Here is a 62,495-nt window from a genome sequence, read left to right as displayed (position 1 = left end):
ACATGGGTTAAATGAGTTTGTTCCCCTTTGCAATCTTCCTTGCCACCGTTGCTAAGTGAATCGCTGCAGTTCATAAGTTAGTAGCCCGGTCATTAAGTGAATCTGGCTTCCCCTTTGATCTTGCTCATCTGGGGGGGTCGCAAAAGGGGATTGCTTGACCTCGGGACACACTGCAACCGTCATAAGTATAAGTCAGTTGCCAAGCGGTTGGATTTGGATTGCATGTTGCAATGGTCGTTAAGTGTGAAAAAAAACCAGTCGTAAGTCCTGATTTTCGGTGCTGCTGTAACTTCGGTCCCTAAACGAATGGTCGTTAAGTCAAGGACTACGTGGAGTAGAGTTGGGAGTGCAAGAGGAGAACATCCGAAGAGGATTTGGGAGAAAAATGACTCCAGAACAAGTGAACGATGAGGCAGGCAGCTCTGAAGGCACACAAAATGCTGGGATGCTTCACTAGTCTAGGGGTCACCAACCTTTTGGACCTCAGGGAGCATCAAACTCCTAATTTTAAATCCCAGATTTAAAAATTCCCTGGGAAAATCCCCCAAAAAAGTCTTCAGGAAAATCCCCCACCCCGTTTTCCTTCCAATCGATCGTTCTTTATTTGGGATCGCAGGATACCGTCTCCAACTCTATTCTCAGGGGGAGAGAGAGAGAGAGACTTTGGGCTTCATGCAAGGAAAGCAGCAGAAGCCGCAGAAGTCTTTCTTTCTCTCCCGCAAACTCTGCCAGAAAGGAGTCTTTGCCGGCGCAGCCTCTTGGAGCAGGAGGCCTTGCAGGGTCCCCAAGACTCATTTCTGGCGGAGTTTGGGGGAGAGAAAGGAAGACTTTGGCTGCTTTCCTTGCGTGCAGCCAAAAGCAGAAGAAGAAAGAAGCGGAAAGAAGCAGCCCGGTGGCCAGGCCAGGTGCAGGGGGCGAGTGGAGCAAGTTCCCCCTTCCACCCTTTCCCCCCTCTACCCTTTCCCCCCTCCCCTCACTCTCTCGTGTTGTTCACAATGCAAGCGGCACAGCCTTGTGTTCCCGCGTAGCCTGGATTCATTGCTTTGGGGATGACATTTCTCTGCAAACCACCCAAATTTTCTCACGGACCACCAGTGATCCCTAGCCCACTGGTCGGCAACCACTGGTCTAGAGGGGTGAGCAGCAGGAAAAGGGATTAGGAAAACCCCTAATCCCGCTGTGTAGGGCTTTGGCCAGGCCCCCATTTGGAATACCCTGTCCAGATCTGGAGACCTCGCTGATTAAAAAAAAAAGTGGGGGGTCAATCGATAAGATTGAGCGAGTCCAGAGACCAGCCACAAAAACCGGTCGGAGGTCTGAGGGAGAAAACCTATCCGGAGGGATTGGAGGAACTGGATATGCACGGCCCAGTGGGCAGAAGGGAAAAAGGGGGGGACTTAGACCTTTAAATGCCGTATATTAGGGGTGGGAATAAGGCGGTATTTTACTCCGGAGAGCTTTTGCTTGGAGCTGAGTGGAAAGCAGGCTTTCCGTGTTCTTGATTTTTGCCGAATATTGAAAATATGAGGGAAGGCGGATAGGCGTGTCCCAGCATAACGCTGCAGGATCCAATCTGGGTCAGTCCTCAGGATCAACGATCTAGTCTTCTCAAACATATGAAGAAAGGTTGGAAGGTTTGGGTACGGCCACTGGAGAGAAAAGAAGGACTAGGTACTCCAGGGTTTGAGGGGCTGCCAAAAAGGGGAAGGGGGTCGTCAAGCTAGTCTCCAAAGCCCCGGAAGGCAGGCCAAGAAGCAATGGATGGAAACGGGACAAGGAGAGAGTCAACCTGGAAATAAGGAGGCATCTTCTGATATTGAGAGCAATCAATCCATCACACAGAAGGTTGCCTCCAGAAGTCGTGGGAAGCTTTCAAGAAGAGATTGGGCTGCCCTCTGTCAGAAATGGCGTAGGGTCTTGGGTGGGGGTTGGACTAGATGACCTCCAAGGACCCTTCCACCTCTGTGATCTGAAGAGGGAGAGAAACAGAGGAATGGAACAACTTTCCTCCAGAAGTTGTGGGTGCTTCCATCCCTGGATGATTTTAAGAAGAGATTGGGCAGCCACCTGTCTGGAATGGTCTAGGGTCTCCTGCTTGGGCAGGGGGCTGGACTAGATGACCTCCAGTTGCTGTGATTAGGAAGACTAAAATGAAGAGAGAAAAAGAGAAAGAGAGAGAGAGAGAAAGAAGCCAGTCCTGGGGTCTGGGGAAGGCTCTGCATCGGAGGCAGAGATGGGGCCGTCCGACAGTTATCAGCTGCCTTCAGAGTCGGAGATCAGTGGGGAAGAAGAACAGCTGGAGCCTGCTCCCAGTGTGCGCATGCACAGAGCTGCCAGAGGAAGGGAAAAGTTAAGGAACAAGGGTCAACTCGGGAGTAAAGGCTCAGGTCGACAGTGAATGGCCCCTCCCAGAAGGAATAAAGGGAGCGAAAGGGCAGTGGGGTTTGCAGGAGTTGCCAATTAGTTCCATTCATTAGGGTGAAGATCTGCTCCTGACTCCTTGCCAAGTCGTTGCTATCACAGTGTGGCGTTTGGAAGCTATGGGCCTGGTAACTCTCCCTGCCTGATCAAGGTCTGTAGTTGTGAAATCTCATGAAAGACGGTTGGCCGGGATTTTGCTGGAGAGGAATTCGCTTTAATCTAAATAAAAGGGGTTTTATCAGGACGAGGAGTCGGCTTCATGATCTTGGGAAGCCTCCGTCAGAACAACCAGATTGGCAAGCAGACCGGAACCGTTTCCCCAAACTGAGGCTCCGGGAGAAGAAGGGAAGGGGCTCGGGGGACTAAGCCCCCCAGACTGCCATGATGGCCAAAACACTGCTTTGGATGGTGGTTTGATGCCCCAAAGGGGCTGGGTGGAAACATCCGCATGCTACCAAAATGAGAAAAGTTCGTTTTTAGGGGCTCGCTCCTTCTCCAGGTGGAAACCCAAAGGGGCTCGGAGGGCGTGGGGGCTCCTGGCGGAGTGGGCAGGGTCAGACAGGGGTGGGATTTGCCAGTTCACCGAACCAGCCATAAAATTAAACTACCGGTTCGCTCAAACTGGGATGAACCAGTAAGCAGCCCACCCCGGGCATTTCCTCACTGAGGACTAGCACCTTCTGCTCCAAGCATCCCCCTGCTTGCACCTGAGGACAGCAAAATCACTTGGCTTGCCCCGGATTTTGCTTCCGTGCACTTAATCCTCCTTTCGACGTATCCCACGGGATTTGGGAAACTAAGTGGGAAGGGATGCAAGAGAGAGGCAAGAAAAGGGATTTTGGAGCCAAGCCAAAAAACTCCCCCTCCCCCCCCAGTCTACATCTGTTTTATTCCCCCCCCAAAGTTGACAACTTTAAGATGGGTGGACTTCAATTCCCAGAATTCCCAGAAGTCTCCAACATTGGCAACTTTGAAGACTTGTGGACTTCAACTCCCAGAATTCCTCGGCCGGCTTTGAATTCTGGGAATCCAAGCCCACCCCTCTTAAAGCTACAAGATCCCAACGGACCTCGGAAAAGACCAACAACGCACGGATGGCTTGACCAGAGGACAGAGAAGTGATCGGGATGTAAAACGAGCCGTTAGGAAAATGTGCTGTCCCATTTTTACAAAAAGAAAGAAAAAAGCATCGTGTATAAAAAAATAATAATAAAGGAGGAGGAGGAGGAGGAGGAAGAAATCCAGAGCTTGCAGCAAAGGGGGAAATGGGTCAAAGGAAGCGGATTCCCACATCCAGCCAGGCACAGTCAGCACTAGAGCACTTGGGTGGGGGGGGGGAGGTCTTTTGGGATCCACCTGCCCTGGAGACCCCACCCCTGCTAAGGAGGTTGGGACCACCCCCAGCATTCTTCCCCCTCCCCTGGAAGGAGGCACCCGCTGCCCTCTTAAAGCTAAGAACAGATTAGACATTCATTTGTCTGGGATGGTATAAGGCAGGGGGTTGGCTAGAAGATCTCCAGGATCCCCTTCCAGCCCTGGCATTCTAAGATTCTCATTTTCACCCTCTTTCTTTCTTTCTTTCTTTCTTTCTTTCTTTCTTTCTTTCTTTCTTTCTTTTCTTTCTTTCTTCTTTCTTTCTTTCTTTCTTTCTTTTTATCTTTCTTTCTTTCTCTCTCTCTCTCTCTCTCTCTCACACACACACACACACACCCCTACCTGCCCTTGGGTACAAGGGGAAAGAGGCCAGCGTCTCCTCCATTGGGAGGCTGAGGAAGACCTGCCAGTTCCTACCCCTTCCGATCGCCCAAGGCTTCCCCCACTGCCTCCCGGCTGGCCCTTGCCGGCCACGGAAGAGGCCTGGGGAGGTGCCAGGCAGGGAGGGCCATAGGTTGCCCTGCCTTGCAGGCCCTGGGCTTAGGGGCTACCGACTTTGGGTTGCAAAAGGTAAGACAGTCACCAAGGGGTGCCGAAGACAGGAAGCAAACCGGCTCGCTGCCGCCATCCGATGATCCCCAGGGGTTTTGCAGCTGGGACCGCCTTGGTGCTGAAGCAAGTCCTCCACTGCCACGGGGAGACCTGGCCCCTCTCCTTTCAGCTCCTCCTGCAGCCAGAGAGCTGGGACACAGCCGGAGAGAGAGAACGGCGGGGGGGCAGGCAAACTGGCTCACCGTATCTCTGCCTGGCACCCCCAGTCGATGCCTCCTGGGCATCCCTGCCCTGCTGGGCCTCAGTGCCCAGTCACCAGACCAAGCTGCACACACACACACACACACCCCAGCTGTTTGTCCGCAGTCCTTGAGCAGGGGGTTGGCCTAGATGACCTCCGAGGCCCCTTCCAACTCTGCTCCTCCCTTGAGTGGGGCATTCAGCCCTCCCTGAGATCTCCACGCCAGGCATCGTTGGACGCCAAGGACCTTCGGTTCACCGGGAGCCAAGGCCGCCACATTAATCCGCTCCACCGGCCCAAGAGGAGGGGACTGCTCACATCAGCCGGCAGCATCGCCTCTTCTGGGCCGGCCTCTCTTCGGCTGGAGCGGTCAACTTGAGGAGGGGAGGGTCCCCGCTGGCCGCAGGGAAGCACACGCCGGCGTTGGGCTCCGCCTGGGGGGCTGGGTGAGCCGGGCTGGTGCCGGGCGGGAGGTCTTCCGTGGGGGCGCGCTGCAGCTTGGCCGCTGCCCGCTGGCGCTTGAGGTCCGCTAAGGTGTGGTGGGCCTTCTCCTTGCTGAGTCCGGAGGCCGGCTCCTCCTGGACAGCCATCTGGTAGGAAGAGGCGCGGTCTGGCCGCTTGGGGTAGAAGGGATGAGGGGGCACGGTGCCGTTGGGCTCCTCTGGCCCCCTGGCTTCCGCTCCCGGGTCCTGCTGGGATGCAAAGAGGAAGGGTCTGAGCTGAGCAGAAGCCCCCCCCACCCTCTTCCCCATAGACCAGAGGTCCCCCAACTTTGTAACTTTAAGCAGTGGCGGGGTTCCAATCATTCAACAACCGGTTCACCAAACCGCTCAGAAAGTTAACCACCGACTCTCTTGAACCGGGGTGAACCGGCTGAATCTCATCGCTGACTTTTGAGGCTGGTGGACTTCAACTCCCAGAAAGCCCTCGCCTGAAATGCCGGCACCTGAGTCTCAGGTGAGGAAAGGGGGAGCGGGACGATGACCAGGGAAGGGCCCCGGGTCTTGGGGTCTTGGATGCCGCCCCCTCCATCTCTGGCTCCCACCTGGACTCGGAGCTGCCCGTCGGCCTGTCCGTCCTCGTCCTCCAGTTCTCCCTCGCTCTGCCGCCGTTGCCACACGATGGCCTCCTTGGCATGCTCCTTGCGGTAGAGGTTGGTGCGCTGGGTCACGCTGACCCGCCTCACCACTTTCCTGGGGGGTGGGGGTAAGAAAGGCACAATTGAGTCCCCCAGGAGCCATGCTCCTCCGGGAATTTGGAGCCCTCCCCAACCCTCCTCCTCTCTCCCTCTCCCTCCTTCTTTCTCCTCCTCCTCTCCCTCCTTCTACAACTGGCGATGTGACCCAGTTGGGCCATGAAATGTCTGCAAGAAAATCACAGAGCTCAGAGAACACCAAGGACCCCAACAGTCCTCCTCCTCTCTGCACACCCCTCTCCCATCTAGCACTGATGCTGTTCCCTAGTTGGGACAAAAGATGTCTGCAAGGAAACAACCAAGCTCAGAGAGCACCAAGGACCCCACAGTCCTCCTCATCCCTTCCTTCCTTCCTTCCTTCCCTCCCTCTCTTCCTCCTCCCTCCCTCCTCCTTCCTTCCTTCCTTCCTTCCTTCCTTCCTTCCTTCCTTCCTTCCCTCCCTCTCTTCCTCCTCCCCTCCCTCCTCCTTCCTTCCTTCCTTCCTTCCTTCCCTCCCTCCCTCTTCCTTCCTTCCTTCCTTCCCTTCCTCCCTCCTCCTTCCTTCCCTCCCTCCCCTCCCTCCCTCCTTCCCTCCCTCCTCCTTCCTTCCTTCCCCCCTCCCTCCCTCCTTCCTTCCTTCCTTCCCTCCTCCTCCTTCCTTCCTTCCTTCCCTCCCTCCCTCTTCCTTCCTTCCTTCCTTCCTCCCTCCTTCCCTCCCTCCCTCCCTCCTCCTTCCTTCCTTCCCTCCCTCCTTCCTTCCTTCCTTCCTCCCTCTCTTCCTCCTCCCCTCCCTCCTCCTTCCTTCCTTCCTTCCTTCCCTCCCTCCCTCTTCCTTCCTTCCTTCCTTCCTTCCTTCCCTCCCTCTTCCTTCCTTCCTCCCTCCCTCCCTCCCTCCCCTCCTCCCTCCCTTCCCTCCCTCCCTCCCTTCCTTCCTTCCTTCCTTCCTTCCCTCCTCTCCCTCCTCCCTCCTCCCTCCCATTCCTCCTCCTTCCTCCCTCCCTCTCCCTCCTCCTTCCTTCCCTCCCTCCCTCCCTCCTTCCTTCCTTCCCTCCCTCCCTCCTCATCCTTTCCTTCCTTCCTTCCTTCCTTCCTTCCTTCCTTCCTTCCTTCCTTCCTTCCTTCCTTCCTTCCTTCCTCCCTCCTCCCTCCCTCCTCCTTCCTTCCTTCTCCTCTCTGCAAACCCCACTGCCTGCCAGCACTGATGATGCTATCTAGTTGGGTCATGAAACCTCTGCAAGAAAACCCCCAATCTCAGAGAGCACCCAGGACCCCACAGTTGTCATTTACTTCCTCCTCCTCCTCCTCCTCCTCCTCCTCCTCCTCCTCCTCCTCCTCCTCCTCCTCCTCCTCCTCTCCTCCTCCTCCTCCTCTCCCTGCCTGCTTGCTCTGGCCAAAACCCAGTCTGGCCACCACCACCACCCCGCCCCGCCCGGCCCCGGAGCCCACCCTCGGCTGCCGGCACTGGACGTCCGGCGCTGCAGCAGTGACTTCTGCTTGTCCTGGGACTTCATGATGGCATCCTGCTTGTGTTTCAGCTCCAGGAGTTTGGCCCGCACGTCTTCATTCGCACACACATCTGTCAGGGGGAGAGGCAGCGAGGAAGAGAGGCAGCCTCAGTGCCGCCACCAAAACTGCCCAAAGCGGCTGGCTTCACTCAACCTAACAAGCCCAGGTCGACAGGAATTGGGCTGAACACGTGTGAATGCAGTGACCAGAGGTTAACGGGCCTGGCTAGGACATGCTGGGTGAACTCAGTCAGGTTATGAATAACCCTTGTTATTCTCTTGCCTTCCCAACTGTAGAAAGATCTGGGGTGTTGTGTGTTGTGTGTGTGTTTGTGTGTGTTAAAATCACTGGATCGATTCAAGCAACCACCAAAGTGAACAGACAAAACCTGGTTCCAATCTTCCTCCCTTCTCTTTACCAAAATCCTTCTTCCGAAGCAGGTGAGCAAAACTGTGCTCCTTGCAACGGGTTTCCCCTTCTGTGGGGGTGTGTGTGTGGGGGTCCTTGGTGCTCTCTGAACCGTTTTTTTTTTTCTTGCAGACGTTTCCTGACCCAACTAGGTAACATCATCAGTGTTGGAAGGCGGGTGGGGTTGGGTCTCTGATTATATACAAGAGACATGCCCTGTCAAATATGTGTGTGTGTGTGTGTATGTGTGTGTATGTACAGTATATATATATATGTATATCTATATGTATATGTATATATGTGTTTATATCTGTATGTGTGTGTGTGTGTGTGTATACACATACATACATATATAAATACATACACACATACATACATACATGGAGAGCCAACTTCTCCATCTACACTGTCCAGGAAATCTACCCTATATAAAGGGCGCAACCTAACCCCCCCCCTTCCTTCCAGCACTGATGATGGTACCCAGTTGGGTCAGGAAACGTCTGCAAGGAGACCCCCGAGCTCAGAGACCCCCCAGGACTCCCCAGTTCAACCCTGAGCTGCCAATATCTTCCTCCACTGCTGTCTTAGCAGAAGAGGGGGGGTTTGCACACCTTCTCTACAGGGAAGCCCCGCAGGGTTAAGGGCCCAGTTCTGGCCCAGTTCTGAGGGGGCACCTGAGCCTGGCCAGAAGCTCCGGGCGGGAGGCCCAGGCCGCCCCATCCTCCTCTGCCCCTCCCTCCGGCTCCTCTCGCTCACCCAGTGGGCTTTCCTCCAGCACCGACTTCCCATTGAGGTCCGCTCCGTGGGCCACCAGCAGCTCCACCAAGGGCATCTGTCAGCCAGAGGGAAAAGGGGGGTTCAGGGGAGGGAGACCCCAGGCCGGGCGTTAAGTGGGGCGGGGGAAGCCAGCCACTGGGGATTCGGAGCCCTGGAATCGGGGCTCACAACTGCCTGGGTGAGGCAGGGGCCTCACAGCTGGCTTTGCACCCGCTGGGCAGGGTCCCCACCTGCGTTAGCGGCACTCACCTGGCCCCAGCAAGCGGCGGCATGAAGCGGCTGCCATCCATCCTCATCCCTGGCGCTCAGGCTGGCCCGGTGTTCTATCAGGAGCTCCGCAGCTTCCAAGTAGCCATTGGCCGGAGCGATGTGCAGCTGTGGGGCAGGAAAAGGGGGAGGGTGGGTCTCCTTGGGGGAAGAGAGGGACGCGCAGAGGTGGGCGGGCTGAGTGGCTGGGCCTCACCTGGGCCTCACCTGGGTGGGGCGGGGGGCTTCCTAAGGCTAAGCAGAGGTGGACCGAGTCCCATGGGTCTGGGCAAGGAAGAGCCCCCACCAGCGCCTGGGCCGGCTTCGACCTGGCTCCTGCTGCCACCTCAGAAGGAAAGAAGGAAGGACAGGTGTTCTGCAGAGAAAGGAGGAGGGAGGGAGGGAGGAGAATGGGAGGGAGGAAAGAGGGAGGGAAGGAGGGGATGGATGGATGAAGGGAGGAGGGAGGGAGGGAGAATAGGAGGAAGAAAAGGGATGGATGGATGGGAGGGAAATGGGAGGAGAAGAAGAGGGAAATGAGATAGGAGAGAAGGGAGGGAGGGAAAGGTGGCTGGATGAAGGGAGGGAGGGAGGAGAATTGAAGAAAAGGGATGGACTGATGGGAGGGAGGGAGGGAGGGAGATGAGATGGGAGAGAAGGGAGAGAGAGATGAAGGAAGGGATGGATGGTTGGATGAAGGGAGGGAGGGAGGAGAATAGGAGAAAGAAAAGGATGGATTGATGGGAGAAAGGGAGGGAGGGAAATGGGAGGAAGGGGAGGGAGAGAAGGGAGGGAGGGATGGATGGATGAAGGGAGGAAGGAAGGAGAATAGGAGGAAGAAAAGGGATGGATGGATTGGTAGGAGGGAGAAGAAAGGGGGATGGAAATGGGAGGAAGGGAAGAGGGAAGAAAGGAAGGGAGGGAGATGAGATGAGGGGAGAGAAATAGGGAGGGATGAATGGATGGATGGATGAAGGGAGGAAAGGAGGACAATAGGAGAAAGAAAAAGGATGGATGGATTGATGGGAGGGAGAAGAAGAAAGGGAGGGAGGGAAATGGGAGGAAGGGAAGAAAGGAAGGGGAGAGAAGGGCGGGAGGGATGGATGGATGAAGGGAGGAAGGAAGGAGAATAGGAGGAAGAAAAGGGATGGATGGATTGGTGGGAGGGAGAAGAAGGAAGGGGGGATGGAAATGGGAGGAAGGGAAGAGGGAAGAAAGGAAGGGAGGGAGATGAGATGAGGGGAGAGAAAGGAGGGAGGGATGGAGGGATGGATGGATGAAGGGAGGAGAGGAGGGAGGAGAATAGGAGGAAGAAAAGGGATGGATGGATTGGTGGGAGGGAGGGAGGGAGAAGAAGAAAGGGAGGGGGGGCCATGGGAGGAAGGGAGGAAGGAAGGGAGGAAGGAAGAAAGATTCAGGAGGACATCTCCACCCCCCCTCCCCCAAGTCATCCCAGGGTCATCCCGGATCCCCCTCACCAGGGTGGCCTTGTGGTCCAGAGGGGTGTCCAGATCGACTCCTTCCTTCACCAACCGCCGGATGTCCTTCACCAGGGCGCCCTCCACGGCTGAGCGAGCCTCCTCAATGCTGGCCTGCGTGATCTCTAAGGGGAGGAAGAGCAGCGGAGGGTCAGCGAAGGGGGCAGCAGCCACACACAGGTGTGTGTGTGTGTGTGTGTGTGTCTGGAGGCAGAAGCTGACTCAGGTGGGCTGCCCGCCTCACTCGAAGGCGACCCCAAGAAGCTGCTGCTGCTGCTTCCAATCACGGAGAGGCTGTGGGGCTCAGGGCTGAAGCCAGGGGTCGTCCTTGGTGCTCTCAAGGCGTGGAGGTTTTCTGACTGACGTTGCGTGACCCAGCTAGGTCATATCATCAGTGCTGGAAGGGACGGGGGTCTGGGGCGGGGGAGGAGGAGGAAGACTGTGGGGTCCTTGGTGCTCTCTGAGCTTGGTGGTTTTCTTGCAGACGTCTCATGACCCAACTAGGGAACATCATCAGTGCTAGAAGGGAGAGGGGTTTGTGGAGAGGAGGAGGAGGAGGAAGGAGGGGAAGAAGAAGAGGAGGAAGAAGAAAAGAGGAGGAGGAGGAGGAGGAGGAGGAGGAGGAGGAGGAGGAGGGAGGAGGAGGAGGAGGGGGAGGAGGAGGAGGAGGAGGAGGAGGAGGAGAGGAGAGGAGGAAGAGAAGAAGAAGAAGAAGAAGAAGAAGAAGAAGAAGAAGAAGAAGAAGAAGAAGAAGAAGAAGAAGAAGAAGAAGAAGAAGAAGAAGAAGAAGAAGAAGAAGAAGAAGAAGAAGAAGAAGAAGAAGAAGAAGAAGAAGAAGAAGAAGAAGAAGAAACAACAACAACTGTGGGGTCCTTGATGCTCCCCGAGCTCGGCGGTCTCCTTACAGGCGTTTCATTACCCACCTAGGTCCCCTCATCAGTGCTTAAGGGAGTGGTGGGGTTGCAGAGAGGAGGAGGAGGCCTGGGGGCGGGGGTGGGGGGTCTTCGCTGCTCTCTGAGCTGAGTGGTTTCCTTTCAGACGTCTCATTATCCAAACTAGGCAACATCCTCAGTGCCAGGGAGAGAGGGGATTTGCTCTCCTTTTTATATACACTACTGAGTAGATAAACTAGTCAGCTTGTACACAAAAAGTGAGAGAAACCCCCACTCCCTCCTAGCACGGAGGGTGTTACCTAGTTGGGTCATGAAACGCCTGCAAAGGAAACCACCCAGCTCGGAGAGCACCCGGGATCCCAGGGTTTCTTCTTCACTGTTATGTGCCCGTCCAGAGTTGGGGCTGGGGGTCCTGCCAAAAGACCCTCCCTGGGCTGGAGGGACCTGGACGTCGGGCCTTGCCCCCAAAGCAAGCTGAGACCAGGGAAGGAAGCCGTCACACGTCGGGCAGGATAGAGCCTCCTTGGCCAGGAGCAGCTGTGCCAACAAGGTCAGAGAGTGGGAGGGGAGCGAGGAGGGTCCAGAAGCCCCTGGAAGAGCCCAGACCGGAAAGCCCCTCACCTCGGTCAGCCATGGCCACCTCCAGGTAGTCCAGGGTGGCCTCGTCCTCACACAGGTCGTATGGCATGTTCCCATCTGAGTTCACGGCAAGCAGGTTGGCACCTCTGGAGGAAAAGGGGAGGAAAGAGAGAGGAGAGAGAGGCGGTGAAGCTGGCAGCCGCCGAGACTCCCGGCCGCTGGGTGGGGGGGGCAGGGGGGCATCTGAGAGTAACCAACACCAGGAGCTATTTTGGTCCAGGGAGCTGGCCAAACTGGCTCGGCTGCATGGCAGGAGATTGGGTTTCCACCTCTGGCCACTCCCTCCTGTTCACAGTGGCCGAAACTTGGCACCTCGCGTCTCCCTCCCTCCCTCTAAGGGGAAACCCCCCAGGACGGTGGAGGAAGGGGGCTAACCGCTAGGCCAGCCCTGCCACCTGCTGATGGCTTTTGCCAACGCTCAGGAGGCAAGCGGAGAGGAGGAGGAAGGGACTGAGGGAAGGGGGAGCCCTGCCGACCGAGCCTTTCTGGTCCAAAGAATGCCACCTGGGGCCTCGTTGCGGTATTCTCAGGTGGCAACCTGAAGATGGCAGTCAAGCCAACCTCGGCCACTTTAAGACGGGTGGGACTTCGACTCCCAGAATTCCTCAGCATGCTGGCGGAGGCATTTAGTTTACTCTACTTGATTGTCATTGCAACGTAATCAAACACCATCTTCGGTGCACATCATGACCGTGAAAATGAACACAAACACACATCCTTCGCCCTTCACACACTGAACCGGAAACCCGACACACCAACACTGCACGAAACAGCAGAATTCAACAGAGCTCCTGCCCTGGGAGAGAAGCTGTTTTTCAGCCTATTTGTCCTTGTTTTTATTATCCTGTACCGTCCGCCAGATGGTCATAGTTCAAAAAAAAAGGGGGTTCCCAGGATGAGATGGATCTTTGAGGATGTTTTGAACTTTCTTAAGGCAGCGGGAGCTCTAAAGCTCTTCCAAAGAGGGGAGAGGGCAACCCAGGATCCTCTGAGGGGCAATGATGTTCACCCTCTGGAGTGCTGTCCTATCTGCCCCTGTGCAATTGGCAAACCATATAGAGGTGCAGTATGTTAAAATGCTCTCTCTGGTGCAGCGGTAGAAGGTCACCAGCATTTTTCCATCCGGTTGTTGTTTTCTGAGAAGCCTCAGGTGGTCTAATCTCTGCTGGGCCCTTTTGACCAGGGCTGCAATGTGAGCCGCCCAGGTCAGGTCCTCTTTTAGGGTAACACCCAGAAACTTAAAACCGGCCACTTGCTCCACTCAGTCTCCATTGATAAGCAAGGGCTGGAGGTCTGATCTGTTCCTTCTATATAGTCCACTATAAGCTCCTTGGTCTTATTGGTGTTGAGGACCAAGTGATTGTCTCCACACCACAAAAGCAACCGTTGGTCCACCTCATCTCGGTAGGCAGACTCATCCCCCCTCTGAGATAAGTCCCACCACTGTTGTATCATCTGCAAATTTAGCAATCGTATTCCCAGCGTGAGTGGGAATGCAGTCCTGCCCGTAAAGAGTATAGAGTAAGGGACTCCACAGCAACCTTGTGGTGTACCAGTGTGAAGAATAAGGGCTGAAGAGGTGTGATCACCTCATTCTGGGAGTGGAAGCCCACCAGTCTTAAAGGGGCCACGGTTGGAGACCCTTGCAGTAAAGGTTGCGATGGAAACATTGCAACAAAGATCGCAAAACTGCACCTTTGCAATCTTAAAATAACGCAATACAGGCAGTCCTCGACTTATGACCGCCACGGAGCCCAACCCTTCTGTCGCTCAATGAGACAGGGGTTACGTGAGCCTTGGCCCACAGTGGCTAAGGTGCATCAGGTGCTAAGGTGTACTTGTTCAGTTAGTAACGCAGTCGTTAAGCGAATCCGGGCTTCCCCCATGGACTTTGCTTGTTGGAAGGTCGCAAAAGGGAATTGTGTGACCTCGGGATGCTGTGACCGTCGTAAATAAGAGACTCATTGCCAAGCGTCCGAATTTTGATCATGTGTCCAGCATGGGGAGGCTGCAACAGTCCTAAGTGCCGTCGTAAGTTTCAACAGTCACTAAATGAACTGGGACTACCTGCCATGTGCTACTGTAACACCATAAGGCCGCCCCTTCCTTCCTCCAGCATCTCCCTCCAATGCCTGAAGAGCACTGGACCCTCTTCCTCGCAGCCAATTAGGAGAAAAGCCACGGGAATCTCCGCGGCTCACACTTTTGCCCGTGGCCAGCCCCCAAGATGCCCCGCCAGTGAGGAAAGCAGAGCAGGGTCCTCGCTGGCGGAACTGGGAGCCCGACTGGTGCTGGGGGAGACCACCAGCGTTAAGGTATTGACGATTTAATAGCTGACCAGCTGCTGTAAGGCTATTATATGTTATATTATATACAGTATTGTATTGTATTGTATTGTATTGTATTGTATTGTATTGTATTGTATTGTATTGTATTGTATTGTATTGTATTGTATTGTATTGTATTGTATTGTATTGTATTGTATTGTATTGTATTAATTATATTATATTATATTATATTATATTATATTATATTATATTATATTATATTATATTATATTATATTATATTATTATTATATATTATTATATTATATGCTGTAAACGCTGATGCAATGAGGATGAGTCAGCAGGGATATTGCCACTTTAAGGCCGAGGATGGGTCCCACAGGGTTATTGCCCTTTTAAGAAGCTGTCTATATAAGGGTGGCCATGAGAGGGCATTTTTCTCTCTCCTGGTGTTCTGTCTCCATTGTGATTCTCTGTGCAGAGTAATAAAGACCGATTGCTTTGCCTACCTCGTATATGTATGTATATAGTAGTCTTGTACATAAACCACTGTTAAAAGACAAAGCCTCTGCGTGTGCTGTGTTTTGCTCCTGGGTTGTCTCAGAATAGTAGTCAAACACTCTGACAACCAGGCGGGCGGATAGTAGGTCCCAGTGGCAGTGACCGAGGCTGGCTAGCCCACATCTGGCTAGCAGGGCCCGACATCTAGGGCCCCGGACCAACGACAGACTGACCAAACCCCACAGGCCCCTGGGTGGCCTATGGGGTTCTGGCTTATGGGGTTCGGGGGGGCCCAGTGGGAGGGTATACTGTGTTTCCTGCCCAAACTCAGATTTGGGGATGGGATGTGACACCCATGACCATGTGCACAGTCCTTGAAGAGTGAAGACCACAAATCCTACCGACTGGGTAAATAAGACCGATAAGCCCTGGGGGAAAAGCTGGGGCGGGTAGGTGTCTCCTTCTCAGAGTTAATGCCAGGGTTGGGGGCAGGTCAATGGAGAGATTACGCTCAAGAGGAAGACACCGGAAGCTCCATGCCCACCCCACCCCACCCCCCAGTGCCCATCTCCAAGTCTTAAAAGGAAGGCTTGACAAGGGGTGCTCTTATCTCAACAACGGAGCCAGTCTGGCCTAGTGGTTAAGCATCAGCATCAGGCTACACGACGGAAGTTGGTGAGTTCTACTCCCACCTTAGGCACGACAGCCAGCTAGGTGACTCTGGGCCAATTGCCAGAAGATGGCGAGTTCTAGTCTGCCTAGCCATGAAAGCTGGCTGGGTGATGATTTGGGGACAATTATACCAAGAGTTTGTGAGTTCTAGTCCCACCTTAGCCCTGAAAGCCAGACAGGTGAGCTTGCGCCAGTCGCTCTCCTTCACCTCACCTCACCAGGGTTGCTGTTGTGGGGGAAGTAGGAAAAGGGAGGAATGCTGGATAGGTTGTGCCAGCTTGAGTTGCTCATAAAGACAATAAAGGCGGGATATAAACATAAATATTTCCTGAAGGTGGGAGAGGAAAGGAATTGCTTCAGCGGCCGAAGAACAAACTACCTACGAAGTTTATGTTATTTACAAAATCCACCCAATTGCTGGAATGACCCCTAAGCCACCAACGTATTCCTGGCTCTCCCACGTAGCCCAGCATGAGGGCCCTCTGGCCTGCTTCCCCCCCCCCCCCCATGGCTAGCAGAGACCCTCAAAGACCACCCGCCCACCCAAGTGCTTTGCCCTGCCTTCCAAGGAGCCGCCCCTCGTACCTCTGGATGAGCAGCTCCACCAAGAGCAGGTGCCCGCAGGTGGCGGCTGCGTGCAGTGGAGTCCAGAGTTCGCTGTCGCAGGCGTTCACATCGGCCCCGGCGTCCAGCAGCAGCTCCACCATCACCCCATAGTCGTCGATGCAGCACTGGGAAGGGGAGAGGTACATGAGGCGGGGGGGCATTGTCCCTTGGCTTGGACTGGGGGTCTCCAATAGCTGGAAGGAGAGACCCCCCCCTCCCCCTCCCCCCAAGCCTCTTCCCACGGATCCACCTTGGTGGTTTCCCATAGCAGGAAGTCCTGGACTGACAACATTTAGTGCAGGGGGGGGTGTCCCCAAACCTGGCTGAGCATGGCTTGGGGGTCATGTGACTGGGTGGGTCAAAAGATTAGAAACTCACTTTAACAAAGCTCTTGGAGCCGGGTTGGACTATATGACCTCTGGGGTCCCCTCCAGCCCTTGGATTGCTGTGCTGTTTCAAAGCATCCTCTCAAGCTGCGTCCAGGGCCAGGGTTTGTGGTCCTTCCTTCCTCTTTTTTCTTTCCCTCCCTCCCTCTATCCACCCATCTATTCATCCATCCATCCATCTCTCATTCACATGCCTTTCCCTTCCCTCTTTCTCCCTCCTCTCCCTTTCTGTCTTTCTTTCTCCCATCTCTCCCTCTTTCTTTTTCTTCTTCCTTTTAAAGAAAGAAAGAAGGAAAAGGAAGGAAGGAAGGAAGGAAGGAAGGAAGGAAGAAAAAAGAAAGAAAGAAAGAAAGAAAGAAAGAAAGAAAGAAAGAAAGAAAGAAAGAAAGAAAGAAAGAAAGAAAGAAAGAAAGGGAGGGAGGAAGGAAGGAAGGAGGGAAGGAAGGAAGGAAGGAAGGAAGGAAGGAAGAAAAAGAAAGAAAGAAAGAAAGAAAGAAAGAAGGAAGGAAGGAAGGAAGGAAGGAAGGAAGGAAAGAAAGAAAGAAAGAAAGAAAGAAAGAAAGAAAGAAAGAAAGAAAGAAAGAAAGAAAGAAAGAGAGAGAGAGAGGGAGGAGGGAGGGAGGGAGGGAGGGAGGGAGGGAGGGAGGAAGGAAGGAAGGAAGGAAGAAAAGAAAGAAAGAAAGAAAGAAAGAAAGAAAGAAAGAAAGAAAGAAAGAAAGAAAGAGGAAGAGAGGGAAGGAAGCAAGGAAGGAAGGAAGAAAAAAGAAAGAAAAGAAAGAAAGAAAGAAAGAAAGAAAGAAAGAGGGAGAAAGAAAGAGGGAGGGAGGGAGGAGGGAGGAAGGAAGGAAGGAAGGAAGGAAGGAAGGAAGGAAGGAAGGAAGGAAAGAAAGAAAGAAAGAAAAAGAAAGAAAGAAAGAAAGAAAGAAAGAAAAGAAAGAAAGGAAGGAGAGCTACCATGCATCTCTGTGCTATTCGTGGTATATTTTCAGCTGGAACCTTTTTCTACTTAAATCAGGGGTCCCCACACTTTAAGACTGGTGGACCTCAACTCCCAGAATTCTCGGAGTTGAAGTCCACGAGTCCTAAACCGGCCAAGTCTGGAGACCTCTGGTTTAGTGACCCTTCGAAGTTATTTATGATGGTCGCCGTGGCCCCAAATCATCATGATTCCCCCCCCACCTCCTTTTGTGACCTTCGAACAAGCCAAGTCAATGGGGGACTCCAGATCCACTTAACAGCCGTGGGGCTAACTTAACCAGGCGCAGGGATTCGTTTAACAACGGCGGCAAGCAAAAGTCAGCCAAAACAAAAAACAACAACAACAACCCCAGGGCGAAGCTCATTTTAAGCACAGGCCGCGCTTATAGCCAGAGGAACTTTGTGGGCTCGGCTGCGTGGATTACCTGTCACCTCTACGGTCTCGGAAAAGGGCATTGAGGGAAAAGAGGGAACTGGGCCCTTCTGGATCTTGGGACTTTACCCTCGGGCGCCACTTGGTGTGTTTACTCAACACAACGGCAGCAGCGCTGCCAAAAAGGGTTGACAATCCACCAGAGGAGGAGCGAAGGGGGAAGAGAGAAAGGCGACCCTTTGAAAAGAAGGGGTGGGATGTAGGGACGTCGGTCGGGCTGCTGAGTGAAGGAGTGAATGAATGAAGCTATGAAAAGCGAAGGAGCAGCGGAAGGAGGGAGGGAAAGGGACAGTCGAGGGAGGAGAGCGCCATGCCTAGAGGCCCAAGGAGGACCCAGCCTCCGGGAAGGAGTGACTCAGGGCCACCCAAGAGCCCCAAAGGTCCACAAGACACTTGTTAAGAGAGGCCTCCTCTTGCATCTCGTTCCTGACACACCACACACACACACACACACACACACACACACACACACACATACACACACGGCCCTGAAGGTAGCTTAGGATGCAGCCTCCCCCATCAGGTGCCCTCTGGATCTCAAGGCCTGCCATTCCTCCTCTGGCTGGCCCCAGGTGGGATGGAGCTCTGCTTACCTGTGTCGGGAGGACAGCCATGCCACCAGCAAGGGAGGAGCCCCTGGGATGCTGTGAGAGCTCATGTGTGTGTGTGTGTGGGGGGGTGCCTGCACCTGTGAAGCACCTGACACCTGGCTCAGGAAGGGAGAGAACGGAGGGCAGCCGGAAAGAGACACGAGGGCTCACCTGGTGCAATGCGGTCAGTCCATCCTCGTTGCTCAGATTGGGGCTGATGCCGTTCTGAAGGAGCCGGTGAACTGTAAAAAGAGAATTATTTCTCTCAGACCAGGATCCGGGGCAGAGCCGTGGGTGGTGGTGGGGGGGGGGCAGGTGTTGGCCCCAAAGATGCCAAAAATACACCCAGCCTGTTAAGGTCCAATCTAGACAGGGCAATTCCTCTCCAGATCCCGACTTGCAGTGCACAAGAAGACGAACAATTTGGGCCCACAGCCTGGGAGGGGTAGGGGGCTAGGAGGTAGGGATAGAATCAAGATTGGAGAGATTCGACCTGGAAATAAGGAGAAAGTTTCTGACAGGGAGAACAATCAACCCATGGAACAGAAGTTGCCTTCGGAAGTTGTGGGAGCTTCATCACTGGAGGCTTTCAAGAAGAGACTGGACTGCCATCTGTCAGAAATGGTGCAGGGTCTCCTGCTTGGGTGGGGTTGGACTAGATGACCTACAAGGTCCCTTCCAACTCTGATGATCTGTTATCTGTTAAGATCACGGGAAGTGTTGATACCACTTTTATGAAGCCTGAGTAAGGCCACAGCTAGAGTCCTGCATCCAGTTTTGGTCACCACATTATAAAAAAGAGGTTGAGACTCTAGAAAAAGTGCAGAGAAGAGCAACCAGGATGATGAGGTAACGGGAGGCTAAAACATACGATGAACGGTTGCAGGAACTGGGCCTGGCTAGTCCAGGGAAGAGAAGGACCAGGGGAGACAGGAGAGCAGCCTTCCAATAGTTGAGGGGCTGCCCCAGAAAGGAGGAAGGGGGTCAAGCTATTTTCTAAAGCACCTGAAGGCCAGATAAGGAACAATGGATGGAAACTGACCAAGGAGAAATTCAACCTGGAAATAAGGAGGAATTTTCTGACTGTTGGAACAATTATCCAATGGGACAGCTTGCCACCAGAAGTGCTCCATCAACGGAGGTTTTCGAGAAGAGGCTGGACGCTGCTTGTGTGAAATGGTGTATAGGGTTTCCTGCCAGAGCAGGGGGTTGGACTAGAAGACCTCCAAGGTCCCTTCCAACTCTTATTATTTTGTTAAAGCCCAAACCAAACTTTCACCTGTGGGCAAGTAGGGCCCTTTTTAAAGACTTGTGGAGTTCCAACTCCACAGGTCATAAAGGGGGCCATATTTGCCCACCCCTGACCTTGACTCAGAGGCCTCCTCAAGGCCACCCTTCATGGCAAGGTGCCGCCATCAGCGGCCGGTGCCAGGCTTGGAGTCAGCTGAGGGACTCACAGAGGGAATGCCAACCTTGACAGGGAAGGAAGCCAAGAGCTTAACCTGCATTCAGGTAAGAAACTGAACAAACAGTCCAAAGGCCTGATCTCACAGGCACCACGGCCTGTTGTGCCCCCAACAAACTAAGGCGTTTTGCCAAGGAAGGAACAGCCCAGGAGGGCGTGGAGGAGCAGCAGGGGGGGGGAGCCCAGAGTTCACAAAAACTTGCAATTTGGTCCATTAAGGCAGTAATTACCCACATACTTATTTTAAAAACAAGACTTAGTTTATTGCAACGCTGGGAATTGTTTTCATTCCCAGCCGGAATTAATCTCAAAACAGTCCCCCGAGATAAGCACCCACCTTTCAGTTCTGTGAAGTGCTGCCAAAAACAGAAGTATCCAATGAACTAGAAAAGAAACCAACCGAAGTACACAGAGCTTCAAGGAGGTCTCGGAACCAATCAAACTACGTACTTTGCTTCCTGCAAAGGTTTCATCCCCTTGGCCTGACTTTGATCCCTTATGGGAGGGGCCATCACCTCCCAGTCGCCCCTTTTGTCTTAGCTGCTCTCGCCTTCTAGCAGCTCTGCACACATGCGCCCTGGAACAGGCTCCCCTTGTTTCTCTGCCTCGCTGCTGCCAGACTCCGAAGGCAGCACCCCACTCCCAGATGGTCCTGGCCCCACCTCTGCCTCGGACACAGGACCCTCATCCGAGTCCTCGCCACACTCCCTGACTGGTCCCCTCTCTTCCCCACTGTCCGATTCTGCTGCGGTCTGCACCGGCTGCCGGCGAACCACAACCCTTTGTGGCTTCCTCAATGGGCAGCAGGTACCCCAAAATCCTGCAAGCAAAGGTGAGGACACTACCAGATTCTGCCCGTGGAAGCATCGGGGTTCGGCATTCCCTAATCCTGAGTCACTCTTCTGAATACAGGTAGTCCTTGACTTACAGTCACAGCGGAGCCTAAATTTCTGTTGCTCAGTGAGAAAGTTGAGTTGCTACTCAAGAAATGTGTTAAGTGAGTTTTGCCCCATTTCCCGACCTCTCTTGCCAATGTCGCTCACTGAATCCCTGAGGTCGTTAAGTGAGGAACCCAGTCGTTGAGTGAATCTGGCTTCCCCGCGGACTCTTCTTGTCAGAAGGCCTCCAAGGTCAATCCCGTGACCTTTGGGACACAGCAGCCGTCATAAATAGGAACCACAGTGGCCCAAGCATCTGAATTTGGATCCCGTGATGGCAGGGATGGTCTTAAGGGTGCAAAGTGGTTCGGATCGCTTTTTTCAGGGCCGTTGTGGCTTCCGGTGGCCACTAAATGAACCATTGTAAGTCTGGGACCCCCCCCCCCCTGTGTTATTCTTTTTCCCTTTGCTTGACAGTAAAAGACCTCCAACGACCCCTTCCAGCCTTGTGAGTCCATGCTTTTTTCTTTCCAAGATTAAAAAATAATAATAAAAGTCCTTCACCAGAAGCAGCAGGACCAGGAAGTCAATAATCTTTGTAGACATAACACTACGGAAGGGAACAATCTGTCACCCCGGGCGATGGACGGATTCTTTACGGCCTTCAAATATATATATATATATAAAACATAATAGTTAAGATAATGCAATGTAATGATATGTTATAATTGACTATTGTGAAATGAATGACACTATGAACTAGGTTTTGTAACCGTTGAGATTTGCTCGAAAAGGATGATGCAAATTTGCAATTACAGTCTAACAATGATTGGATAATAATATGATATTATGCGGATGGTAGTCTTACACTTTATGAATTTTAATATAAAATTAGGAGGGAATGACTGTTAATATCGTGCACAAGAGATATGTACCAACTGACACACTGTACAATGGAAAGAAGATTTTATTTAATCTTGTATGTTTTGTGTTTATGTTTGTCTTTAAAAATATATATATGTTTTTAAAGATAGCTATCATGGTTTATATATGGTGCTTGCGGGTGGGTGTCTCCTTATACAGAAAGACCATTATGGCACCGTCTTGAATAGTAAGCTAAGTTCCGACACCAAAGGCGGGACATGGTGGCTGGGTTCGCACGACACACTGAACCGCGGCTAACAGGACCGAGCTGCCATGTTCGCAGGACAATCGAACCCAGTTACAGCTTGGTGTTTTACTTATGCCAGTTGTCTGGTGATACATATATGATGGCAAGATTGACGCCAGAGGCTAAGACAATGTGCGGATGAGCAGGCTACTCTACCCCATGTTAGCCAGACCGGATGCTGGGTGAGCCTAGCCAGCATACAAGATGTTCGCCTCCATTTCTGAAAGAGAAAACCAACATTCATTTCTTCCTTTCCTTTCCTCCTTCCTTCCTCCTTCCCTTTTTTTCTTCCTCTACCTCAGTTCCTCTCTCCCTTCCTCCTTCCCTTCCTCCCATCCTTCCTTCCTCCTTCCCTCCCTCTTTTCCTTCCTCTCTTCTTTCCTTCCTCCCATCTTTCCTTTCTTCCTCCCTTCCCTCTTTTCCTTCCTCCCATCTTTCCTCTTCCTCCCTTCCCTCTTCCTTCCTCCCCTTTACTTCAGTCCCCTCCGTTCCTTCCTCTTTCCTTCCTCCCATTTTTACTTCCTTCCTCCCCCTCCCTCCCTTCCTTCCTTCCTTCCTCCCATTTTTCCTTTCTTCCTCCCTCCCTCCTTCCCTTCCTCCCATCTTTGCTTCCTTCCTTCCTCCCTCCCTCCTTTCCTTCCTCTCCTTTCCTTCCTCCCATCTTTGCTTTCTTCCTCCCTTGTTTCCTTCCTCTCCTTTCTGTAAGAATCAAAGATACAGCTTATTGATCTATTAGATGCAGTAAGTCCTACGGATGATAGCAGGCCCCAGAAGAAAGAGAGATGAACCAAAGTTTTCAGCTAGGATGGTTTCAAAATATACCAGAACTATTTATAATTCTGCTGAGCCGTTGCTAACCATGAAAACATATTTTTTGCAAAGTATGCCCTTGGATGGATAAGTTTAAAATAGGAAGAATAAAACTGTGGGAATGAGGAACTGAAAGTAATGTACACAGGTGTTTAAGGAAAGTGTCGGTTAGTGAAGTTGTGAAGCGTGTATGTGGTTGGAAGAAAAGGATAAAGGACGGGGTTGGAGATCAGCTTGGGGCCCTTTGATTTATGGCAGTCCTTGCAGGACCTGCTGTATGTCATTGGACCCTATTGAAATGGCTTATTAATGTAAGTGTATTACTGCTATTATATCTCTTATATCTATTCATTTCTTATGTTCCAAATTATCAGAAACGATAAACCTCTGATCTTAAAGTAAGAAGTTTTGTTTGTGTTACTGTCTGTTTCCTACTGGTATTTTTCATGACATTTCCTTCTTCCCATCTTTGCTTTCTTCCTCCCTCCCTCCCTTCCCTCCGTTCCTTCCTCTCTCTCCTTTCCTTCCTCTCCTTTCCTTCCTCCCATCTTTGCTTTCTTCCTCCCTCCTTTCCTACCCTCTGTTCCTTCCTCTTTCCTTCCTCCCATCTTTCCTTCCTCCCTCCCTCTCCTTTCCTTCTTCCCATCTTCCTTTGCTTTCTTCCTCCCTTTCCTCCCTCCCTTCTTCCTCCTTGTTCCTTCCTTCTCTCCTTTCCTTTCTCTCCTTTCCTTCCTCCCATCTTTGCTTTCTTCCTCCCTCCTTTCCTACCCTCTGTTCCTTCCTCTTTCCTTCCTCCCATCTTTCCTTCCTTTCTCCCTCCCTCCTTTCCTTCCTCCCTTTCCTTCCTCCCATCTTTGCTTTCTTCCTCCCTCCCCTCCTTCCCTCCCGTTCCTTCCTCTCTCCTTTCCTTTCTCTCCTTTCCTTCCTCCCATCTTTGCTTTCTTCCTCCCTCCTTTCCTACCCTCTGTTCCTTCCTCTTTCCTTCCTCCCATCTTCCTTCCTTCCTTCCTTCCCCTCTCTCCTTTCCTTCTTCCCATCTTTGCTTTCTTCCTCCCTCCCTCCCTTCCTCCTTCCTTTCCGTCTCCTTCCTTCCCATCTCTCCTTTCCTTTCTCCCTCCTCTTCCTTTCCTTCCTCCCATCTTTGCTTTCTTCCTCCCCTCCTCTTTCCTACCCTCTCTTTCCTTCCTCTTTCCTTCCTCCCATCTTTTGCTTCCCTTCCTTCCTCCCTCCCTCCCCCTTCCTTCTCTCTCCTTTCCTTCCTCCATCTTCTTCCTTCTTCCTCTCTCCCTCATCCTGGGCGCTTCTCTCTGAGCTCCCTTCTTACCTGCTCTGAGCCCCTTATGTTCATGACCCAACTAGGTAACATAATCAGTGCACTCAGAGACTCCATATCTATGCTGGATGCATATGAAACGAGAAACCCTCAAGTAAGTGGGTTTTTCAAAAACGGGGTAAGATTGTGCCACGTTATAAGCGAACCGGATCTTGAGGGTGGGTGGGTGGGAATCCTTTTACTGAGTAAAATGACTGGTTAGACCAGACGAAGACAAGAATGCAGAACAGGTGGTGGTTTGGGAAATGAATGAACGGGGAAAGTTGACGGACGGGAAGCTGCCCAGAAAAAGGCCCTTTGTTTCGGATATTGAAGTGCGTTCATGCGTACCCATCGCGAGGGAACGAAGGTAAACCTAGAAAGATGACAGATCGGATGGTTGATGACAAAAGACCGAGAGATCCAGAGACCGATACAAGGACGATCAGAGGCTCCGCATGTCAGTCAGCCCGGGAGTGTTTTTTTGGCAGCGGGAAGTGGGTAGATCTTGAGCAGGGGAGGAAAAAAACAGACCTGGAAGAAGAAAAAAGAAAAGGGGGAAAAAAAAGAGAGAGTGAAAGTAGGTGGGGTTCAGGAAGAGAAAAGCGATGAAATGATTTGGGGTAGCACCAAAAAAAAAGAGAAAGAATATTTAGGAATGTTAGTGACAGCAGCAAAGGGTAGAATGGAAAGCAATGCTTTAAAATCAGGGGTCTCAAACCTTGGCCACTTTAGCCTTGGCGACTTCAAGTCCCAGATTCTCCAGCCAGCAAAGCTGGCTGGAGAATTCTGGGACTTGAAGTCCGCCAAGGCTTAAAGTGGCCAAGGTTGAGACCCTGATTTAAATTCCTGGGATGCAAGATGGAAAGCAGGAAAATGGAAGAATAAACCCAGTTGGGGGATATTGGAACAAGACAGGGAGGATAGCCTGATTGTGGTTTGTTTCCCTATGTGGGCTGAGCCAATTTTGGGGTGGCCATGGGGAGACCTGCACCTGGAACGGACAGGGAGCCAGACCAAATGAAGAAATCGCTGGCAGTCCTCAGCTTGCAACCTTTCTGCCACTCTGGGCACGGCTTCTGCCCGTCGATATACAAGGCGGGGTGGGGGCACGTATCCCTTTAAGCAGAATGGATCTCTTCTTCTGCAATTCAGAACTGCCCTTCCTTTTTTTTTTTTTTAAAGACTTCCCAGAGTTCAATTTGAGTTAGGCCCCTTGTAAAACTTTCCTGTCTTTTAAAATCTTGATTGATTGAGGAGTTAGCCCTTGGGCCACTTCGAGGTGCAGAGTTCCAGAAACAAATCTATCTATATAAAAGCGAAATACCCACTCAGGCATCCTCACAAAATCTCCAGGATCATCAAACTTGAAATTTGGCCCGTATTTTCCTCTTGGCTTCTAGGGGCTCACTAAGAAAGGGTTTTTCCAAATGACCCTCAGGGCATTTAGAGCATTTCCTATACTACTACTACTACTACTACTACTACTACTACTATTATTATTATTATTATTATTATTATTATTATTATTATTATTATTATTATTATTAACAACAGGCTCTGATGCTAAGGAGTTCTACTCCCCCTCCCCACCCGAAAAGAAATCTCTTCCAAATGCAAAACACAAGCAGAGGAGGTTCAGTTTCACAGCACCAAGCAGCTTTAGCACAGAACAGTTGAGCTCAGCCACACCCAGGCTCCTTGCTGTCTCCTTGCTCACATAGCAAATACTCTTTCAGTTTCCAAACAGCCCTCAACTCTCTCACACTGACAGGACTCTAGCCAGATGAATACCGATGGATGCTGATAGGCAGAGGTACAATTCCCACCCCCTTATTTTCCTCCCCCAAAACTAAGCCCGACCACATAGTTTCGTAGAGAAACATGGGCATCCAGCTAGTTATTGCTAAAATTTGGAGGGAAAGCCATTTAAAATGGGATTGGATAAAATACGATTTAAAATGACGTTGGAATAAAATACAATAATTTAAGATAGAGGTAAAATAAGATAAAATTATATTTCTGTGTCACCCCTGCAAGTCAGTAAAACGTTTCGTCCATTGCAGCCAGTCCTCGACTTAGGACCACCACCGAGCCCAAAATTTCCACCGCTAAGCGAGACAGCGGTTACAGTGGCTTTTGCTTGATGTTAAAGTGAATCATGGCAGTGGTTAAGTTAGTAGCCCGGTCATTAAGGGAATCCGGCTTCCCCGTAGACTTTGCTTGTCGTAAGGGTCACTGAGACCTCCGTCGTAAGTATGAGTCGGTTCCTGACAGTCTGAATTTTGATGACGTGACCCCGGGGGTTGTTGCAATGGCCGTACATGTAGAAAAGGGTCGTCGGTTGCGTTGGAACTTTGAATGGTCACTAAATGAATTGTTACAAGTGGAGGACTCCCTGTGCTGCCTTTTCAGCGGCTGAAACTAGGCTGTTAAAAGCAACACTCTTCCCCACCTTCTTTCTAGAGCCGTTACTATTATTCCAGTTTGTTTATCTCCAAACCTTCCTGCTAGGATTAAGTTTAAAGTCCTCCTGATGAAACTCTCCTGGCTTCGGCCAAACACGTGACTAGTCCTCATGAAGGCCAGCCATCTATCATCCAGATAAGGCCAAAAAAAAAAAAAACTACATTTCTTCCACTGAAATGCCACTCCTTCCCCTAAAGGAGAGCCGGCTGGCAGGCTTTACGACTTGTGGACTTCAACTCCCAGAATTCCTGAGCTAGCAGGCAGCCAGTTTTTACAAAGAAATATCAAAGGTAAAACCAGAGACATATCTTTTAGGCCTGAGGGACAAGGAACTTGGAGGGGGGGGGAAATAAATGGAACTTAAGAGGCTATACCTATTGAAGGAGCAAGATTGCCCAAAAATGGAAGGAGACTTCAATCCCCACAACGGATGAATGGCTACAAAAATGGGATGGAGTTAGCAGAGAGGGTTAAATCGACTGCTTTGATTAAAGAAAAGGATACCATTAATTTTGTTTTTATTGGGAAATCGCTCCTGGACTCTGTGCTTGAGGTGGAGAGAAAACAAAAGAAACTCTGATTTGGGGTTTTGCTGATGAGATAGGTTTGGTGATACAGAAAAGGCTAATGTGTATTATTGTAATAAAAAAGTAAGGAGTTGAGGTTTTGTGTTGTTACTTTATTCTCCTGCACCAAAAGGGATGGAAAGTCAACGCTTTCCCTTGTCCTTTTCCCACTCTACCCTGTACTTTTTCTCCCTTCCCTTTTTCCTCTCCTATTTACCCTCTCTTTTCATTTCACTCTATTGGATTGTATTTTAAACTAATCCAACATTTGAAACACAAAGGAATCCTGGGAGTCGAAGTCCACAGGTCATACCAAATTGCCCCTCCCTTTATGCCAGGGGTCCCCAAACTTGGCCACTGTAAGACTTTTAAGACTGGTGGACTTCAATTTAGGAAATTACTTTAAAGATTTTGGACTTCAATTCCCAGAATTCTCCAGCCAGCTGGCTGGAGAATTCTGGGAGTTGAAGTCCACAAGTCTTAAAGTGTTGGCTGGAGAATTCTGGGAGTTGAAGTCCACAAGTCTTAAAGTGTTGGCTGGAGAATTCTGGGAGTTGAAGTCCACAAGTCTTAAAGTGTTGGCTGGAGAATTCTGGGAGTTGAAGTCCACAAGTCTTAAAGTGTTGGCTGGAGAATTCTGGGAGTTGAAGTCCACAAGTCTTAAAGTGTTGGCTGGAGAATTCTGGGAGTTGAAGTCCACAAGTCTTAAAGTGTTGGCTGGAGAATTCTGGGAGTTGAAGTCCACAAGTCTTAAAGTGTTGGCTGGAGAATTCTGGGAGTTGAAGTCCACAAGTCTTAAAGTGGCCAAGTTTGAAGTCCACAAGTCTTAAAGTGGCCAAGTTTGAAGTCCACAAGTCTTAAAGTGGCCAAGTTTGAAGTCCACAAGTCTTAAAGTGGCCAAGTTTGAAGTCCACAAGTCTTAAAGTGGCCAAGTTTGAAGTCCACAAGTCTTAAAGTGGCCAAGTTTGAAGTCCACAAGTCTTAAAAGTGGCCAAGTTTGAAGTCCACAAGTCTTAAAGTGGCCAAGTTTGAAGTCCACAAGTCTTAAAAGTGGCCAAGTTTGAAGTCCACAAGTCTTAAAAGTGGCCAAGTTTTGGGAGCCCTGCTTATTTATGCCAACAAAGCTTAGCAGGAAGGAATAACTGTGAGTGGGCTTGATAAGCCTTGGAAGTGACCCATCCCTAATCTGTGTTCCACAAAACAAGAGGTCAGGATTCTCTTCCTGGAGGTGAGGAGTTACCAGTTATAGCCGGTCTTTATGGTTATACCGATAAAACACCGCATTCTTGCCTGCCATCTGGACATCAGAGGTCAACCGCCTGTTTCCTGCTGAGTAGGCAGGATTGGTTTCTTGGGTTTCTTCCCGAAGTCCAACCCCCTTGGAAGCAGGAGACTTTATGGTATATATATAGGGTCACCTGCTCAAGCAAGAGGGTTGGACCGGATGACCTCCCAGGTCCCTTTCCAACTCTATTCTTCTACGTTCTATTTGCCTCTGTTCATCTTCCTACATTTTATTTTTTATTCAACCCATGATTTTTGAGAGACCGAGGCTGTTTGAGTTCATGCACAAAATATTCCCACGGCCTGGAGGGGTGGAATATTCCCCACGAGCTGCAGTATTGCTTCAGTGGTTGAAACATCACGACTGAAATAAACATCTCAGTGAAGATCTGTGAAGTTGTACGAAGAGATCAGGTTCATTGCTCTTCCAATGGACTACCAACCAATGAAGGAAACTAAGGCTAAGAAGAGCAGCCAAGAGGATAAAGGGGGATGAAGGCTAAATGATAGGATGAAGGTTGAGGGAAGTGGCCTACGGAAGAGAAGGAGCGACATACAGCAGACTTCCAATATCTGAGGGGCTGCCCCAAAGAAGAGGCAGTCAAGCTATTCTGCAAAGCCCCTGAAGAGGCAGGAGAAGAAGCAACAGATGGAAACTCATCAATGAGAGAAGCAACCTAGAACAAAGGGGGAATTTCCTGACAAAATGAGCACCATTAACCGGTGGAAGAAGGGAACTTCCCTCCAGAAGTTGTTAATGCTGCCATGCTGGAAGTTTTTAAGAAAAAAAAAACTGGACAACCATTTGACCAGGATGGAATAAGGTTCTCCTGCTTCAGCAGGGGGTCGGACTAGAAGACCTCTAAGGCCCCTTCCAGCCCTAGGCTTTTATGTTTTAGGATGAAGAATATCTCCCACGTCTGCTGCTTCTGGTTGTTCACAGCCCCAGAGTTTTCTCTCTCATTTGACTTGTCTTCCTTGTGGAGAGCAGCCTTCTGTTTGCAGCTACTCAACCTTTGCTTTTTTCTCGAGCTGAAAAGCCTGGCCAGGGGTTGCTCCAATCCTCTTTATTTTCTCCAAGCTGTAAATATATGCTAGGGTTACTTCAAATGCCACGAGCGTTACAGAAGCCATCGGTCTATTTTTGCTTCTGTTTCTGCAGTCCACTATCACTAGAACAAATTTTAGTGTTAGTTCTTCTAGTAGTTATTTTTTTCTAAGGCGAAAGTTTCAGAGTAAATCAGAGGTCTCCAAACTTGTCAACTTTAAGACTTGGGGGACTTCAACTCCCAGCTATGCTGGCTGGAGAATTCTGGGAGTTGAAGTCCCCAAGTCTTAAAGTTGACAAGTTTGGAGACTCCTGGACTAAATAGTGAACATTGTTACATATAAAGAAGGATGTATGCAAAAGTGCTCAGTGCTGTATAGTTATGAAAGTAGTTCCAATATAATCTGGTAAAATATAACTCAGGCACAGGATTTATTTATTTTTTTTGCATGAAATTTTGTCTACCGCTCAATGCCAGCTCTCTCTCTCTCTCTCTCTCTCTCTCTCTCTCTCTTTTGGTATAGGTAGTCCTTGACTTATAAAGTTCGTTTAGCGACCGTTCAAAGTTACAACGGCAGTGAAACAAGCGACTTATTCACATTTTTTCACACTTTACAACCATTGTGGCACCTCTGTTGTCATGTGATTGAAAATTCAGATGCTTGGCAACTGACTCCTAGGTCAGGATTCCAGCAATCGCCCTAATTAAATCATGATCCTCGAGCCAAACTTCAAAAAACTTCCAAGGATTCATTAGAGGCCACATGCTGGCCCTGTCCTGTATGAAGCCAACTCTGGCCTACAGAGTCCCTATGACCCTGTTTCCCCTCTCCCGCCTGGGCGTGTCATCAATCAGATTCTCCAATTGAGCACGTTCCCAGGCTGGGTGTCATCAATCACATTCTCCAATGAAATATATTCACGGGCCAAAACTCTGGTATTTTAGTTATAATCTTTTAAAGATAAGAGTTGGAATGTACTTTCGCTTTGCTGCATTGCTCTTCCAGATTTCCTTCCTTTCCCCCCCCCCCTTTTTTTTATGGCAACTACTAAAACAAGCACAGGTATGTTTTATGAGTTGACATTCGGCTCCTCTCACTTCTTGAAGGTGACCTGTATGTGGTCGCAGCGTCCCATGGGGGTCATGTGATCTCCTTTTGTGACCTTCTGACAAGCGAAGTCAATGGGGGGGGAAGCCAGATTCACTTAACAACCGGTTTACTAACTTAACAACATCAGCGATTTGCTGAACAACGGTGGCAAGAAAGGTCGTAAAACAGAGCACTTAATTCACTTCACCCTTAGCAATATAAATTTGGGGCTCCATGATGGTCATAAGTCAAGAACTCCCTGTAGTTCTGGAAGACAGTTTCAGCTGCTTACTATATACTATTTTCTACTTGGTGGCAGGTTAAGTCAGACGTAGGTTTCTATTACATGACTGTCCCCTGCTTCAGGATATCTGCAGAAAATATATATGAGGAATTCACTTATTAACTTCCTAATGTGGATCCATTCTAGAAGCAAGGAGAAATTTCCTGACAGTGAGAACAATTCATCGGTAGAACGGAAGCGGATGCTTCCTCACTGGAGGCCTTTAAGAAGAGACTGGACAGCCACTTGACTTGGACGGTATGGGGCAGTGGTGGCTGACTTTTTGGGGCTCCTGTGCCAAAAACTGTGCACCCGCTCGCGTGTCAGCACCCAGAAGGCAATGCGTCCCCCCCCCCACCCGGCTGTCCCCTTACCTGTACTGTGCCTCCCCGCTGATTTTCGGCTCGTTTGAGGCCTTTTTTTAGCCTTCAGGAAAGCCTTTGCAGGGCGAAAAAACGAGCCTGTTTCATCACTTCCAGTATTTCCAGAAATACATGAAGTGACGAAACAGGCCCATTTTTCGGCCTGTAAAGGCTTTCCTCGCGCTCGGGGCGGGGGGGGGGGGGGGGGGGGGGGGGGGGGGGGGGGGGGGGGGGGGGGGGGGGGGGGGGGGGGGGGGGGGGGGGCGGGGGGGGGGGCGGGGCGGGGGTAAAGGTTGGGGGGGGGAGGGGGGGCTCCTCCTTGAGCGGAGGGGTGGGTTAAGTCTCTATTCCCTTCAAGCCCTAGGATTCTATGATTGTATGTATCACTGGTTTCCAAATAATGGATTACAGGTATTCCTTGACTTACAATAGTTCAGTCAGTGACCGTTCAAAGTTATAATGGCACTAAAAAAAAAAAAGGTGACTTACAACCGTTTTTCACACTTACAACCGTTGCCGCATCTCCATGGCCACGGGATCAAAATTCAACAGCTGGTTCATATTTACGACGGTTGCTGTGTCCTGGGCTCACGTGATTCCTTTTAGCGACCTTCGGACAAGCAAAGCCAATGGGGAAGGCAGGCTCACTTAACGACCATGTAACTGACTTAACAATTGCAGTGATACACTTAACGACTGAGTTCCTAACTTAATAACTGCAAGAAAGGTCGTAAAACGGGGCAAAATTGGCTCAACAATGGTCTCACTTAGCAACAGAAATCTGAGGCTGAATTGTGGTTGTAAGTAGAGGACCCCCTGTACTTAATGCTTAACGAACCGAATGAGTCCAGATGAATCAGAAACCAAATCTTGGAAGAAATTTATTGAATAATGAAATAAGAATACGTGATGAAATGGCAAATATGACAGATAAAAGCATAAGAATCTAGTGAATATAGAATAAGAAATAAAGAATTTTAAGATATGATATATAGAAGAGTATCATTAAAGAAAAGTAGAACATGAATTAAATATTAGAATATGAATTAAAATTGGATAAAATAAAAGTAAAAAATATAAAAATATTTTTCGAAAATCTACAGAAAATGGAAAATGCAATGATACGATAAGAAATGGAAGATATGTGAGATAGATATGTAATTATGGTCATATCTGCATGGAAATGTAAAAACCTGGAAACACACTGTTCACTAAAAGTGATGTAAAAGATTAAAAATAAAAAACTTTTTTGGGAAGAAAAAACAAAAGAAATCAAATCTTGGATGTGACAATTCTCTGGAAAAACTAAAAAGGGCATGGTGGTCCAGAAACTGTCCCCAGTGACATGTCTTCTCACCATTTGTGACAGCTTTTTTGTCTCATCTACCTTTTCACACACAGAATAAATGGGGAGAGAAACTTCAGGGGGTCCAAAGACAAACCCCAAATGTCTTTTTTGCGTCGGCTTTCGCAACTCCTGAAAATGCCGCATTGCACCAGTTTGACATAAGGTCTCCTGCTTGGGCAGGGGGTTGGACTAGATGACCTACAAGGTCCCTTCCAACTCTGTTAATCTGTTAAAGGAAGATGAGAAACTATGAAAAATTAGGATTTATACAGGAGACCCACAAAAAAAAAAGCAGACTACCCCCCAAAAAAAGATTTATCTGACTTTAATGGGTACAACGTACCTATTGTATCCCAATGCCACCGGACAGCAAAAGAATTTAAAATGGCAACACGGGCCATGAAAAGGCTGCCCACCTCGACGTACATGTGCCCGGCCTAATTCCCGGAGACACATAAAACAAAAGGCTTCTTGTTTGTCCCCACAAAGAAATTGTTGCTTTGCTTCCTTGGGGGAAGTCTCTAAAATATGAGTAAACTGTAATTATGTCTCTGCTCCCTCCTCTTTTCTTTCTTTCTTTCTTTCTTTCTGACAGCCTAGTTGGTTGTGTTTGTTTTAATCTCCCTCAAAGGTTACCAAGGGAGGAGCCCCACAGACAGAGAGCAGCCCTGGGCTCCGGCCTAAGAGGGAGACAGTAATTCCATCTTCCTTCCTTCCTTCCTTCCTTCCTTCCTTCCTTCCTTCCTTCCTTCCTTCCTTCCTTTCTTCTTTCTTTCTTTCTTTCTTTCTTTCTTTCTTTCTTTCTTTCTTTCTTTCTTTCTTTCTTTCTTTCTTTCTGTGTGTATATATGTATGTGTACGTATGTACGTATGTATATATATATATATATTTTCTTAAGTTTTCATGGGTATTTACATGTATGGTATTCGGCTTTGTTTGGGTATTTTTCCACGTCATTATAGTTGTGCTTTTAAAGTTGCCAAACGTTGCTACAACTTTAAAAGCACAACTATAATGACGTGGGAAAATACCCGAACAAAGCCGAATACCATATACATACATACATACTGTATTTGTTTTCTTAAGTTTTTATGGTATTACATGTATGGTATTCAGCTTTGTTCAGGTATTTTCATCGTCATTATAGTTGTGCTTTTAAAGTTGTAGCACGTTTGCAGAATCTCATCTGCCATCATCAGGCTTCTATATTGTGTTTGTACGGAAGCCTGATGATGGCAGATGAGATTCTGCCGAAACGTTGCTACAACTTTAAAAGCACAACTATAATGACGTGGGAAAACATGCGAACAAAGCTGAATACCATAAATATATATACATATATATATAAAGAGAGAGAGGGAGAGAGAGAGAGAGAGAGGAGGGGGAGAGAGAGGGAGAAAGAGGATGGGGTGAGGGAGGAGAGAGAGAGAGAGAGAGGAGGGGGGAGAGAGAGAGGGAGAGAGAGAGAGAGGATGGGGCGAGGGAGAGAGAGAGAGAGAGGGAGAGGGGAGAGAGAGAGGAGGGGCGAGGAGAGAGAGAGAGAGAGGGAGAGGGAGAGAGAGAGGAGGGGGCGAGGGAGAGAGAGAGAGGAGAAGGAGGCGAGGGAGAGGGAGAGAGGGAGAGAGGGAGAGGACCATAGGAAGGGACCATAGGAAGCATCTGCTGGATCTAGAAGAATAACGCAGCAACGTTTGTAGAAGGTGGGCCTAGAAGAATAACACACTCAACCTTCCAAATATCAATTAAAAATCCTCTTTATGACCCATAATCCCTTAACTGGGGGTAGAGTCAGGGCTGGATGGATCTGAACATTCACTGGCCAGATGCCCTTCCTGACACCGCACCGAGTTCACAGCAGATATCAACAAAGGAGAATACAAGACAAATTCCTTGGGTGTCCAATCACACTTGGCCAATAAAGAATTCTATTCTATTCTATTCTATTCTATTCTATTCTATTCTATTCCTTATTCTATTCTATTCCTTATTCTATTCTATTCCATTCTATTTCCTATTCTATTTTCTATTCTATTTTCTATTCTATTTTCTATTCTATTCCATTCTATTCTATTCTATTCTATTCTATTCTATTCTATTCTATTCTATTCTATTCTATTCTATTCTATTCCATTCTATTCTATTCCATTCCATTCCATTCTATTCTATTCCTTATTCTATTCTATTCCATTCTATTTTCTATTCCATTCTATTTTCTATTCCATTCTATTTTCTATTCTATTTTCTATTCTATTCTATTCTATTCTATTCTATTCTATTCTATTCTATTCTATTCTATTCTATTCTATTCTATTCCATTCCATTCCATTCCATTCCATTCCATTCCATTCCATTCTATTCTATTCCTTATTCTATCCTATCCCTTATTCTATTTCTATTCTATTCTATTCTATTCCTTATTCTATTCTATTCAACAGGAAGTCCTCAACTTACAACAGTTTATTTACTGACTGTTCAAAGTCACAATGGCCCTGAAAAAAAGCGACTTGTGATGGGTTTTTTGTACAGTTACAACCTTTGGAGCAACTCCACGATCACCTGATCAGAATTCAGACGTTGGGCATTATGACCGCCGCTGGGTCCCAAGGTCACACAGCCACGTTTTACAACTTTTTGAGCAGCCAAGTCAATGGGGAAGCCAGATTCATTTAACAACCGGGTGACTAACTTATTAACTGCAGTGATTCACTTAACAACGGTGGCAAGAAAGGTCGTAAAAACGGAGCAGAACTCACCGAACGAATGCCTCCCTTAACAACAGAAATCCCGGGCTCCGTTGTGGTGGCAAGTGGAGGACGACTGCCTCCATTTCTTCCTTCCAAGCGTGTCCACCAGGCCAAAAAGGCAACCGATCTGACCAGGGGAAGGTGCACAACTCCGGGGATTCTCTTGGAGCAAACCGTGCCTCAACACGCCCCCCGCGGAAGAAGATGTGCTTCCCCCACCTACCTTCCTCCACATCGTTGCGGCTGGCAGCCTCCAAAAGCTGGACGTTTTCCGGAAAGGCCACCTTCCTCTCCTTAGCGGCCCTGCGCCTCTTCTTAGCCCTCTTGCCCTGCGCGTCCTTCTCGAACTGCGCCCACTTCTTCAGCTGCTGGGTGCGGCGCTTCTGGGCATGCTTGAGCCGCTCCTGGGTGCCCATCCGGGCGACTGCCGACATCTCAGCCAGCAGCTCCGGGTGGTCTGCCATGCTTGGCCGAAGGCAGGGGGCTCACCTGCGACTCGCGGGTAAAAGCATTTGGAAGTGATGGGTTGGGGGGGGCAGGGACAGGTGGGGCGAGGGGGCCGAAAGCGCTCGCTCGCTCTCTCTCTCTCTCTCTCCTTCAGAGGAGTCTTGCAAGAGGACGGAGGCAACTGGGCGGGTCAAAGTGCATCTTCCACAAATTTGGGAGACCGCTGGTTCTTAACCACTCCGGGCAGCCTCTCCGCCGGTGGTGCCAACCCTAAGAAGGTCAACGGCGCCTTTCTGGCCTTCCTCATCCAGGCAGGGCCCGTGAAAATGGGTCCCCAGGAAAAGAAGGGTCGGTGAAGCGCTCTGGCTGCCCACCTAAGGCAGGGTGAGGGTCTCCGGCTGACGTAGGGAGGGCGGCTGCTCAGCCCTCCTCCTCCTCCTCCATGCTCAAAGGACCCCCCAAGGCAACTCCGCACTGGGAAAGACAGCGCAGCATCAATCCTCAGTTTGTTCGTTTGATGTCAAGAGTTGAATCCTCGGCCCGCCCCCCAGCAGCAAACTCTTCTGGAGTCCAATCGTTCCCAGGGAGCTGAATCCCCCAGGTGTCCCCGAGGAGGGAGGGGGCTCACTGATTCTGACGGCGGTCTCGGCCTCTTTGCAACACTCCTCCGGTGCCTCCTCCTCGGCTGTCCCTAAAAGAGGACTTCCGATCCCTCCGAGCTGCCTTCAGGCTCCTGAGACCGGCCCTGAGCTCCCGCTGCCGGACAGGAGCCCACGGCAGGGACCTGGCCAGGGCTGCATCTTCTTCTTCTTCTTCCAAGCCTTGCCTCCGTCCCCGACCTGGCAGCTGCTTCACAACCAAGTCCTTGACGGAGCGATTTCGCTCTCCTTTCCCCCCCCCCCCCCCCCCCCCCCGCAAGGCAGGGGCTCTCCTCCGAATGAGCCAATGGATGTGTAAATAAACTTAAAGCTTCCGGCAACCTTCCTCGGAGCCGTGGATGGCTTTCAAGGGGGCTCTTTCACTCCAGCTGCTCCGGAGCACCGTAGGAGGAACTGGTCGATGGCCAGCTGGCTGGCTGGCTGGCTGGCTGGCTAGGAGGCCGGGGTAAGCCCCGCTGGCTGGAGACTCCTCCCTTTGCTACTGGGGCACTGGGCTGAGCTTTCCGCCTCCATCGTCTCCAGCCAAGGGCTGCCTGGAAAGTCCTGCAGCAGAAGAGGAAGAAGGAAGCCGATCAGGCAGGGCTTAAGAGGCGGCTACACACCCAAAAACACCTAAGCCCCCCTCTGGGCCAGACCCACCGCAGCGGGCTCTCTCGCCCTGCCTTCCTCCAATGACTTGGAGGTAGCCGAAAGCGGATCAGGTTACGGAAAGGGGGAGGAGGGGGGCCTGACAGGGACCCCCTTCCCTCTCCTTCCCATTTCCCAGCATCTGCACCCTTCCTACCTAACCCCCCTGGGAGGGACTGACCTGGGGCGGGTGGAGGGGATCCTTGCCTTGGGACAAACAGGGGGAGTTGGGCGAGAGACAGAGATTAAGGGCTTAGGGGGGAAACTGTCAATGATTTAAGGGCCTGAGATTTAAGCGCCTGAGTATACACAGCAGATTGGCCCAGAGAAATAGCAGGACAATAGAATGACAGAGCTGGAAGGGACCTCGGAGGTCATCTAGTCCAACCCCTTGCTTGAGCAGCAAACCCTACACCATTCCAGACAAGGGGCTGTCCAGTCTCTTCTGAAAAACCTCCAGCGATGGAGCGCCCACGATTTCTGGAGGCAACTTCTGTCCCACCGATTAATGGTCCTCACTGTTAGGAAGTTTCTCCTTAATTCTACATAGCTTCTCTCCCTGCGGAGTTTCCACCCACTGCTTCTTGCCCTGCCCTCTGGCGCTTTGGAGGGCTGACCTCCTCGTCTTTAGAGAAACCCCTGAGATCAGGGGTTCCCAACCTTTTTTTCGCCCCGCACCCCTAAAGAAATTTCACTCGAACCTCGCAACCCCCTGAAATTTAGACTCTAGGAACTACTGAAGGCGTCAAATAGATGGTAGGATTGAATCTTTTCAGCTCTGTATGTGACGGCCACTAAATAACGATACTTAACTCTTAAAATGAAAACAAAGTTAATCCATTGCATAATAAATAAATAAATAAATAAATAAATAAATAAATAAATACATACATACATACATACATACATACATAAAAATAAAAATTACCTGGACTTTTCTCGCACCCCCTGGAATATCGTCTCACACCCCCAGGGGATGTGAGCATCCCAGGTTGGGAACCCCGGCCTTAGATACTGGAAGACTGATATCCTGTGTCCCCCCCCACCCCCCCACCCCCAGTCCTTCTTTTCATTAAACCAGACAGTTCCCCAATTGCAGCAACTGTTCCTCAGATGTTTTAGCCTACAGAGTTGGCTCAGGAATTCTGGGAGTGGAGGTTATAAAGTCGCCGTAATTGCCCACCCTTGACCTAAACCAAAACTTTTCTGGACCAATTCAGAAGAATCTCAGAATTCCCAAACATTTCCTGCTGGTCAAACTCCATCTGGATTTGGGTTCCTTCAGCAAATTTTCCTGCAGGACTGAAAGGACTCCTCCGGAAAGGATGCTTTTCATCCAAGCCACCTCTTGGGTCCCAGCCTGCTCCATATGTCCTGGCACACCAATTTCTTGCCAAAAGGCATCCAACCAAGCCAGACTCTTTCCCAGAGAAAGCAGCCCCTAGAAAAGGTGCTTTAAAAACTGGACAAAAGGCCCAGAGCAATTTCAGTCCCTACTAAAACAGGCTAGGAAAACACACGGTTTGCCTCTGCACTGCATGTTCTGGAAGGACAACTTTGCAACAATCACAAATCCTGCTAAAGCCTTTCCAAGTCGAACGTTGACCTCAACGGCAGAGCACTGATTTCATTGGGGGAAATGCAGGAAGTCCTTGACATACGACCACAAGGAGCCCCATATTTATCTTACTAAGCAAAACGTACGTTAAGTGAGCTTTGCCCCCTTTCCCCACCTTTCTTGCCACTGTTGTTAAGTGAACCTGGCTCCCCCATTGACTTCGCTTGTCTCAAAAGAGAATCACGTGATCCCCCCCAGGACACTCTGGCCGTCATAAATGCGAGTCAGTTGCCAAGTGTCCAAATGTTGATCACGTGGTGATGCTGCAACGGTCGTAAGTGTGGAAAGAAAAGGTCATCGGTTCCTTTTTTTCAGTGCTGTTGTTATTGTGCCCTTTTTTTCCCCCCAAGAGACAACCGGACTTTCTGGGTTTTCCTTTTGAAGACGTTTCACTTCTCATCCAAGAAGCTTCTTCAGCTCTGACTGGATGGCGGGGAATGGAAGGATTGATGCTCCCTTGCAGACACAGCTGGTCATTTGCATCCTTTTTAGAGAGTCGTGGAGGCCACTTGGAGGCTTATCTGTGTCTTCAGAGTCACCTGAGTGGCACAAATGGTTCCTGTAGTCTGCAATTTTTTCTCCGAAAATCTGTTCCTACTCCCACACCATTCAAAGGGTGTCCATCCCAAATTGTAGAGCTGAAACTCCAGAGGGAAAAAAAATGCAGATTACAGGAACCATTTGCGCCATTTGGGGGACCCTGACGACACAGATAAACCGCCAAGTGACCTCACGACTCTCTAAAAAGGATGCAAATGACCAGCTGTGTCTGCAAGGAGTATCAATCCTTCCATTCCCCACCATCCAGTCAGAAGCTTCTTGGATGAGAAGTGAAATGTCTTCAAAAGAAAAACCAGGAAGTCCAGTTGCCTCTTGGAAAAAGCCCCTTTGGGACACTAAATCTTCTTCTTCTTTTTCTTCAGCGTTGTCTCGCGCTCTGGCGAGGTCCGCTAATGTCCTTGAGTATTGCTTCCACGCCTCTCTGTCTGCCACGTATGTCGGGTCTGCCTTCGCGATCTCTAGATCGGCCTTGATCGTGTCCATCCAGCGTTGCTTAGGTCTACCACGCGGTCTCGCTCCTCCGACCGTCACCTTCATCGCAGATTTGATGATGGATTCTTCCTTGGCGCGACTCACATGGCCGAACCATCGTAGCCGGGACTGCCTCATGACCGTGGGGATGGGCACGACGTTGAACCGTCACGCACTTCTTCGTTCCTGACGCGATCGAGTAGGGTGTCTTTGGGACACTAAATGAACGGTTATAAATCAAGGACTACCTGCTACATGGCTGGGGAGTTCCTGTTAAAGGTGGCCTGGATACATTTTAAATCAGTATAAATAAATATTGCTTCAAGTTCCAGAAACCGGAGGCCTGCCCTGCTTTCTCACTCCACCCTGTATCTCTCAAGAGCCAGGATGCCAGCACATAAATCCTAGCCAGCACAATCTACATATCTACCACCTCACCAACTGGCCAAATCTGGGCAGACTCCCTTGGGGCACAAGGGCTCAGGAGGACGTAAAAGCTCCCCTTTCTTTCTCCAATGACCACCATCTAGCTGGGGTTTAACACACTGATCACACACCAAACCACCCTTAGTCCAACCGCGGTAAAACTAGGATTCCTTACAGCCAGAACCGCTTACAGCTTAACCTGTAATTAAAGCAAGCTACAACAATCCTGACCAAGCTAAACTGCAGTGCTACCACAGGAATTCCACACCGAGCAATCCTACAGTTCCAATTTTAAAAATGTCATCTTACTTGGTTGCCGCATAATCAGCTTACCGGAAAACATTTTGGGAAAGTTCCTGACAAAATCTTCCACATGAGCAAAGAGGGGAAAATGCAATTAGGGATTTCTAGTCACAGCAGACAAGGGGTGGGACTAGCACTCTGGACTAATAAAAGCAAACAAATAAGTTTTATATGCAAACAGAAGACATTTGCACAATCTGCGCAAGTTACAAAACTGAGTTTTGCTACCAGAAAAACCCAAACAAATTGATGCTGCTGCATAATTTCCTAAAACACCACATGCATAATAATGAGTATATGCAATACCAATTACCTGAATTCTGGGGAAACGGTGGGGCATGTTTCTAACACTATTTTGCCAATATTGAGAGCTTCCAGAAACAATGAGGCAGGTACAGTGGAACTTCTGGTCATGAACGGTTCTGACCACACAAACAAATCGGGTTCTGACCAAAAAATTCACAATTTTTTTTAATCTGGTCACAAACACATACTCGGATGGTGATCAAACAGGACCCCCGACCCAGGAATTCCCGAAGATGAAACATTAGAAGACGAAATCGCCTAAGTTATGGAACAAATTATTGTTGTGACCATTGTACGGTTAAATTAAACCGAGACACCCAATTTCTATATTCTTCTCCAGGTTCACGAATCAATGAGAAATGCAATCAAACTTGCATTCAAGGGGTCCTTGGCTGTCTCTGAGCTTGGTGGGTTTCTTGCAGACGTTTCATTACCCAAGTAGGTGAAGACGTCAGCGCTAGAAGGGGACAAGGTTGGGGAGTGGAGGAGGAGGAGGAGGGAAGGAGGAGGAAGAAGAAAACTGTGAGGTCCTCGATGCTCTCTAAGCTTGATAGTTGCATACGTTTCATTACCCAAGCTAGCACTGATAAGGTGACCTAGATGGGTCATGAAACAATCTGCAAGAAAACCACCAACCTGAGCACCAAAGACCCTACAGTTCTCCCCCTCCTCCCTGCAAATCCCACTCCCTTCTAGCACTGATGATGTTACCTCGTCGGGTCATGAAACAATCTGCAAGAAAACCACCAAGCACAGAGAGCACCAAGGACCCTACAGTTCCAGTCCTCCTCCTCCTCCTCTCCATGAACCTCACTCCCTTCCAGTATTGGCGGCGTTCCCTAGTTGGGCAGTTGCGTTCATTATATCCATGAAGTCACTGCAAATCTGAAGGCCCCAGACCACCCTTGCCCCCCCCAGTCACTGCAGGGGAACCCCCCCCCCCCGACCCCAGGATGGCTGGTGCCGCAGTCAGGCCTGAGAAACGGCTGGCAACCCAAGAAGCTCTCCACCAGACCTCCCGTTTGGACGCTTAGCCCCAGCCAAGCTCACGGGATTGGATTTGCCACAGGAGTTCCAGGGCCAGAGAGGGACCTTCCAATGCAAGAAAACCCCCTCCCCTCCAAAAGGAGCCCTACCTCGGTTGCTCCTCGCCGCCCTTGGTCTCCTTCGGAAGCCAAGGGACCAATGCCCAGGAGCCCTTCCGCTTCACAAACCCTGGGTTTAGCAACCATAGGAAAGAGCCGCGGAGGCTGCCCTCCTCCTCCTCTCCCAACCAACCTGTCAGCATTCCTACTGCCCCACGCCGCCGCCGTGCCAGGGCACCCACCCACCCACCCACACAACCTGCCTCAGGTGAAATGCTGATGCAGGAACTCCCCGGCTCTTCCTGGAATTAGGAATGCGAAGAATTTAGCCAGAGCTGGAGCAACCCAGCCAGAGAGAGAGAGAGAGAGAGAGAGAGAGAGAGAGAGAGAGAGAGAGAGAGAGAGAGAGAGAGAGAGAGAAGCAAAACTAGAACTCCCGGTTTCTCTGAGTTTAGCCTGGTGCCTTGACCGCTAAGACCTTTGCAACAGAAATCCCCACCTCAATTATTGTCTACGGAGATTCTCCGTCCTCCAGGTCGTGGTTGACCCAGAGGTGTTCTGGACTTTCTGGTTTTCCTTTGAAGACCTTTCGCTTCTTATCCCAGAAGCTTCTTCAGCTCTGACTGGATGGTGGGAGAATGGAAGGACGGATGCTCCTTGCAGACACAGCTGGTCTTTTGCCTCCTTTTTGAGGGCCGTTAAGGTCACCTGGATGCAGTGCAAATGAATTGAAATGACCGGCTGTCTGCAAGGAGTACCAATCTTTCCATTCCCCACCATCCATTCAGAGCTGAAGAAGCTCCTTGGATGAGAAGCGAAAGGTCTTCAAATCAAAAACAAGGAAGCTCAATTGCCTGCCGAAGCAGCACCTTTGGGATTCAATTACCGTCACTGAGGATTACCTGTGCTCCTGCTGACCCAGGTGCTTACCTGCCTTGTTCCTGTACATCGTGTTCTCCCTAGCTCTAAGTGCGGTTCCCTGCATTTCTCCCCACTGGGCAGTGTTTCCTTAGCTAGAGTCCAACGTTCAGGTGTATCCAGATCCTTTCGAATCCTGAGACTGCCTTCTGAAGAATTAGCAAATCCCCCCATTCAAAGCAAGCATTTTTCGGGGCGAGGCCTCTGGTCTCTTTTGCATCAAAAACATAGCTTGGTTTGAACCCCCCGCCCCTCCATCTCTTCTTCAGAAAAGACCCCAAGTGGCACAATATGCATTCAAATCTCTTCACTGTTAAGGAACCCTTAAGAGGTAGCGTTCTGTGGGTGTGGCCTAATTTGTGGGTGTGGCTTAGAGGTCACATGACTGGCTGGGCATGGCTTGCATGTAAATACTGTAAATATTTATGTAAATATTTAATTTTTTTATTTAAAAAAGAGCAACTTTTACCCAAAATCAGGCAAAGCAGGTGGGCAGATTGAGTTGCTCACAGAATCACAGGTTCACTTAGAGATCAATCTTTCTTCAATCTGCTACCGGAGTCTGTCACATAAAATTTGCTTGCAAGCAAACATAAAATTTGCTAGCAAGCAAACTCACAAAATTAACTCACAACACACCATGTATATAAAAAAAATAATTTAATTAAAAAAGAGCAACTTTTACCCAAAATCAGGCAAAGCAGGTGGGCAGATTGAGTTGCTCACAGAATCACAGATTCACTCAGAGATCTATCTATCTGCTATCTGCTGAGTCTGCACTGAAAAATAGAAGCTTCAGCCCTAAAGGAAGATTCAGCTCTGCTTTTGAATTAGCTAGAAAGCAAGAAATCCAACCCATTTTCTGCTTTCTAGCTAATCTAAATCTCCCGGCACAGCAGAACAGTTGATGGTTGGGGGAGGGAAAAGGAAAAATAGCAACTTAGCAGCCAAGTTTGATGGCGTGCATACCATGTAAGGAGAGAGTGGGTGGGGAGGGGAGAGGAGGGGCCAGCTAGTGGCGCAATTTGCCAGTTCTCTGAACTGGGCAGAATCATAACAAGGGATCTCCAAATGAGGCCCACCTTGTGGACTTCAACTCCCAGAATTCCCCAGCCAGCATGGTTTGGCCTCAGGGCTGACTTGACGAATTCAGAGAGCTGAAATCCGCAACTCTTAACAGGGGCCGTGTTTGGAGACCCCTGGGGTATAGTAGTACAAATGAAAGTACAAATCTTCTACTCGTCTTTTTTTTCCCAGGGTGCTCCTGAGAGAAATTAGGAAACATCCCTTCGGAGCTTCAGAAGAGATTGGGCAACCATTTGTGTGAAGTGGTGTCAGGCCTCATCTTGAGCAGAAGGTTGGACTAGAAGACCTCCAAGGTCCCCTTCAACTCTGTTATTTTGTTCTACTTTTCTTCCTCTTATCCATTATGCAGCTGCGGGCTATGAATTCTCTTTATCTGGCCATTCCCAAGATCATCCCCACATACCATTACAGCGGGGCCCTCCAAACCTGGCCACTTGAAGACTTGTGGACTTCAACTCCCAGAATTCCCCAGCCAGCCATGGCTGGCTGGGGAATTCTGGGAGTTGAAGTCCACAAGTCTTCAAGTGGCCAGGTTTGGAGAGCCCTGCGTGACAGTTTTACAAGCCCACATAAACCTGGCTGTCTAGTAAAGCTTAATTGGTCAAACAATAAATATTGGTTATGTTCCAAGCCAGCAGCCTCGTATTTGCCTCCTGCGAAATCTAGACACAGCCAGGCCCTCCTGCCTCCCAAAAGGTGCTTCCTTTGCTTGTTTCTGTCTTCAGTTACCTGGTCTAAGCCCCTCCCATCGTTCTTGGCAGAGGTAGAATGAGGACACCTGTGGGGGGGGGGGGAACCACAGCTTCCAGGTGTCAGGAACACCTTCTTAAGGTAAGGAGTTCTGCACAGCGGCCCAGACCTGAACCGCTCCTCACTAAATTTGCCAAGCAGAAGGAACCGGTTGGCGAAGAAGGAAAGATCTAAGGTTTGGCTGTTAAACTCTGCCTAAGCACCTGGAAATAACTTCCCTGTCACCTGGAAACCACCTGCCAGGAAGAGCTGCCCTAGAGATAAGCGGAGGGGGCGAACTCTGTAACTTACTCCTCAGGGGAAAAACTACTTTTTAAAAAAAAAAAAATGCCATAAATAAAGTGGCAGGCTCAAGTAGTGAACTAGAGACAAGCTACCTTCAAAGGGAGAAAACGAACACCCAACATAACGCAGGTAATTCTGGGAGTAGCTCCTGAGGGCTGGGTTAAGCTTCCGGGGCCCGTCGTGGAAGAGCAAATGGGGAACATGCAAAACTTCTGGGCAAAACCTGGCCAGAGAAAGCTGAAAAGGCAGGCCCGCAAGGCCAAAGATCATCCCCATTTCCAGTTTCAACACCTTGAAAAGCTCTGGGCGATAATAGCAATACCTTATATACTGCTTTATAGTGCTTTACAGCCCCCTCTAAGCAGTTTACAGAGTCAGCATATTGCCCCCAACAATCTGGGTCCTCATTTTACCGATCTTGGAGGGACGGACGGCTGAGTCAACCTTTAGAAGCAAGGAAGGAAGGAAGGAAAGAAGGAGGGAGGGAGGAAGAAAGGGGGGAGGGAAGGAAAGTAAAGCAACAGCACTTAGACTTATATGCTGCTTCCCAGTGCACTCTAAGCGGTTTACAGAGTCAGCCTCTTGCCCCCAACAATCTGGGTCCTCATTTTATAGACCTTGGAAGGACGGAAGGCTGAGTCAACCTTTAGAAGCAAGGAACGAAAGAAGGGGGCAGGGAGGAAGAAAGGAGGGAGGGAAGGAAGCAAGCACCACCTCAGAGGGAGAGAAGACTGAGTCCACCTTGAGCCTGGTGGGATTCGAACTGCCAAATTGTAGGCAGCTGGCTGCAGCAGAAGTAGCCTGCCGTGCTGCACTCTAACCACTGTGCCACCGAGGCTCCCTTGGAACACAACTCCCTGTGATGCCCGATTAATAACCTCCCTGCCTCCAGCGGAGGACTGGAAGGCAGCTGGCACCTCAGTTTCTGCCTGGGAGAGAGGTGGGCAAAGGGAGGCAGAGGGGCACGATGCCACCCTGAGTAGAAAGCCCACTTCGCAGCCTGGATACGGCCCAATCACAAGCAGCAAAAGAGATTATTCTTATATAGAGGTAGTCTTCGGCTTACGACCACAATGGAGCCCAACGTATCAGTGGCTAAGCAAGACAGTCGTTAAATGGGTTTTGACCCACTTTACCAATTTTTCTGGCCACGGTTATTAAGTGAATCACTGCGGTGGTTGAAGTTAGTCACACGGCCGTTAAGTAAACCTGGCCTTCCCCATTGCCTTTGCTTCTCAGGAGGTCACAAAACGGATCGCATGATCCCGGGACCCTGCGACCGTTGTAAGTATGAGCCAGTTGCCAAGCGCCTGAATACTGATCACGTGACCGTGGGTGGAGGTGCGGTGGCGACTGTAAGCATGGGGGAACGGCCATGCGTCACTTTTTTCAGTGCCACTGCGACTTCACTTACTAAAAGAACGGTTGCCAAGTCGGGGAGCGCCTGCATTTAAGGGACCAAGAAAGGATGCCTGCACCAGGAACAAACACGGGTCTCCTATACCACAAACAGCAAGCGCACCAAATCTGTGGCCTCTTCTATCTCATGCAGCGATAGAAGCCCTGGTGGCGCAGTGGTCAGAGTGCAGTACTGCAGGTTAATTCTGCCCACGGCCAGCAGTTCGATCCTGACCGGCTCAAGGTTGACTCGGCCTTCCGATGGTGGCCCATTTGCGCTCTGCCTCGGTCAACTTTCGGGAGGCATAGGCGCATAGTTGTAAGGTACCGGCTTCGTTCAGTTGCAACCACACCGCTCCAATGGCCACATCACCGGTATGTCGGGCTGACAGTTATTGCTATTCTCCAGGCCGGTTTCCCCCCACACACACAGAGCCTTGGGACACAACCCACCGGAATCGTGGCTCTCCACCAAATCAACTTTCCCTCACACCTTTTCCCCAGGACCATCCTGCTGGGGGGATGGGTGGAGGGAGAACCAGCCACTGCCCTTTGGTTTTTATTTTTTTTTTATTAGCTTATCAAATATAAAATACAGAAATGCAAAGGAAAATGAGAATAATGGGAAAAATGGAAAAGAGAAGGAAAAGAAGAGTAAGTGAAAGGGAAAGAAAAAGGAAAGCCTTGACTTTTTATTCTTTTCGGTGCAGTAGACTAGGGTAATAACATACAACCTCAACTTTTCCATCCACAAGTGATGCCATTGTAGAGAGAAAAAGTTTTTCCAAACAACCACCCAAGTGCTTTTAATCAGAGATAGTTCTCAAAAGTTCCAAAATCACCAAGCAATCCAAACAAGCTGTTTCTTTTAAGTACTTTCTCCTTCTTCACTTTCTCTTTCTGGGGTTAGAGTTTAGTCACAAAGTTCCATTTAAAATATATCTTTTAGAAGTCTTATTAATGTTTAATTTGTGTCTGTACGAAGAGTTGTAACCCGGGACTAAGCAACTTTCAGAAAAGATGTTTTTTTATGTTTCTATGTTTAGTGTTTTTGTGTGTTTATGTTTGATTGAGCTAATAAAATCTTGGAGGAATGTTAGAAGAGGACAATTGAGAATAAAAGATAGAAGAGAATAAAGCAAGTCAGAAAGGAAAAATGAATATAGTGAATAAAAACATATAAAACAGATAAATATAGAAAAGAAATATAATTGAATAAAAGTAAAGGGAGAAATAATGAGGAACTTGAAAGGATATGTATGTGTTTATAAGGAGATGTGTCAATGGTGTATAAAATGTTTTATTTGTTTAAAATTTACAAATAACTTTCAAAAGAGGTTTTATGTTCTTATGTTTCATGTTTTGTATGTCTTTAAAAATTAATAAAATTTGTTCAAAAAAAAAACATACAACCTCAACTTTTTACTTTGGCATAATAATATATGCTAGTCGTTTCTGTAACAATGGACCTATCTCATCAACAAAACCAAAGTTTCATATATTTTTTCCCATCTCAAGCACAAAGACTCCAGAAGCAGTTGCCAAATAAAACCCAAAGCGTGTTCTTCTTTTCTTTAATCAAAGTAGTCAATGTTTGCCCTCTCTGCTAACTCCATCAGATTTTGCAGCCATGTGTCCATTGTGGGAATCAAAGCGTCCTTCCATTTTTGGGCATAGAATGTTCTTGCTGCTGTCAGCATGCCTATAACCTCAGCCACTGCTCTTTGGAGCCTCTTCAAGCTATTCAACCCCAGGATCTGAACAGCTCGTCCGAAGGGGAAAGGATCTCTTAAGAACAACTGCTCCAAACCCAGGAATTCCAAGTTGGCCTGAAGACAGGAAGCAGAGAACCATGAAGAACAGAGGAGCTCCTGACCCAGGGAAATGCTGACAGAAAGAGAGAGAGAGGAGAAGCAAAGCAGTGTAAGTTGCCAACACACACCCAACAATGGCTGGTATGTTTACAAGAGGCTGTTTGCAGGATGCTTCACTCCCTGCTAGAGAGGAAAAACAGACAGAGCCATTAAATCATGCTTGCCAAGGGATCAACCAATGTATAATCAGCTAAAATGGAATTGCTTGAAAAGGGGAAAAAGGGTTTTCTAATGATACTTTCGCGGAAAGAAAAGGTATAATTATACCAGTATAATTTAAGATCGTTCCAAAAACTTACATCTGCTAAATATAAATAAGGGCTTCACCCATATTTCAGAATTGCCCAAGAAGAGCATAAAGCATGAAACCCTAGGCATTATTTCAGCAGAGAATTGGGGTATTCTAGTAAAATATTTTGTACTGATTACACCAGAGTGCTCTAAGATCTCTATTAGTAAACCAGTGACTACTCATAAGTTCCTGCAGCAGGAGACCCTTCGGTGCTTCGCACACACTTGTGAGTCCGGCCTCAGCGCACGGGCCCAATCCCTGCAGGTGTGTTTTGCAAACCTCAGCTCCCTCCAGCCCTAAGTCAGTAACATCCCCCCAGGGTCCCTCCAGCCCACCAATAGTTAACTGGGGAGATCCAAGCCTGTTAAGGAAGGCTCAGCCCTAGTGGGCACTTGGATTGTTTGTGTGTGTGTGGTGGGGGGTGTCTCTTCCTCAAGCAGGGGGTTGGATTGGAAGACCCCCAAGGTCTCTGTCTCTACCTATCTATCTATCTAGAGGGGGGGAGAGAGAGATGGAGGGAGGGACAGAGAGAGGGGGGGATAGGGATGAGATAGAGGTAGAATAGAATAGTTGGAAGGGGCCTTGGAGGTCTTCTAGTCCAGCCCCCTGCTCAAGTAGGAGAACCTATACCATTTCAAACAAATGGTTGTCCAATCTCTTCTTAAAAACTTCCAGTGTTGGAGATACCGGAAATTTCTATTGTTCATTCATTCATTCATTCATTCATTCATAGATAGATAGATAGATAGATAGATAGATAGATAGATAGATAGATAGATAGATAGATAGATAGATAGATAAGGTTGAAACAGATACATAGATAATAGATAATAATAGGTAGGTAGGTCTGTCTGTCCATCCATCCATTCATCATGTGGTAAGGTAGGTGGCCAATACATTTAAATAAATAAATTCTGGAGGGGAGACCACCAGGAAACCCTGCTGGGGTGACTCCCTCATACCAGAGGCCACTCTCCGGCCAATGGGGCTGAGCCTCTCTCCTGCATCCCCATTAGCAGCAGCACAAGGGCGCGGGGGGGAGGGGGAGAAGGGGGGGTCTTCTGCCCAGTCCAGACTGGCGGGATCTCCTGGTGGCCTCTCATCCATCTGCCCCTTCGGTAGCTCCTCCCCCCCCACCACGCCTTTCCACACGCAGGAGCCCAAGGCCGTGAGCTGAACCACCTCCTAACACATCACTGGGGTGGGGTGGGGGTCTTGGACTACAACCTCCATCATCCAAGCACCTCGTTTCCTTTCAGGACAGTGCTGGCTGGGGATGATGGGAGCGGTGACCAAGCCGGAATGGGGAAGGTCCGTTTACCCTCCTCAGGGAGAGAATTCCGGGGGCTCCACGTCCCGCCCGCCATCAAGGCCAAAGGCGCCCCCTCCCCAGAAAATCCGAGACTCCTCCCCTCACCGAGTGACCCCCATCCCTGAACTCCAGGCCCCTCGAGGGAGACCCCCCACTCGCTCCCGCCGCCCCCCCGCCTCGCCTCACCCACCTCACCGCGGCTCCACGCCGGCCTTCCCCTGAGGCGCGCGTCTCCAGCTAGGCCCGGCATCGCCGCCATGGCAACCAGCCACACTTCCGCCTCAGGCCGGAAGTGGGAGGCTTTTTCCCCCCCCCGCCGCCATATTGAGTGAGGTCAAAAAGGCTCAAGGAAGCCCGAGACGGGCAGCGCTTGGGCTGCAGAACCGCGGGTGCCGCCAGATGGCGACAAAGCGGAGTTGTCCGCCTGAAGCTGCTCTCAGGCTGAGTAAAGTGGAGGATGATGGGAATTGTGGTCCCACACACATCTGGAAGGCATCAGGACGGTTGGCGACTCAGCCTCTTAGTTCCTGAGATGCAAGGAGAAAGCCATCAAGGATTCCCCAAGGCATCCACAGTGGAGCTTGGTAAATGGATTTAAAAGGCCCAATTTGTGCTTGGGGAAATCTAGAACAGAACGGAACATGGGAATAGACTAGACTATACCAGAACAGAACAGAACAGAACAGAACATGAGAATAAGTAGACTAGGCTAGACTAGATCAGAATGGACAGAACAAAACAAAACATGGGAATAGAGTAGACTAGACCAAGCCAGAAAAGAATGTGGGAATAGACTAGACTAGACCAGAATGGACAGGACAGGACAGGACAGGACAGAACAGAACATAGGAATAAACTAGACTAGACTAGACCAGAATGGACAGGACAGGACAGGACAGAACAGAACAGAGCAGAGCAGAACATGAGAATAAACTAAACTAGAGCAGATCAGAATGGACAGGACAGAACAGTACAGAACATGGGAATAGACTGAGACTAGACGAGACCAGAATAGACAGAACAGAACAGAACATGGGAATAGACTAAACTACCTTAGACCAGAATGGACAGGACAGAACAGAACAGAACAGAACATGGGAATAGATTAGACTACACTAGACCAGAATAGACAAGCCAGAACAGAACAGAACATGGGAATAGACTACACTAGACTAGACCATAATAGACAGAACAGAATAGAACATGGGAATAGACTAAACTAGACTAGACCAGAATGGACAGGACAGGACAGGACAGAACATGGGAATAGACTATAGACCAGATCATAATAGACTGAATAGAACAGAACAAAACATGGGAATAGACTAAACTAAACTAGACCAGAATGGACAGGACAGGACAGAACATGGGAATAGACTAGACTAGACTAGACCAGAATGGACAGGACAGGATAGAACATGGGAATAGACTAGACTAGACCAGACCAGAATACAGGACAGAACAAAACATGGGAATAGACTAGACTACACTAGACCAGAATAGACAGAATAGAACAGAGCAGAACAGAACATGGGAATAGACTAGACTGGACTAGACCAGGACAGGACAGAACAGAGCAGAACAGAACATGGGAATAGACTACTACACTAGACTAGTCCAGAATGGATAGGACAGGACAGAATGATAACTTTATTGTCACTTTAAATCCACACTAATCGGCATACCTTAAAATGAAATTTCATTGCATGCAGCTCTCAAAGGGTCACCACCCCCAATATACACTACATAAACATGACATAATAAATGAATGAATTAATTAATACAAAATTGTGTATACACCCACATATATGACACACAGAGAAACAACACAGTCTAGTTTGGAGGTTTACGTGTACATGGTGAGAAAAAAAAACTTATTTTTTAATGTTTATGCAATCTTCCAGAATGGACCATGGCTTTTCCTTCTTCCATCACTTCAACAGCTTTGCTGGCTGGGGAATTCTGGGAGTTGAAGTCCACCAGGCTTAAAGTGGCCAAGGTTGGAGACCCCTGGAATAGGGTCTCTTGTTTGAGCAGGGGTTGGACTAGAAGACCTCCAAGGTCCCTTCCAACTCTGTTATTCTGCCTGACTAGCTTCCCAGCTTATGATTACTTGTAAACCAAAGGATTACGGTAACCTTCCACCAGATGTTGCTAAAACACATCTTAAAGACATTCCGGGAATGCTTCAGGATTAGCTAAGGTTGATCCCTCCGTGACAAACACTCTTAATGAGTCACCTATTTATGCAGAGCTAAAATCCCCCCCAGATTGTCCAAAGAAAAGCTGGGAAGCATGGAGTTAAATCTTTATTATGCCACTTGATTCTGAAATGGCTCCTCTTAAGAAGGAAAAGGGACCTTTACAATCGCCGGCCTAATTCCATTTCTCAGTGGCGCATCCATGCCTTCAAGGACTTACGGAACTCCAACAGGACTAGCAGCACCCCTCAAATCCCTCAGAGGGTGAGGCCCTAGAAAGGACACCCAGGCAGTTTCCCCACAGAACAGAAGGTCATGAAAGCAAGCAGGTCCTCAGGCAGTTATTCTTTAATTGGGGATCCTTGATGGCTCTCTGAGCTTGGTTGTTTTCTTGCAAACATTTCATTACCTGATCAGGTAACATCAGTGTTGGAAGGGAAGAGGAGGAGAGGAGGAGGAGGGGGACTGTGGGGTCCTTGGTACTCTCTGAGCTTGGTTGTCTTCTTCCAGACGTTTCATGACCCAACTAGATAACATCATCAGTGCTAGAAGGGAGTAGGGTTTGTGGAGAGGAGGAGGAGAGGAGGAGGAGGACTGTGGGTTCTTGGTGCTCTCTGGCTGTTTTCTTGCAGACGTTTCATCACCCAACTAGGTAACATCATCAGTGCTAGAAGGGAGGGGTGTGTGTATCTTCTAGCACTGATGATGTTACCTAGTTGGGTGATGAAACGTCTGCAAGAACGCAACCCAGCTCAGCCCTAAGGACCCTACATTCTCCTCCTCCTCCTCCTCTTCTTTCTCCTCCTGCCCCCACAACCAAGCTCAGAGGGTACCAAGGACACTACAGCTTTTGAAAAATCCTCTTCTTTCCTGCTTTCCCAACCTCAGCCGTGCCGCGCAAAAGCTTGAAAAAGCAGGAAATAAAGGACAGCCAAGAGCTCCGGCGAGCGGCTGGGCCAAACAGAGCAAACTCTGCTCTTCAGAGCTACCGGTTCTATAGAACCGGGCCAAACCGGGAGCATCCCAACCCCTGCTGACTGCGTGGAAATCTGGGGTCACCTGCTGCCCTCAAATTGGCACCCACCAGACCTGTTGGATGACTTCCTCCGACCGTCCCCAGCCAGGTAGAGATTCTGCACCTGGTAGGCCAGCAAAAACCAAGGGGGTGCCAGCTCGGGCACCGCTGCCCCAAAGAATGCCAGCCTTGCCCTGTGGAAGAGGAAGAAGAGAACCCAGCGTGACACGGCGGTGACATCACAGTGCTCAGTGGCAGGCTGGGAGGAGGGCAGCGGCCGGGTCGTTCCCCCCCACCTTGGAGCTCTTCGCGGGTGCTGGGGCTTCTTGGCCATTCCCCATGGCCCACCCGGGGCGCCCCAGGGCTCCTCAGTCCCCTGGCCCATTCAGGAGCAGGCAAGACCAGCTGGCTGCCCCCTCGGGTGGGCATCTCCCCTACGGGGCCAAGGAAGAGGAGGAGTGGGAGACGGATCCTGACTTCATCCACGAGGCCAGCAGGCCATGGAGGGAGTGCGAGATTTCGACCTCGTCCATCATTTCTGGTAGGTGGGGGACACCTTTACGCCAGGTGCCCATTGCTTTAAAGCAGCCATTGCAGGGGTGGGCTTCAAACATTTTAGCAAGGAGTTCTCTGCCCGGTGGCTGGGTGGGTGTGGCCTAGTCGGCCTCCTGCACCACGGTACCGGGGGGGGGGCATTTTCACCCTCCCCAGACTCCTGAGGCTTTCCTCGAGCCTCCGGGAAGATGAAAACAGCCTCCCCGGACTCCGGAGACTCTCTGGACGCCGGAAACAGGCCCATTTCCGGTCCTCCTGAGCCTCCATGGGGGCCCTGTACTTACCTGGGATCCAAAATGGGCCACGTGGGGAGTCCTGGGAGGGGCAGGGCAGGGTGGGCGGGGCCAAACTGCACAGAATCTGAGCTAGGGGTTCTCCCGAACCCCTGCGAACCCCCCCAGCAGCCCCACCCCTGACCCGTTGGCTTTTTTGAGGGGGGGGTGTTGAAGGAGGTCATAGCAGTTGCCCCTCCTAGGCTGGGCTCAGAAGCCAAGCAAGCGATCACGCCAGCCCTGCGAGGTAGGATTCATGAAACCATGACGGTCAGGACTAACAAATCTGGATGCGCTTCTCCCCTCCCTCCCTGCAAACTAAGGAGGGGTTTTATTTATTTATTTATATTTTCTTTAGTTTGTCAAGCATGTATGAGAAAACAAGAATAAGTATGAATATAGCATATAAACATAACACGTATAAACAGGTATAAGCAGTGGTGGGATTCAGCCAGTTCGCACCGGTTTGGGAGAACCGGTTGCTAACTTTCTGAGCAGTTTGGTGAACTGGTGGTTGGAAGAAATCATTAGGGCAGAGAACCGGTTGTTAAATGATGTGAATCCCACCACTGGGTATATACATAATAAATGCGCACAAATAAAAGGGAATATTAGGACAGGGATGGTGGGCACGCTGGTGCACTTATACATGCTGTCAACTCAAAAGATACTCCTTTGGTCTTTTTAGCTGCCAGCAGAAAGGGAGTAGGGGAAGTAGTGCATTCCTTAAATGCTTCAGATAATTGCTAGGCAGCCGAAGCTGTTGGCACACAAGATTATTACTGGAGAGCAGCATGCTTGATGACTCTTGGCTATGGATGGGTCCCATTGGAGAATATACATCCAGGGGGTGGGAGGAAGACCAGGATCAAGGGGGAAATGAATGATGTATCTTAGTGTCGGCTGCACCCAGGTAATGCCGACATGGCCACTCCTAATAAATCAATGTTCTTTTCTCTGAGAGATGCGGCTAGCGACGGAGGATTTGAACAGGGGTGGATTTGTTGGAGCCCTGACACCTGCCTGTTACAGACCTCTTAGGAATGGGGCGAGGTTCACGGTAGACAGTTTAAGGTGAAAGTTTTGGGGGTTTGAGGCTGTAACAACAGAGTCAGGGAGTCAAGTTCCATGCATTGACCACTCTGTTGCTGAAGTTGTATTTCCTGCAATCAAGTTTGGAGCGGTTTACTTTGAATTTGTACCTATTGTTTGCCCGTGCGCTATTGTGGTGGAAGCTGAAGTAGTCGCTGACAGGTCGGACATTGTAGCAGACAAGTTTGTTTACTAAGCTTAAGTCAGACCGTAGGCGGCGTAGTTCTAAGTTATCTAAGTTTCTCTCAGACTTTAACCAGGTTACTTCCTACTCCAGATCATTTTATCTGTGATTTGCTTAACAAGAGCAACAAAAACAAAATTAAAAACTCATTTAACAACGACTCTGTGCTTAGCCATGGAAATTCTGGCCCCCGTGATGGTTTTAAGTTAAGAATTACCTATAAGGACTATTTTTGTGCCAGGGTGTGATTTACTGCTTGACTGGCTGCCCTGAAGGACAGCTCACAAATGCCCGAACTAGTCAGTCATTGGGTTCACGCAGGGGTGGGCTTCAAACGGTGTAACAACCGGTTCATCGGAGAGAACTGGTACATCTGAACCAGGCCAAACCAGTAGAATCCCACCCCTGGGTTCACACCTTGCCCTAAACCAGGGGTCTCCAACCTTGGCCACTTTAAGACTGGTGGACTCCAACTCCCAGAATTCCTCAGCCAACCTTGGCCACTTTAAGACTGGTGGACTCCAACTCCCAGAATTCCTCAGCCAACCTTGGCCACTTTAAGACTGGTGGACTCCAACTCCCAGAATTCCTCAGCCAACCTTGGCCACTTTAAGACTGGTGGACTTCAACTCCCAGCCAACCTTGGCCACTTAGACTGGTGGACTCCAACTCCCAGAACTCAGCCACCTTGGCCACTTTAAGACTGGTGGACTTCAACTCCCAGAATTCTGGGAGTTGAAGTCCACCGGTCTTAAAGTGGCCAAGGCTGGAGACCCCTTCCCTAAACTAGTGTGGTTTGACTGCCTTTCCTTAGCCCAGAATTATGGGAGTTGAAGTCCACCCATTTTAAACTTGGGCTCAGTTCGAAACCCACTGCCTTCGCGCATCAGAGCCACGTGCGATGGGCAAACTCAACCCACCACAGTGGTGTATGTGATACGTACCGTGATGAGTTCACACATGAAGTTAGGGTTTCCATGATGGTTTGTTCCTTAATCAGGCAGGGGGGCGGGGGCAGAGTTTAGCTGACCTTGGCAGATCAAGGGATCGAAACAGGTGTATCGGAACGGGGAATCGCTTGGCACCCCCAGGAAAGTCCAAACAACATCCCAGAAGAAACCTTGGAGGTTCCTCCTTTGATAGTTCACAGGAGTTGAGTTGAAATCAGAAGCAACGATGTGGTGGAAACTAAGACTCCTAAGCATGTAAATTCCAGTTGGTGTCTACCCACCGGAGCTGGGAAGTAGAGAATGTTATGGGCCTGTCTCTGAGGGAAGTCCATCTGGTGAGATACAGAAGAAGGGCCTTCTCCATGGTGGCTCGCTCCCTGTGGAACATCATCCCTGCAGAGATAAGATTGTGAGCTCCTGGGTGCTCTCTGAGCTTGGTTGTTTTCTTGTAGACGTTTCATTACCAAACTAGGTAACATCATCAGGGATGTTTCTTCCCTCCCTCCCTCCCTCCCTCCCTCTCCTTCCTTCCTTCCTCCCTCCCTCCTCCTCCTCCCTCCCTTCCTTCCTTCCTTCCTTCCCTTCCTTCCTTCCTTCCTTCCTTCCTTCCTTCCTTCCTTCCTTCCTTCCTTCCTTCCCTTAATGCTCTCTGAGCTTGGTTGTTTTCTTGTAGAGCGTTTCATTACCAAACTAGGTAACATCATCAGGGATGTTTCTTCCTCCCTCCCTCCCTCCTCCTCTCCTTCCTTCCTTCCTCCTCCCTCCCTCCCTCCTCCCTCCCTCCCTCCCTCCCTTCCTCCCTTCCTTCCTTCCCTTCCTTCCTTCCTTCCTTCCTTCCTTCCTTCCCTTAATGCTCTCTGAGCTTGGTTGTTTTCTTGTAGACGTTTCATTACCAAACTAGGTAACATCATCAGGGATGTTTCTTCCTCCCTCCCTCCCTCCCTCCCTCTCCTTCCTTCCTTCCTCCCTCCCTCCCCTCCCTCCCTCCCTCCTCCTTCCTTCCTTCCTTCCTTCCTTCCTTCCTTCCTTCCTTCTCTCCTCCTCCTCCTCCCTCCCTCCTCCTCTTCCTTCCTTCCTTCCTTCTTCCTTCCTTCCTTCCTTCCTTCCCCCTTAATGCTCTCTGAGCTTGGCTGTTTTCTTGTAGACGTTTCATTACCAAACTAGGTAACATCATCAGGGATGTTTCTTCCCTCCCTCCCTCCCTCCCTCCCTCCTTCCTTCCTTCCTCCTCCCTCCCTCCCTCCCTCCCTCCCTCCCTCCCTCCCTCCCTTCCTTCCTTCCTTCCTTCCTTCCTTCCTTCCTTCCCTCCCTCCCTCCCTCCCTCCCCTCCCTCCTCCTTCCTTCCTTCCTTCCTTCCTTCCTTCCTTCCTTCCTTCCCTTAATGCTCTCTGAGCTTGGCTGTTTTCTTGTAGACGTTTCATTACCAAACTAGGTAACATCATCAGGATGTTTCTTCCTCCCTCCCCTCCCTCCCTCCCTCTCCTTCCTTCCTTCCTCCCTCCCTCCCTCCCCTCCCTCCCTCCCTTCCTTCCTTCCTTCCTTCCTTCCCCTTAATGCTCTCTGAGCTTGGTTGTTTTCTTGTAGACGTTTCATTACCAAACTAGGTAACATCATCAGGGATGTTTCTTCCCTCCCTCCCTCCCTCTCCTTCCTTCCTTCCTTCCTTCCTTCCTTCCTTCCTTCCTTCCCCTTAATGCTCTCTGAGCTTGGTTGTTTTCTTGTAGACGTTTCATTACCCAACTAGGTAACATCATCAGGGATGTCTAATCCCTCCCTCCATCTCTTTCCTTCCTTCCTTTCCTTTCCTTTCCTTTCCTTTCCTATCCTTTCCTCTCCTTCCTTTTCCTTTCCTTTCCTTTCCTTACCTTTCCTTCCCTTCCTTTCCCTTCCCTTCTGTTCTTCCTTTCCTTTCCTCTCCTTCCTTTCCTTCCTTCCTTTCCTTTCCTTTCCTTTCCTTTCCTTTCCTTTCCTTTCCTTTCCTTTCCTTCCCTTCCCTTTCCTTCCCTTCCCTTCTGTTCTTCCTTTCCTTTCCTCTCCTTCCTTTTCCTTTCCTTTCCCTCCCTTCCTTCTCTTTGGTGCTCTCTGAGCTTGCTTGTTTTCTTGCAGACCTTTCATTACCCAGCTAGGTAACGTCACCAGTGCTAGCAGTGCTAGGAGATAAGATGGCCACCACCTTGACCCTCTTCCAAACAGGCCTGAAGGAGGCAGGGCTTGACCAGTGTGTGGGGCCCGCCAGGAGTGACATGGAGCCCACAAAGTCTTTGCGATGACTGTGTGGCCAGAGGTGGGAGGAGGTTAATGGGCTTTACATTTGGGGTTCTATTTCTGCCCAGGAGTCCTCGTGAATGAGTTGGGCGGCCATACAAATCTTCTTAATAAATAAAGGGATGAAGAGCGGAGGGAGCTTCCAGGAAGAGCCCTTGATGGCCCCTTGGAGACCCTCATTCCCAGCTGGCACAGCAGCCCAACCCACCTGGGGACCCCTGAGCATCCGTGGCCAACTCGCCCAAAGAAGATTGCGCAATGACGTTGGGTCTCTGCTTGACTTGCTTTCAGATCTCTCCAGGTCCATCCGAGACCTCAGCCTTGGCAACTCCAGCCCAGCTGGCACCAAGTACGGCGCTGATCCCCGCGGCCACCGCCTGGTTTACCGAGATCCCGGTGGGAAGCCCAAGAAGGGGGCAGAGGGCCGCCAACCACCCTGTTGCCCTCATGTGCGTTCCTCGCCCAGCCTGGGCATCGAGCGATCCTCCCTCTTCCGCCACAACGCTGCAGAAAAGCTGGACACCTTCTTCTCGGAAAAGCTCAAAGCTTGGGCGAGCGACACCGCCCGCCTCTCGGACACGGAGGGTGCCCAGGAAGAGACTCCCAGCTCCAATGTGGTCTGGAGGGCTGCCCAGAACGGACCCGCCAGCCACCACCCAAAACCTGGTGGACAGAATCCCCGACGGGTGGCGGCCCATGGAAACCTGGCAACGGAGCAGGTCGATAGTTCGCGTGATAATTATGACCCTGGGTGCAAGCGCTGGCTAAGATGCCCCAGGCACAGAGTGGTGGGCAAAGGCAAGGCTTCAGGTGGTCTCTCCCGCCAGCAGGAGGGCAGCCGGCTCTCCACAAGCGCCAGCAGCTCGGCCAGGATCCTGCCGCAGTGCCGCATCAGCCACGTCCAGCGCTGCCGAGCATGCCAGGCTTTTAATCAGGACAAGCCAGTGGGCAAGGGGGGCGTCTGGGCTCCACTGCAGGAGGAGGAGGGCGGCAGCACCAGCCTTTCCCCCAAAAGGAGAGGCCGCGCCCACCTGGCCAGCCGCAGGTCCCCGACCGGATTGCCAAGGTGCAGCGCTGGCTGGAACAAACTCCCCTGGATCACCACCCAGGCCCCGATCGCTGGCACGAGAAGCACAGAGCCCCCAACCGGGCAGGACCAGGGGCCCGGGGGCAACGGCCTGTCTATGGTTGCCCAGCACACAGGAAAGGGGAGATGCGGCCCAGGGCCCCGGAGGCCGCCGGAGACCACCAGAATCAGGAGGTCCCTGCTGAGGCCAGGCACCCGAGGAAAAGCCGCCACGAAGAAACTCCCAAGCCTCCTCCGGTGAGGGATCCTGTCAGGGGTGGGCTGGGTGGGTGCGTGTGGCCAGCGTGGGCATGGGCTAGTCAGTCTCCTGCACCATGGAGGCGGCGAGGGGGGTGTTTTTGCTCTCCCCAGGCTCCAGAGGCTCTCTGGAGCAGTGGTTGCCAACTGGCGAGCACTGGTGGTCGGTGAGAAAGTTTTGGGGGTCTGCAGAGAAATATCGCCCCCAAAGCAATTAATCCAGGCTGCACGGGAACAAGGCTGCACCGCCCACATGGCCTGTGGGAACACAAGGCTTGTGTCGCTTGCATTGCGCACAACACGAGGAAGTGAGGGGAAGGGAGGGAAGGGGGGAGGGGGGGAACTTGCCCCACTCGCCTCACGCGCCTGGCCTGGGCTGCTTCTTTCCGCTTCTTTCTTCTTCCGCTTTTGGCTGCACGCAAGGAAAGCAGCCAAAGTCTTTCTTTCTCTCCCCCAAACTCTGCCAGAAATGAGTCTCTGGGACCCTGCAAGGCCTCCTGCTCCAAGAGGCTGTGCCGGCGCAATAAGTCACACAAAGACTCATTTCTGATGGAAATTGGAGGAGAGAAAGAAAGACTTTTGCTGCTTCTGCTGCTTTCCTTGCATGAAGCCAAAAGTCTCTCTCTCTCTCTCTGCCCCTGAGAACGGAACTGGAGACGGTATCCTGCAATCCCAACTAAAGAACGATCGATCAGTAGGAAAATGGGGTGGGGAATTTTCCTGCAGACTTTTTGGGGGATTTTCCCAGGGTCTCTGGTCCACAGGATTTAAAAGGATGAGTTTGATGGTCCCTGAGGTTCAAGAGGTTGGTGACCCCTGCTGTGAAGGCCAAAATCGGGCCCATTTCTCCCCCCTCCCTGAGCCTCCACGCAGGAGCTGCACTTACCTGGCATCCAAAGTAGGCCACATGGAGACTCCTGGGAGGGGCTCAGAGAGTTGGGCGGGGCCAGCCAGGGTTGGGATTTGCCGGTTTGTTGAACCAGTCTTTAAAGCTAACAAAACTAGCTACCGGTTCGCATGAACCGGTGAGAACCGATAACAGCCCACCTCTGGTACCTGGAACTTCAGAGGAAACCGGGGTGTCTGAGTGTTGACCATGTGACGGCACGATTTAGCGCGGAAGTGACTCCAGAGTGGAAGGGGGGGGCTTTCTCTCCTGGAAGGGGGCTTCCCTCTGGGTAGGGGGGGGGCGTTCTTGGCTCCGGGGTCCCTGCAACAAATGACGGTGGATCTCCATCTACAGGTGGTCCTCGACTTGCAACGGCCCATTTAGTGACCCTTCAAAGTTATAACAGCGCTGATAAAAAGTGACTTACGACTTACGACCGTTGCGGCATCCCGCGCGGTCACCTGATCCAAATTCAGCCGCTTGGCAACTGGCTCATACTTATGACGGTCGCAGGGTCCCAAGGTCATGCGATTCCCCTTTTGCGACCTGATGGGGGAGAAGCCAGATTCACTTAACGACCAGTGTTATTAATTTAACAATTGAAGGGATTCTCTTAATGACGGTGGCAAGAAAGATCATAAGATGGAGCAAAGCTCACTTAACATCTGTCTCACTTACCAATGGAAATGTTTCAGTTCAGTTGTGGTCGTAAGTCGAGAACCACCTGTAAGAGATTCCTATGGAGTGTCGGAAAGAATTGGCTGCCAAGAAAGCCAGGGTGTTCTGACCAAGGTTTCCCCAACAGCACGAAACCAAGTCCTCGTCCCGATAAACCCTTTTTATTTAATTTACAATGCGTTTCCTCTCCAGCAAAGTCCTGGCCAACAGTTCCCAATTACAGACCTTTATCAGGCTTGGAGAACTGCCAGGCCGATATCTTTCAGACGCCACAATACTTGGCAAGCATGCAGGGATGAACTAATTTGTCGCCTGCAAAACCCCACTCCCCATTTGCTCCTCTTTTATTCCCTCTGGGAGGGGCCATTTAACGTCCACCTGAGCCTTTACTCCCGAGTTGACCCTTGTTCCTTAATTGTTCCCTTCTTCTGGCAGCTCTGTGCATGACCACACTGGGAACAGGCTCCAGCTGTTCTTCTTCCCTACTGACCTCCAACTCCAAAGGCAGCTGATAACAGTCAGACGGTCCTGGCCCCATCTCTGTCTCTGACGCAGAGCCCTCGTCAGAGTCTTCCCCAGACTCCAGGACTGGTCCAGGTTCCTCCGCAACTTCCTCATTGTCCAAATCTGCCGCCAACTTTGCTGGCCACTCTCAAGCCACAACACAGATTGGTGCTCCCACGCAGGGACTGGGAATCGGGTTCAGGTGCCAAGAGAGAGTTTTTCTGACCCCGAATTAAGAGATGCCATCCTAAGGAGAGAGATGGCATCGCAAAGCACCCCCCCCCCAAAGGGATGCCCACTTCTCCCCCAGGATTTGCAAACCCCGGGGCAGCGTCCTGCAACCTCTCCTCCTTTGCTCCCTCCCTACAGCCAACCACCCGCCTCTTGCCCTGTGACGACACCAGCACCTCCCCGGCCACCTGCTCCTGCCTCTTCTGCGAACGGCAGCGACCCCGCGTCCAGCTGGTGTCCACCACCCAGGAAGGGCCAGACCTCTCTGCCGAGCAAGTGGCCGCCCGGCTGCAGGCCGAAAACCGGGTGCCCCGCATCGTGGAGGCCTTTGAGCGACGGTCGCTGCGGGAAGCCAAGATCGCCGAGCGGGAGAAGGCGCTCCAGGCCACCCTGCAGCAGGCGCTGGAGAGGAAGCCCCGGGTCTCCACGAGTCACGGGGACCAAAAAGGGGGGGGCCTGGCTAGAGCCCCCCTGAAAGCCCCAGCCTGTCCGGAGAAGAAGCGGGAGGAGCCTCTCCGGCGCAGGAAGGAAGGGGAGATGGTGGGAAAGCAACCCAGTTTTCTGGGACAGGCTGCGAAGACGGAGCTAGTTCCCCGGGCGAAGAGAGCCACACCTGAGCATGTGGCCAGGTGTGCGCAGGAGAATCGGTGCCTCGCCAGCAGCAGGAAGCTGCTGCCCCTGACAGATCAGGGTGGGCTGGTCCTTTGCAAGGGGCAGAGGTAGCAGCAGGGTGGCGGCAAGGACTGTCCCCAGGCCCGCATTTACTCGCCCTCCCAACTTTGATAGCTGCTGTCGCAGAACGCTACGGGCTGTTGTGCAAATGGTGGAGAGAGCCACATAGCGGGGGCAGGTGCTGGTCTGCGGTGTGGACAAGAGGCGGGGGGCACCTGGAGGCCCTGAGCTGGAAGCAGAAGCAGCACCCCC

At 50.4% G+C, this 62,495-nt stretch overlaps 2 protein-coding genes across 3 annotated transcripts; one reads left to right on the top strand and one right to left on the bottom strand.

Moving 5' to 3' along the window:
* Positions 1–2,160: 2,160 nt before the first annotated feature.
* On the bottom strand, positions 2,161–49,683 carry PPP1R16A (protein phosphatase 1 regulatory subunit 16A). Of its 2 annotated transcripts, XM_087958923.1 has the most exons (11): positions 49,607–49,683; positions 35,217–36,642; positions 18,334–18,404; positions 15,755–15,900; positions 11,692–11,795; positions 10,178–10,302; positions 8,703–8,828; positions 8,433–8,508; positions 7,209–7,338; positions 5,634–5,781; positions 2,161–5,277 (listed from the first exon to the last, which is right to left on the bottom strand). In XM_087958923.1, the coding sequence occupies exons 2-11, from the start codon at positions 35,455–35,457 to the stop codon at positions 4,903–4,905; spliced, it is 1,542 nt and encodes a 513-aa protein (XP_087815049.1). In that variant the 5' UTR covers positions 35,458–36,642; positions 49,607–49,683; the 3' UTR covers positions 2,161–4,902. The 2 variants fall into 2 exon arrangements, with proteins under 2 accessions (XP_087815049.1, XP_087815047.1); XM_087958921.1 differs by lacking the exon at positions 49,607–49,683 and having other exon boundaries at positions 4,550–5,280; positions 35,217–35,563.
* Positions 49,684–52,966: 3,283 nt separating this feature from the next.
* LOC148131589 (uncharacterized) lies at positions 52,967–62,377 on the top strand. Its single transcript, XM_087960093.1, has 4 exons — positions 52,967–53,168; positions 58,237–59,011; positions 59,149–59,269; positions 61,710–62,377. Exons 1-4 carry the CDS (start codon positions 52,967–52,969, stop codon positions 62,292–62,294), a joined length of 1,683 nt encoding a protein of 560 aa, XP_087816219.1. The 3' UTR covers positions 62,295–62,377.
* Positions 62,378–62,495: the final 118 nt, after the last annotated feature.

Source organism: Notechis scutatus, chromosome 3, assembly GCF_049901735.1.
Source record: "Notechis scutatus isolate UNSWTSFEM ecotype Mainland chromosome 3, rNotScu1.2, whole genome shotgun sequence".
Lineage (NCBI taxonomy): Eukaryota > Metazoa > Chordata > Lepidosauria > Squamata > Elapidae > Notechis > Notechis scutatus.
The sequence above is the reverse complement of the archived record's forward strand: the minus strand, read 5'-3'. Positions and strand labels throughout refer to the sequence as shown.

Coding starts and splice junctions, on each gene's coding strand:
- LOC148131589 (XM_087960093.1), top strand. CDS start 52,967: ATGGCCCACCCGGGGCGCCCCAGGGCTCCTCAGTCCCCTGGCCCATTC. Junction 53,169..58,236: donor GACCTCGTCCATCATTTCTG/GTAGGTGGGGGA, acceptor ACTTGCTTTCAG/ATCTCTCCAGGTCCATCCGA. Junction 59,270..61,709: donor AAACTCCCAAGCCTCCTCCG/GTGAGGGATCCT, acceptor CCCTCCCTACAG/CCAACCACCCGCCTCTTGCC.
- PPP1R16A (XM_087958921.1), bottom strand. CDS start 35,457: ATGGCAGACCACCCGGAGCTGCTGGCTGAGATGTCGGCAGTCGCCCGG. Junction 8,509..8,702: donor CCGCCGCTTGCTGGGGCCAG/GTGAGTGCCGCT, acceptor TCTGGCTGACAG/ATGCCCTTGGTGGAGCTGCT. Junction 5,782..7,208: donor TCCAGTGCCGGCAGCCGAGG/GTGGGCTCCGGG, acceptor CCCACCCCCCAG/GAAAGTGGTGAGGCGGGTCA.